Source organism: Triticum aestivum, chromosome 4A (genome assembly GCF_018294505.1).
Source record: "Triticum aestivum cultivar Chinese Spring chromosome 4A, IWGSC CS RefSeq v2.1, whole genome shotgun sequence".
Lineage (NCBI taxonomy): Eukaryota > Viridiplantae > Streptophyta > Magnoliopsida > Poales > Poaceae > Triticum > Triticum aestivum.
The window spans coordinates 593,816,735-593,881,393 of NC_057803.1; the positions used below are offsets into that span (position 1 = coordinate 593,816,735).

Here is a 64,659-nt window from a genome sequence, read left to right on the forward strand (position 1 = left end):
TGAAGGAGATAAAGATTGATACTTGTTCATGTGGGCCCATATTTTTTTACATTTGGTGTCAATAGAACACAAAAAACAAACATGACTATATGCTTTTAGGTCTTCACCCTCCCCAATTTGTTGGCCAACTCAGCAGGTTTTTCCTTAAGATGCCACCTCTTTCTGTAAGCTGCAATTGTTGTGGTTTTGGAATGCTGGTTCTCTTTCCTGCAGAACGGGCATTTATAGCGACCGTTACGCCGGTACACAATCTTTGCGGCCATGAGGCACTTGAAGATTTTCTTTTTGAAAGCTTCCCTCAGCTGTAGGTAGTTCTCCCATTCTTCCAAATCTGCAATCTGGTATTAGAAGAAAGAAAAATCTCATGCCAGCGAATTGTACATTATATCAAAGGCAGGCATAAATGGATTGTTTTTTCTTTGTATTGGTTTCCTAAAACTTTGGTTATATGAAAGACAGGCATAAAATGGAATACAAATGATCCATTCATCTAAATTTGCAAACCCTAGGACTGATAACCGTATAATTAATCAAAAAAAGTGAACAGTATGATTGTCTATATGAATAGCAAGGAATAACAAGAGAGCAATTTCTAGGGTTAACCTCGGGAAGGAAAATTCTAGGGTTAATATCTGTAGACACTAACCGATTCGGCGTCGTTGGTGCAGTGTTGGACCAGCTGCGGCTGTGAATCGGCAGCGACGACGTCCTTGTCGACCAGTTCCTTCATGGGGTCCACATCCGCCACACGGAGCGCACCAGCCACGCACCCTCCCCCGACAGGTAGGATCATCCTCGCCGGCAAGAATGTGGGCTTTTTGGCGGCGGCGAGTAGTGGGCGGCGACGAAGACATGGGTGGATAGGCAGAGGTGATCGAACGATGGAGGCGGGAGCAAGATTTAGGGAGTGAAAATTCAATTTGTTTGGGAGAGAGAGGTCAAGGCCGCGCACAATTCGTCACTTTTGAAATTTAGGTAGAAACATGCACGTATATGGCATCGTGCACACCCAGAGATTTGCCCGAACCAACCAATCAACCAACTAAGCAAAAGAAAAAGTGCACAATGTCGGTCCACAAACGTGGCAACATAAACCGAGCACCAAATAGTGTGTTAAAAACAGCAAAATAGGAGGGACATTTTTTTGTTTTGCGCAGCACTACTAAATACTAGAAGGGAGAACTACTAAAAAAATACTAGAAGGGACAGTTGGCACATTTAATTTCACATGGCATCTAGCTTTTTTGTTCATCGTTAGCTATTTGTACCGATTAGGTAAAAGGAATGGATAATTATTAAACCCTAGCTATTGTCAAGGTTTATCAGTGTGTGTCTACGTGGCCAAGTGTGCTTGCACGGTGTGGGTCCAGGTGAGTGTGATGCACGGGACGGACCTTTGTGGTTAGGGCCCCCATGAAGCGGCACCAAATTTTGAGGAAAGTGAAGGAATGAGCCCCACACACCGTCCGCATGACGGACTTGTTCCCTCCCATTGGCTAGATCCAACATGCGATCTGGCCTCGTTTACACTTACCCCGCGTGAGGGTTTATGCATGCCCCTCTCGGTGTTTGACCATACCCTTCATGGGTCATATGATGAGACCATGCCAGGTCCCGTGATGCACCGCCTAGGCACAAACCGGGCGCGTTACCTCTCGGTAGCTAGATCCAAACCATGCACCCCCGCTGTTTAGACCCAAGTGGAGTAGCACCTAGACACATGACCCGCAACACTTGTGCCAACCCCCGAACCATGCATCCCTGCCGTGTAGACTAATATGTGGCCATGTGTGCATGCATGTTGTGGTTCCAGCTGAGTGCGATGCATGGGACGGTCCTTGGTTACTAGGTCTAACATCACGCGGCAACGAGATTTGAGGCAAATGAAGGAACGGGCCCCGCACTCCCTTCATAGGACGGATGCATTCCCACTCTGTGGCTTGATCCAGCATGGGATATGGCCCCAATTGCCCACAGCCTACGTGAGGGCCTACGCATGCCGCTCTCGATGTTTTACCACACCCTCTAGGGGTCGTATGATTACACTTGCGCTAGGTCCCGTGAATTTTCGGCCCCTCGATAATTTGCATGGATTATAACGGCAGCTAATGAGCATCATAGCCTAGAGAACGGCGTTGAGGCCACCCCTCCTTTTGGTAGCTTATGGTGCATATATGGACCAAAGAGCTTAACATGGGGCTTTCATCCCAATCCTTGCTATGATTTCATGTGGCCGCCGTAGATCTTGAACTTCCGATGTTACAACCCTAGAAATGCGGTAAATGTCCCGAATATGGGAGGGAGGGGGGAGAAAGGCCACACAATGAACTATCCCCATAATTTTATGTTTGTTTTATCTGGCAAGACAAACAAGTTTTTTAAAATAAGGATCTTTAGCATGTTTTAATAAGGATATTATAATTTCACATTATAAGGTGCTTATTTTTTTCCTAAAACAAATGTGTTGTAAACGCACAAAGCTCCACATTGAGCCTCTCACCATCATGTTCACGTTGAACTCACCCTAAAATGAAGCAGAGGTAGATCGAATCTCCCCACGGGGGGCAACTTCCACCAAGTAGCTAAATATGGTTAGTTGAGAATTTCTCCCCAAGTCATTTTTTGAGGCAAAATCACATTCTTTTTTTTCCTCCAATATTGTGGCGAAATACATGGAAGAAAAATCATGGGAGGCACGGTGGAACGAGTGCACCTGTTTTTCCCCTCCAAAAGTGCACTAGTTGCCATATTGCATGTGAACGTGTCACCTGTACAAACAATTGAATTGGCATTTTTATTTTGTTAACAATTCCTAAATATTGAATTTCAGCATGCACCTACCCCATGTCAGTTAGGTCAAATTTGTTTTATCCAAGCTCCGCCAGCGACCGTGCAGATTCTTGTACCATGCACGTGCTGCTCCGGGCCTCTGGCATCCGGTACCGGACAGGGGAATCTAGATGTGATGCAATACAATTCATGTTGACCCATATCATGCACCCTTAGCCAACCAAGCCGACAACATGCACCGCTAGCCACCTCGATCTAGACCATGCAGTAGTGTCCACGATGGGCAAAGATGCTCAGTTGGACATGTTTGTTGGCACTAGTGCATGATGCCCAATCTCGGTGTGCAAGACGGGTAGCCGTGTGTCGCTTTGACATACTTGGCTTACGGAGGGAGGGACATGTTGGAGAACTAACAAACCGAGATGGGGTCAAGGGTGGATGGATGGTGTGGGTTAACTTGGCTAAAGGGGAACGGTTTGAGGCCATTTGAACAATGTTTTCCATGGCTATGGTCATGAGCTACCTCACTTGCCTTACCACAAAAAATTTCATAAGGAGACAGTGTAAACCTAAAAGTTTTGAGTTTTATTTTTGGATATCCCATTTGTTACATTTATGGCACCATGTACAACAAATTTGGGGTTATTTTGGAGATGGTCAAAAAAATCACTTCATTACAGACGGACCGTTTGGTCTCACTTAAGCGAGTTTTTCTAACAAGGTGGTTTTTTCGACCACATCCAAATCACCTGAAATTTTGTACACATTATCTCTTCATAAACATAGACAAAATTTGAAAGTTTTCCAATTTTTTTAGAATTTTATATAGTTTATAGTGGCTCAGTGAAACTCAGGTACATACCTCTGACTTTACCTTAAGGGGATAGTGTAAGCTTCATTATTGCTGAATTTTCTTTGATAATCATGTTTATTACATGGATGTGACTGTGTAAAAAAATTGGGTGATTTGGAAAAGAAAAAGCCCACCATCTAACAGGAGATATCAAACCCCACGGCCTGCATACGACTAGAAACCCAACCATATGGGCCAGGATGCAGGCCCATGGGATGTTGATTTCTCCTGCTAACCTTGAAGCTTTCATGGTGATACACATTTCACATCTAACTGATTTTGTTTTAAGTTAATGCACATTCGTAGCTAACATATGACCTTCCACATTCAGGATGAAGAAGACGGAACTGTTGCTGCAGCTTGCAAGGAGAGTGTCAAGAATGTTTCACGGCTTTATAAAGAGCTGGATGCTTCGCAGGGTGCTCCGAGTTTGGATTCGCGAAAGCATTCCAAAGCCACCACAAGCCTTGAAGCTTTCCTGGTGATGCAAATTTTACAGTTAACTGGTTTTGTTTTTTTATTTCGCGTAGATTGCAAGCTAACAAGTGCTTTATTTTGAATCACAGGATCCTCTGAATTTGAGGCACAATGAGAATGTGCGAAAGGCTAAAGAAAGAAGAGATCAAGATGATGAAGATGTCAGTATTGAGGTGGGGGGAGAGGCAGGTACCAAAAGCAAACACCGGTCTGCCAAGGCTAAGGCAATAAGGGAGCTGGAAGAGACCCATGTCTTCCCAGTTGATGAGGACAACTATGATGATTCTTTAGCAAAGGAGCGACAAGATAGTGTGGTTGATTCCATGCTACCAACTCATGCGAGCATCCGAATAAGAGTGGCATCTTCATTATTATGCAATGAAGATTATGTTCTGTACGATAGTGATAAGAAGAGAAACAAAAACAGGACTCCATCGGAGTCTATCAACGATTCCAAGGACACAAAGAATACAAAGAGGAAAAACCGTGCAAGCATTTTTAAAGATATAGACACAGGTGCTTCGAGGCTGGAGACCGACCTTGACAAGTTTCGACAGAATTACGTGGCCGAAATTGTCAACACCTCAAATCTTGATAAAAAATTGGTGGTAATTAATGACATTGTTCTGCTACAGAAGCATTTGCAATGCCTCACCATGACAGATGGAGTTTTAGATGACAAATGGTTGGGTGACGAAGTAAGATATTTTCCAAATTATTTTATCAATTTTCTTTTGGACAATACAATTAACTTGAATTTTGTTTTAGTTGGTTGATGTTGTGATTCAAATCATGCGTCATGATCATCCTAAGGACATAAGGGACGGGCAACTAGTTTACATTGAGAGGGTGGCCGGCGTCGCTATGCTCGAAAGAGATGGTAAGGTAGAGAACTTCCACGAGGCCACTTTAGCGGGCAGTCATGGAACAACAAAAGGAGACAACTATCTCAGGCATGATCTGGTACCATCTAACCATGACATAAACACATTTATTTTTCTAATCATTATGCATGTTGATGTAATCATCTTTGTTGTCCAGGTTTTTCTACTTGCGAACATGGCGAACACCCACTGGTTCCTTGTGGTCATAAACCCCAGAAGGAGGGAGATTCAGATTCTTGATTCACATTTCAACTATGTAGTAACACAAGTGGTTCACGTGGTGAGATTTTAAACGTCTTTCAATATAACACAGGATTTAGCATCATACCTAACCATGAACCTTGAGCAACTTCTCATACCATGGACTTTGGCAGATACGTGGGGTGGAAGCAGATCTGAGAGCATCACTGCGAATCAATGGGCCACAAAGCCATGCATGGCAAGACATTAACGTGACCCAATGGACAGTAAAGCATGTTCCAGTGCCAAGACAAGATGACAAGTCAGTCAACAGTATTAGCTTCTAAATATGTTTTTCATTGTTAATACATGAAATAGTGCTAACAGAATTAATTGTTGTAGTTATTCTTGTGCACTCTACATGCTGAAGAACATCGAATTCTTTACGGGAGAAGATCTTATGCTGCATTATGACCAAGTACGTAGAGTAACACCTAAAATTCTGTCAATTTTGTAAACATATGGAACGATACTAACATATCCTCCCATGCAGGCATACATTGACAATTATAGAAGAGAGCTGCCTGTTGTCCTTCTTAATTTGCCCTACAACAAATTGAAGTCCATGAAAAGGCTGAAGACGTACAATTCTAGCCTATCGGATGTAGCTGCGATTGAAGATCATGAAGATGCAAGCAGTTAGTCCAGTAGTGGTTGATTCTTAGATCTAGAGTGTACACTTGGTTATGAAGCGGTAGAGTAGGGTGTGGTTTGGTTTTAGTCCCGAAGAAGGTTTCCTAGCCATGTTCTTAGTCCAGTGCGGATTAATCAAGTTGTAATATTTCACAGTACTGGTTCCAAATACTATTCTTGAAATAAATTTGCTCTGCATGGGAGACGCTGAAACATATATTTGCTTTTTACAACCAGAAATTTTGAAGCTTAGGAAGGTTAACTGAATTCTTAAATTTATATTTAAGTTTCGTCGGAGTCTGGACAAGATTCAGAACAATTACATCGCTAGTTAGAAGTCTCAGAATTTTTTTAACATCACTAGTTAGAAGTTTCAGAAAAATTTCAGCGAGTGCTGAAATTTTTTGGCCGAAATTCAGTGAGGCTGGAATATTTTGGCTGAAAGGCAAATATTGCAGTGAGTGCTGAAATGAATGAAGTTCAGTTATTTCATCGAAATCTCACCGAAGTGAAAACCAGGGTGTCGTGCCATCTTGAGCAGCACCAGACATGGTTTAGTATTATTAACAAATTTTGGTCTCACACGAGGAAAAAAGGTATGAGCATGAGCATGCAAGATCGGATGGGCAATAAAATAGCTTCACAAGAGAGTAAAATACTTCATGTGTGAAGACTCAATCCTAGTTGACTTTAGAACCAGTTTTCATCCTAAAAGAGGTCCAGTGAACTACTTATAACCAAAAATAAAAGCGGTCCAGTTCTTTTCGCTGATTTTCAAAGAAACGGGAACTATATCTTTTTGATGATCGTGATTCTCAAGAGACCTACGTGTTGTTACACAACTTACCTTCGTTTTTTAAACCATAACTTACCTTTTCTAAACTCTCCACACGCCCCCCCCCCCTAATATTCAACCAGGTGGGTCCCTCCCTTGATTTCCTCCAACCGAAGAAATCTATACGTAGATATATGCCCGGGTTGTTACGATCCCTATAAATAGGGATCCTTTGAAACCTCGTAGATCATAGTTCGTCCTTCTGCGCCGCCCAAACTAGCAAGACCGAAGGACGGAGCAACCCAGGAATCCAGCAAGACCGAACGACGGAGCCAAACATGAATTCTCTGGTAACTCCCCACGATCTCCTGCTGCAGCCGCTGCTATTTTTCGTGGCACGATCTTCCTCCCATGATCTATTGCTGCAACCCCACTAGATTGTTTGCATATTCATGTAACTCAGCATGTTTTTAAACAAATTAAGTTGGGGGCATTAGGGGAGGGCGCTAGGATTTGTTTCCTACCAGATTGGCAGTTCATTGATTAATTCCAGGCTAAATCTTAGCGTCTGGTCTTGTTGGTGCCAATTAGTGCAGCGAGCGCTTGCCTTCTTTTTTCCTTCCGCACGATTTATGGAAGGCATCGATGGCCCATGTTTTAATTCCATACTACTAACCATGATTAGCACCTAGAGTTGAGGAGGCCACGGTTGAATAGTTTGTTATTTTCCAATCTTTATTTTATTTCAGATAAGTGCCTTGCAATGGAGATTACCTTATATGACCGTTCAAACGTAACCAAGCTGAATCTAATGATAGTATTTGCACATTCATGGAACTCAGCATGCTTGTACCTCATGCAGTAGCGTAGAGCACAATTTTTATGTTGGTATATATAAGTTTATTCATTTGTATGAGTGTTTAAATTGTATACCATGCTGAATCTAATCACACTTGCACATCCATTGAACCAAGATGCTTCTTTGCCGCCATATGAGGAGTTCATAAACGGATTAAACACGCAGCAAAGGATGTACATCCAGTTGATAGGACTGGGTGGACTTCTCAAGACACCTAGCATCAAAATTAGACGTGTACTCTGCCTGGCCATCGCTAATTCATATGATGCAGAGCAGGATGCCTTTATCATCAATGGGAGACCATGTAGGATCACACTAGAAGATGTAGCGATATAACAGGCATGCCCTGCCATGGGAAGAAGCACGTCCCTTCAAATCTTGATGATAATATGGAGTTGTGGAAGAAACTGAAAGACCGTAATGACACCAAAATAACTTTCAAAGGATTGGTAGCAAAGATGAAAGTCGACAGCACACCAAATTTTTCAGGCCATTTGTCTTGTACACCATAGGCAAATATTTATGCCGGACAAAAGAGGAGTATGTGGATAACAAATATATTGGGATTGTTAGAAATGTTGAGACGATAAAGGGCACAAATCTTGGACAACTAATGCTTGACTATCTTATGGATAGCGTGAAGAATTTTGTAAATGGTGAGGCAATTCTGGAGGGGAATCTACCACTGTTGCAGGTAATTCGTAGTAGTACAATTATCAGTTACCTAACATGCATTACATAATGTACGAGAATGTTTGTAAATTGTTTTTGTTGTCATGCAGATATGGTACTACGAGAAGTTCAGAGTGCACCAATTGGACTCTAGCATCTCGTATGAATCAAGGTTAAGGCCGCTGATCCAGAACTGGAGCAAGGAGAAGGCAAAAAAGGTTGACAATATAATCCAGAATACTTATCTGGGAGTTGGAGAGGTAAAATGTCAGCACATTGCCTGGATTATGTAGCATATATATTTTCTAAATCATACTAACGACACTAAACTACAGTATGTTGAGGACCTGATGAGGCCTTTCATTCCATCACGAGATGGTACGCTGGCCAAACCGAAGATTGGCGCTCAGGTAAATGAGTTACATTAGGCACAAATATATATTGTAACATTCCAACTAGTATGAAGTTATATGATTCTAACTGTTTCAAAGTCTCAGATTAAGGTACTCGTCGGACGTGTATTGACTGGTTTGCAAGAAGTTGCCTCCCTCGTGCGGGAGGCCAGTGCAGAACAAGTCCATAGGATGTGCACCCTTGAAAAGAAAATGGATGAGTGCCTTAGGCGTACCCAAACAAATGGCAAGCTCACGAAGGACCTCATCAAAGAATTGAACGTAAGCCTAGAATTATGAGATTAGTATATATAATTGGAATTTTACGTGTACAAGTTTTTTTAGTTTAGTTTACTATGAAAACACCCCAGACTAACATGTATTTTTTAAAGAAAAAACATGATGTAATATTTCCAGGAGCGGAGGACATACATCTATCTGAGCTCGGGGCACCATCACACCCAATGGAGGCCTCTATTGAGAATGCTGAGCAGGCTTCTGACCAGGGGAAACAAAAGGATGTCACGGAGGTCGTTGCTAAGCATGATTGTAACCAGGGAATAAAAAATGATGACATGGAGCCCCCCATGAAGAACCTTGATGAAGATTTTGATGTACACATGTTAACTTAATTATGAAACAATCATTATCGTTTTAGAAATAACATATGATCTTCCACGTACAGGATGAAGCATTCGAAAGAGCTGCTATAAAAATCAAACAGGATCTCAGTGGTGTTCATAAGCTTTTGAAAGAGGTGGATGATATCCAGGGAGCTCCTAGTTTTGATAAGCAAATGCATTCCAAAGCCACCACAAGCCTTGAAGATTTCCAGGTGATGCACATTTTACCTATAATTGAGCAAGAATCTGCTAAAGGCTAACATGCGGTTTATTTCGTCTGACAGAATCCGTTCAATAGACGGAGTAAGTAGCACTCTGTGAAGGATACGGGAATGCGAGATCCTGAAGAGCCCCGTGCCTTCAAAGATGATGACAGCCATGATGAATCCTTTCAAAAGCAGCAACAAGTAAGTGTGGTTGAATCTACGCCACCAAATCATGGGGGCGAAAAGAAAAGGGTGGTATTGTAATTATTTAAGAATGATGAGTATGCTTCGTACGATACTAAGAAGAAGAAGAAAAGGAAAAACAAGACTCCATCAGAGTGTACAAATGATTCCGAGGACACGAAGAGTAAAAAGAGGAAAATCGGCTCTAGCAACTTAAAAAAGAGGTCAGAAGTTCTTGAAACCCAGAGGGACCAGCTAGACGTGGTTCGACAGGATTTCATGGCGTCACTGATCAACACTACAAATCGTGAAAAACAAATGGTCTTAGTTGATGACATTGTCGTGCTATCAAAGCATTTGCAATGCCTCACCCATAAAGATGAATCTGAAGATGGTGTATGGTTGGGTGACGAAGTAAGATAGTGTTTCACAAATTAGTTTATGAAGTTTCATTTTTGTACAATACAATTAACTTGATTATTGTTGTAGGTGGTCGATGCTGCGATCCAGCTCATGCGTCATAATCAACCAATTGACACAAGGGATGACCAACTGGTTTACATTGAGAGGGTGGCTGGTGTCGCTAAGCTCGAAAGAGATGGTAGGATAGAGGAGTGCTACGAGGACGCTTTGGCAGGCATTCCTGGAACAATGCAAGGCACCACCTACCTGAAACATGATATGGTATTTTAACCTGACGTAGAACATATTTTTTTATTACTATGCACGTTGATCTAATTATGTGTGCACTCCAGGTTTTCCTACCCACGAATAGTTTAAACACCCACTGGTTCCTTGTGGTCGTAAACCCTAGAAGGAAGGAGATTCGGGTTCTTGATTCACTTTTCCACTGTATGATACCCAGAGAAGTAAATAACATGATGAGAATTTCAACATATTTAATTATAAGAAAGGATTTAACATCGTATGTAAGTATTAGTCGTAGGCAACTTCTCATCCCATTGGGCTTGCAGGTACGTGGGATGGAAGCACATCTGAGAGCAGCGATGCGAGTCAATGGGATTGAAAGCAACAAATGGGAAGACATTAACGTGACGCAATGGCCAGTGCGGAATATTAATATGCCAAAATCCGATGAGACGTCAGTCAACAATATTAGCTTTTGTTTTTGTTTTAGATTGTTAATATCTGAAATGCTGATCTAACAACATAAAATGTTGCAGTTCTTGTTGTGCACTGTACATGCTGAAGAACATCGAATTATTTACGGGAGTAAAACTGAGGTTGCAATATGACGAAGTACGTAGAGTAACACCTAAAATTCTGTCATTTTTTGAAACATATGGAACGATACTAACATATCCTCGCATGCAGGCCTACATCGACAAATTCAAAAGAGAGCTACCTGTTGTGCTTGTCGATTCACCCTACAACAAAATGAAATACAGGAGTAGGTTCAAGCAGTACCATGCTAGGCAATCGGATGCAGCTGCGGTTGAAGATGTAGAGGACACAAGCAGTTAGTCCAGCATTGTGGTTCATTCTTACATGTGGAGTGTAGACTTGGCCATAAAGCGATAGAGTAGGGTGTGGTTGGGTTTTAGTCCCGAAGAAGGTTTCCTAGCCGCGTTCTTAGTCCATTTCACATGAGTCAAGTTGTAAAACTTCAATAATATTGGTTACTATATTTTGCTTGAAATAAATTTGGTCTCTACAGGATCTCGTAGAAATCTATATTTGCTTTTTACTACCATGTGACAGTAATGGTGCCTGGGGCAACCCTAGAAGAATAATGGATTATGATATGTCTATTTTCATACGAGAGAAAAAGGTACGAGCATGAGCATAGCCTCAAAACAGAAGTCAAAAATACTGCCTGATTCAACATGCAATCCCAGCTATGTCTCGTAGGCAGGCCGCAAAGCCAAAAAATAGAGCATAGGATAACAAGAGTAAAAGCACGTACCATAGGGGGCCTCTGCAGGTGCTGCAACGCTGAATTGAAGCGATCACCTTCAGGAGCACAGTGGTGTGGCCATGGTACATCCATCCTGCCTCAGGGAATCACATAGCATGTTCTATCATAGCCCTGCAAAACAGAGGAAAAATTACTACTTGTACTAACCTTGTCAAGTGTGTGCATGTAACAAATGTTGGACATAACTAAACACGGAAGAATGAAATGCAACATATGGAAGAATCGAATGCTCATTCCTTTCTCTCTGCTTTTTGCGAGGACCATTACTGTCCCTTTAACAAGGCTAAAACATCATAATAAGACTTAACAACAATCTTGAAAAGGTGGATATCCCATGTGAATCTAATTTTTCATATAAAGCACATGCCAAGTCTGTTGATCCCAGTCCAGCAATTGCACAAGAAGAAGCGAGCATCATAAATATTGAGCAAAATTAGCTATGAATTATTTATAGTGCATTCCAAAATTAATAGCTTATCATCTCTATTGATCTTCAAATCTCACCTATCAGCCAAATTGAAAGAATACAAGTTGAATGCAACGATTGAACGTTCATAGATCATGCAGTCGGGGCTGGACGAATGGGGCTGGTGATGTCTACTACACAACCATCTTCTTGTAGACGTTGTTGGGCCTCCAAGTGCAGAGGTTTGTAGGACAATAGCAAATTTCCCTGAAGTGGATGACCTAAGGTTTATCAATCCATAGGAGGCGTAGGATGAAAATGGTCTCTCTCAAGCAACCCTGCAACCAAATAACAAAGAGTCTCTTGTGTCCCCAACACACCCAATACAATGGTAAATTGTATAGGTGCACTAGTTCGGCGAAGAGATGGTGATACAAGTGGTATATGGATGGTAGAGAATAGTTTTTGTAATCTGAAAATATAAAAACAGCAAGGTAACTAATGATAAAAATGAGCGTAAACGGTATTGCAATGATAGGAAATAAGGCCTAGGGTTCATACTTTCACTAGTGTAAGTTCCCTCAACAATGATATCATAATTGGATCACATAACTATCCCTCAACATGCAACAAAGAGTCACTCCAAAGTCACTAATAGCGAAGAACGAACGAAGAGTTTATGGTAGGGTACGAAACCACCTCAAAGTTATTCTTTCCAATCAATCCGTTGGGCTATTCCTATAAGTGTCACAAACAGCCCTAGAGTTCGTACTAGAATAACACCTTAAGACACAAATCAACCAAAACCCTAATGTCACCTAGATACTCCAATGTCACCTCAAGTATCCGTGGGTATGATTATACGATATGCATCACACAATCTCAGATTCATCTATTCAACCAACACAAAGGACCTCAAAGAGTGCCCCAAAGCTCCTACCGGAGAATCACACGAAAACGTGTGCCAACCCCTATGCATAGGTTCATGGGTGGAACCCGCAAGTTGGTCACCAAAACATACATCAAGTGAATCACGTGATATCCCATTGTCACCACAGATACGCACGACAAGACATACATCAAGTGTTCTCAAATCTTTAAAGACTCAATCTGATAAGATTACTTCAAAGGGGAAACTCAATTCATTACAAGAGAGTAGAGGGGGGAAGATACATCATAGGATCCAAATATAATAGCAAAGCTCGCGATACATCAAGATCGTATCATCTCAAGAACACGAGAGAGAGAGAGAGATCAAACACATAGCTACTGGTACATACCCTCAGCCCCGAGGGAGAACTACTCCCTCCTCGTCATGGAGAGCACCGAGATGATGAAGATGGCCACCGGAGAAGGATTGCCCCCTCCGGCAGGGTGCCGGAACGGGTCTACATTGGTTTTTGGTGGCTACGGAGGCTTCTGGTGGCGGAACTCCCGATCTATTGTGTGTTCTGGAAGTTTTAGGATACGTAGGTATATATGGGTGAAAGAAGCACGTCGGTGGGCCGAAGGGGGGGCACGAGGCAGGGGGCGCGCCCCAGGGGGGTGGGCGCGCCCCCCACCCTCGTGGGCACCTCCCTTCTTTCCTGACGTGCACTCCAAGCTTTTCCGGTAGCTTTCCTTCCAAAAATAACTTCTCCAGTTGATTCCGTTCTGTTTCGACTCCGTTTGGTATTCCTTTTCTTCGAAACACTGAAATAGGCAAAAAACAGCAATTCTGGGCTGGGCCTCTGGTTAATAGGTTAGTCCCAAAAATAATATAAAAGTGGATAATAAAGCCCAATATTGCCCAAAACAGTAGATAACATAGCATGGAGCAATAAAAAATTGTAGATACGTTGGAGACGTATCAAGCATCCCCAAGCTTAATTCCTGCTCGTCATCGAGTAGGTAAATGATAAAAATAGAATTTTTGATGCAGAGTGCTACTTGGCATAATTTTAATGTAATTCTTCTTAATTGTGGTATGAATATTCAGATCTGAAAGATTCAAGACAAAAGTTCATATTGACATAAAAATGATAATACTTCAAGCATACTAACTAAGCAATTATGTTTTCTCAAAATAACATGGCCAAAGAAATTTCATCCCTACAAAATCATATAGTTTAATCATGTTTTATTTTCGTCACACAAGAATGCTCTCATCATGCACAACCCCGATGACAAGCCAAGCAATTGTTTCATACTTTAGTAATCTCAAACCTATAAACTTTCACGCAATACATGAGCGCGAGCCATGGATATATCACTATGGGTGGAATAGAGTACGATGATGGGGTTATGTGGAGAAGACAAAAAAGGAAAAAGTCTCACATCAACGAGGCTAATCAATGGGCTATGGAGATGCCCACCGATTGATGTTAATGCAAGGAGTAGGGATTGCCATGCAACGGATGCACTAGAGCTATAAATGTATGAAAGCTCAACAAAAGAAACTAGTGGGTGTGCATCCGACTTGCTTGCCCACGAAGACCTAGGGCACTTGAGGAGGCCCATTGTTGGAATATAGAAGCCAAGTTCTATAATGAAAAATTCCCACTAGTATATGAAAGTGACGAAACAAGAGACTCTCTATCATGAAGATCATGGTGCTACTTTGAAGCACAAGTGTGGCAAAGGATAGTAGCATTGTCCCTTCTCTCTTTTTCTCTCTTTTTTTATTTTTGTGGGCCTTTCCCCTTTTTTTATGGCCTTTATCCTTTTTTTGGGGCCTTCTCTTTTTTATGGCCTTTCTCTTTTTTATTCCTCACTTGGGACAATGCTATAATAATGATGATCATCACACTTCTATTTATTTACAACTCAATGATTACAACTCGATACTAGAACAAAGTATGACTCTATATGAATGCCTCCGGCGGTGTACTGGGATGTGCAATGATTCATGAGTGACATGTAAGAAAGAATTATGAACGGTGGCTTTGCCACAAATATGATGTCAACTACATGATCATGCAAAGCAATATGACAATGATGACGCGTGTCATAATAAACGGAACGGTGGAAAGTTGCATGGCAATATATCTCAGAATGGCTATGGAAATGCCATAATAGGAGGTCTGGTGGCTGTTTTGAGGAAGATATAAGGAGGTTTATGTGTGACAGAGCATATCATATCACGGGGTTTGGATGCACCGGCGAAGTTTGCGCCAACTCTCAAGGTGAGAATGGGCAATGCACGGTACCGAAGAGGCTAGCAAGGACAGAAGGGTGAGAGTGCGTATAATCCATGGACTCAACATTAGTCATAAAGAACTCACATACTTATTGCAAAAATCTACAAGTCATCAAAAACCTCGGCACTACGTGCATGCTCCTAGGGGGATAGATTGGTAGGAAAAGACCATTGCTCGTCCCCGACCGCCACTCATAAGGAGGACAATCAAATAACACCTCATGTTTCAAATTTGTTACACAACGTTTACCATACGTGCATGCTACGGGACTTGCAAACTTCAACACAAGCATTTCTCAAATTCACAACTACTCAACTAGCACGACTTTGATATTATTACCTCCATATCTCAAAACAATCATCAATCATCAAACTTCTCCTAGTATTCAATACTCTGTATGAAAGTTTTTACTATTCTTGGATGCCTAGCATATTAGGATTTTAAGCAAATTACCATGCTATTTAAGACTCTCAAAATAATCTAAGTGAAGCATGAGAGTTCATATATTTCTTCAAAATAAAACTACCACCATGCTCTAAAATATATAAGTGAAGCACTAGAGCAAATGACAAACTACTCCGAAAGATTTAAGTGATGATCGATGAGTAGTCGAATAATTATGCAACTATGTGAAGAATCTATAAATTTAATAATTTCAGATCTTGGTATTTTATTCAAACATCAAGCAAACCAAAAGAAAATGGCATTCTAAGAATGGCAAACATCGTGTGAAGAAGCAAAAACTTAGGATCAACCGAAACTAACCGATAGTTGTCGAAGAAGAAAGGTGGGATGCCAACCGGGGCATACCCAAGCTTAGATGCTTGAGACTTCTTGAAATATTATCTTGGGATGCCTTGGGAATCTCCAAGCTTGAGATTTTGTGTCTCCTTAATTCCTCTCATATCATGGTCTCCCTAAATCTCAAAAGCTTCATCCACACAAAACTCAACAAGGGCTCGTGAGATAAGTTAGTATAAACCATTGCAAAAACCTTATCATAATCTACTGTAGAAAATCACTAAAATTATTATTCAACATTGCATACTAAATGACTCTGCATATTTAATATTCCTATCCTCAAATAGAATCATTAAAGAAGCAAACATATGCAAACAATGCAAACATAACAGCAATCTGCCTAAACAGGATAGTCTGTAAAGAATGCTGCAACATCCATACTTCCCTAGCTCCAAAAATTATGAAATAAAATTCCCACTGTAGTAAATTTACCAGATCTTGATATTCAAAAGGTTTCACCATTTTATCACATTCTGACTTTTCTAGGGAATTATTGCAACAGCGGTAAACTTTCTGTTTTCAAACAGCAACATGTATACTTGTAACATAGGCATAGTGGAGGCTATCAATGCCACTTTTATTGAAATAAAAGATGAAAAACATTGTTCTAAATAACAGCAAGAAAATAATAACAAAATAAATTGATGCTCCAAGCAAAACACATATCATGTGGCGAATAAAAATATAGCTCCAAGTAAAGTTACCGATGAACGAAGACGAAAGAGGGGATGCCTTCCGGGGCATCCCCAAGCTTAGGCTCTTGGCTATCCTTGAATATTACCTTGGGGTTCCTTGGTCATTCCCAAGCTTAGGCTCTTGCCACTCCTTATTCCATAGTCCATCGAATCCTTACCCAAAACTTGAAAACTTCACAACACAAAACTTAAAGTAAAAAACTCGTGAGCTCCGTTAGCGAAAGAAAACAAAAGACCAATTCAAGGTACTGTAATGAACTCATTATTTATTTATATGGGTGTTATACATACTGTATTACAACTTCTCTATGGTTCATAAACTATTTTACTAGCCATAGATTCATCAAAATAAGCAAACAACACACGCAAAACAGAATCTGTCAAAAACAGAACAGTCTTTAGTAATCTGTATCTAGCGCAAGATCGGGAACCCCAAAAATGCTAAAATAAACTGATGGACATGAGGAATTCATATATTAATCATCTGCAAAAAGAATTAACTAAATATCACTATCCAAATAAAAATGGCAGCAATTCTCGTGAGCGCTAAAGTTTCTGTTTTTTTACAGCATGATCAACAAGACTTTCCCCAAGTCTTCCCAAAGGTTCTACTTGGCACAAACACTAATTAAAAGCATAAAACCACATATAAACAGAGGCTAGATGAATTATTTATTACTAAACAGGAACAAAAATCAAGGAAAAAAAATAAAATTGGGTTGCCTCCCAACAAGCGCTATCGTTTAATGCCCCTAGCTAGGCATGATGATTTCAACGATGCCCACATAAAAGATAAGAATTGAAATATAAAGAGAGCATCATGAAGAATATGACTAGCACATTTAAGTCTAACCCACTTCCTATGCATAGGGATTTTGCAAGCAAACAACTTGTGGGAACAAGAATCAACTTGCATAGGAAGGTAAAACAAGCATAACTTCATAACTTTAAGCACATAGGGAGGAAACTTGATATTATTGCAATTCCTATAAGCATATATTCCTCCCTCATAATAATTTTCATTAGCATCATGAATTAATTCAACAATATAACTATCACATAAAGCATTCTTTTCATGATCTACAAGATAGAAAATTTACTACTCTCCACATAAGCAAAATTCTTCTCATTCGGAATAGTAGTGGGAGCAAACTCAACAAAGTAACTATCATGGGATTGAAAATTGAAATCAAGATGACAAGTTTCATTGTTATCATTATTCTTTAAAGCATACTTGTCATCACAATAATCATCATAGATAGGAGGCATGCTTTCATCATAATAAATTTGCTCATCAAAACTTGGGGGACAAAAAATATCATCTTCATCAAACATAGCTTCCCAAAGCTTGTGGCTTTGCATATCATTAGCATCATGGATATTCAAGGAATTCATACTAACAACATTGCAATCATGCTCATCATTCAAATATTTAGTGCCAAACATTTTATAGATTTCTTCTTCTAGCACTTGAGCACAATTATCCTTTCCATCATACTTACGAAAGATATTAAAAAGATGAAGCGTATGAGGTAAACTCAATTCCATTTTTTATAGTTTTCTTTTATAAACTAAACTAGTGATAAAACAAGAAACTAAAATACTCGATTGCAAGATCTAAAGATATACCTTCAAGCACTCACCTCCCCGGCAACGGCGCCAGAAAAGAGCTTGATGTCTACTACACAACCTTCTTCTTGTAGACATTGTTGGGCCTCCAAGTGCAGAGGTTTGTAGGACAGTAGAAAATTTCCCTCAAGTGGATGACCTAAGGTTTATCAATCCGTAGGAGGCGTAGGTTGAAAATGGTCTCTCTCAAGCAACCCTGCAACCAAATAACAAAGAGTCTCTTGTGTCCTCAACACACTCAATACAATGGTAAATTGTATAGGTGCACTAGTTCGGCGAAGAGATGGTGATACAAGTGGTATATGGAAGGTAGATAATAGTTTTTGTAATCTGAAAATATAAAAACAGCAAGGTAACTAATGATAAAAGTGAGCGTAAACGGTATTGCAATGATAGGAAATAAGGCCTAGGGTTCATACTTTCACTAGTGTAAGTTCCCTCAACAATGATATCATAATTGGATCACATAACTATCCCTCAACATGCAACAAAGAGTCACTCCAAACTTACTAATAGCGGAGAACGAACGAAGAGATTATGGCAGGGTACGAAACCACCTCAAAGTTATTCTTTCCAATCAATCCGTTGGGCTATTCCTAAGTGTCACAAACAGCCCTAGAGTTCGTACTAGAATAACACCTTAAGACACAAATCAACCAAAACCCTAATGTCACCTAGATACTCCAATGTCACCTCGAGTATCCGTGGGTATGATTATACGATATGCATCACACAATCTGAGATTCATCTATTCAACCAACACAAAGGACCTCAAAGAGTGCCCCAAAGTTCCTACCGGAGAATCACGACGAAAGCGTGTGCCAACCCCTATGCATAGGTTCATGGGTGGAACCCGCAAGTTGGTCACCAAAACATACATCAAGTGAATCACGTGATATCCCATTGTCACCACAGATACGCATGGCAAGACATACATCAAGTGTTCTCAAATCTTTAAAGACTCAATCTGATAAGATTACTTCAAAGGGGAAACTCAATTCATTACAAGAGAGTAGAGGGGGAAGATACATCATAGGATCCAAATATAATAGCAAAGCTCACGATACATCAAGATCGTATCATCTCAAGAACACGAGAGAGAGAGAGAGAGAGAGAGAGAGAGATCAAACACATAGCTACTGGTACATACCCTCAGCCCCAAGGGAGAACTACTCCCTCCTCGTCATGGAGGGCACCGAGATGATGAAGATGGCTGCCGGAGAAGGATTGCCCCCTCCGGCAGGGTGCCGGAATGGGTCTAGATTGGTTTTTGTCGCTACGGAGGCTTCTGGCAGCGGAACTCCCGATCTATTGTGTGTTCTGGAAGTTTTAGGATACTTAGGTATATATGGGTGAAAGAAGCACGTCGGTGGACCGAAGGGGGGGCATAAGGCCGGGGGCGCACCCCCACCCTCATGGGCACCTCCCTTCTTTCCTGACGTGCACTCCAAGCTTTTCCAGTAGCTTTCCTTCCAAAAATAACTTCTCCAGTTTATTTCGTTCCGTTTCGACTATGTTTGGTATTCCTTTTCTTCGAAACACTGAAATAGGCAAAAAACAACAATTCTGGGCTGGCCCTACGGTTAATAGGTTAGTCCCAAAAATAATATAAAAGTGGATAATAAAGCCCAATATTGCCCAAAACAGTAGATAACATAGCATGGAGCAATCAAAAATTATAGATACATTGGAGACGTATCAGCTGGCCGTCGAGGCCGGCGGCCGGCTTCATCTAGTCCCGCAGAACATGATCCATACCCAACCACCTTGTCATCGGATGAGATGCATGGCCAGATCAAAGCTGCAGCCATGGCTGAGAAATGATATGTAGAGGACGCAAATAACCAATTGGGGTGTGGGAAAGAGGTTGCCTATAACCTTGTGGCTATAGGCACCCGCATGGAGGACTGGGAGGTAGGATGGCGCCGACTCTTCGCCGGTGGCCGCCGCGGGGAGGGCAGTGGGCCTCCTCTCGTGTTCATTGAAAAGGTGGTGCGAAATCGCGAGGGAATTGGGGTGGAGGAAGGGAGGGGCCGCGTCGCGCGGCTAGATCCTGCCGGTGACGAGGGAGGGAGGGGTCGCGACGAGCGGCTAGATCCTGTCGGCGATGATTAAAACTGTAGCGGCGGTGAGGTCTACTACACAACCTTCTTCTTGTACACGTTATTGGGCCTCCAAGTGCAGAGGTTTGTAGGACAGTAGCAAATTTCCCTCAAGTGGGCGACCTAAGGTTTATCAATCCGTAGGAGGTGTAGGATGAAGATGGTCTCACTCAAGCAACCCTGCAACCAAATAACAAAGAGTCGCTTGTGTCCCCAACACACCCAATACAATGGTAAATTGTATAGGTGCACTAGTTCGGCGAAGAGATGGTGATACAAGTGGTATATGGATGGTAGATAAAGGTTTTTGTAATCTGAAAATATAAAAACAGCAAGGTAACTAATGATAAAAGTGAGCGTAAACGGTATTGAAATGCGTTGAAACAAGGCCTAGGGTTCATACTTTCACTAGTGCAAGTTCTCTCAACAATAATAACATAATTGGATCACATAACTATCCCTCGACATGCAACAAAGTGTCACTCCAAAGTCACTAATAGCAGAGAACAACCGAAGAGATTATGGTAGGGTATGAAACCAGCTCAAAGTTATTCTTTCCAATCAATCCGTTGGGATATTCCTATAAGTGTCACAAACAGCCCTAGAGTTCGTACTAGAATAACACCTTAAGACACAAATCAAACAAAACCTAATGTCACCTAGATACTCCAATGTCACCTCAAGTATCCGTGGGTATGATTATACGATATGCATCGCACAATCTCAGATTCATCTATTCAACCAACACATAGAACCTCAAAGAGTGCCCCGAAGTTATTACTAGAGAATCACGATGAAAACGTGTGCCAACCCCTATGCACAGACTCATGGGCGGAACCCGCAAGTTGATCACCAAAATATACATCAAGTGAATCACGTGATATCCCATTGTCACCACAGATACGCACGGCAAGACATACATCAAGTGTTCTCAAATCTTTAAAGACTCAATCCGATAAGATAACTTCAAAGGGGAAACTCAATCCATTACAAGAGAGTAGAGGGGGGAAGAAACATCATAGGATCCAAATATAATAGCAAAGCTCACGATACATCAAGATCGTATCACCTCAAGAACACGAGAGAGAGAGAGAGACAGAGAGAGAGAGATCAAACACATAGCTACTGGTACATACCCTCAGCCCCGAGGGAGAACTACTCCCTCCTCGTCAGGCAGAGCACGGGGATGATGAAGATGGCCACCGGAGAGGGATTCCCCCTCCAGCAGGGTGCCGGAACGGGTCTAGATTGGCTTTCGGTGGCTACGGAGGCTTCTGGCGGCGGAACTCCCGATCTATTGTGCTCCCCGATCGTTTTAGGGTATATGGATATTGTTGGGTTTCGTAGTAATTTAAAAAAAATTCCTACGCACACGCAAGATCATGTGATGCATAGCAACGAGAGGTGAGAGTGTTGTCTACGTACCCACGCAGACCGACTGCGGAAGCGTTGACGCAACGTAGAGGAAGTAGTCGTATGTCTTCACGATCCAACCGATCAAGTACCGAAACTACGGCACCTCCGAGTTTGAGCACACGTTCAACTCGATGACGATCCCCGGACTCCGATCTAGCAAAGTGTCGGGGAAGAGTTCCGTCAGCACGACGGCGTGGTGACGATCTTGATGCACTACAGCAGCAGGGCTTCGCCTAAACTCCGCTACAGTATTATCGAGGAATATGGTGGCTGGGGGCACCGCACACGGCTAAGGAATAGATCACGTGGATCAACTTGTGTGTTCTAGGGTGCCTCTACCTCAGTATATAAAGGACTAGAGGGGGGAGGCTGGCCGGCCAAGGGAGGGCGCGCCAGGAGAGTCCTACTCCCTCTGGGAGTAGGATCCCCCCCCCCCCCAATCCTAGTTGGAATAGGATTCCTTGAGGGGGGAAAGAGAGAGAGGGGGCCGGCCACCTCTCCTAGTCCTAATAGGACTAGGGGAAGGGGGAGGCGCACAGCCACCTTGGGCTGCCCCTTTCTCCTTTCCACTAAAGCCCACTAAGGCCCATATAGCTCCCGGGGGGTTCCGGTAACCTCCCGGTACTCCGGTAAAATCCCGATTTCACCCGGAACACTTCCGATATCCAAACATAGGCTTCCAATATATCAATCTTTATGTCTCGACCATTTCGAGACTCCTCGTCATGTCCGTGATCACATCCGGGACTCCGAACAACCTTCGGTACATCAAAATGCATAAACTCATAATATAACTGTCATCGAAACCTTAAGCGTGCGGACCCTACGGGTTCGAGAACAATGTAGACATGACCGAGACACGTCTCCGGTCAATAACCAATAGCGGGACCTGGATGCCCATATTGGCTCCTACATATTCTACGAAGATCTTTATCGGTCAGACCGCATAACAACATACGTTGTTCCCTTTGTCATCGGTATGTTACTTGCCCGAGATTCGATCGTCGGTATCCAATACCTAGTTCAATCTCGTTACCGGCAAGTCTCGTTACTCGTTCCGTAATACATCATCTCACAACTAACATATTAGTTGTAATGCTTGCAAGGCTTATGTGATGTGTATTACCGAGAGGGCCCAGAGATACCTCTCCGACAATCGGAGTGACAAATCCTAATCTCGAAATACGCCAACCCAACATCGACCATTGGAGACACCTGTAGTACTCCTTTATAATCACCCAGTTACGTTGTGACGTTTGGTAGTACCCAAAGTGTTCCTCCGGTAAATGGGAGTTGCATAATCTCATAGTCATAGGAACATGTATAAGTCATGAAGAAAGCAATAGCAACATACTAAACGATCGGGTGCTAAGCTAATGGAATGGGTCATGTCAATCAGATCATTCTGCTAATGATGTGACCTCGTTAATCAAATAACAACTCATTGTTCATGGTTAGGAAACATAACCATCTTTGATTAACGAGCTAGTCAAGTAGAGGCATACTAGTGACACTTTGTTTGTTATGTATTCACACATGTATTATGTTTCCGGTAAATACACTTCTAGCATGAATAATAAACATTTATCATGATTATAAGGAAATAAATAATAACTTTATTATTGCCTCTAGGGCATATTTCCTTCAGTCTCCCACTTGCACTAGAGTCAATAATCTAGATTACACTGTAATGATTCTAACACCCATGGAGCCTTGGTGCTGATCATGTTTTGCTCGTGGAAGAGGCTTAGTCAATGGGTCTGCAACATTCAGATCCGTATGTATCTTGCAAATCTCTATGTCTCCCACCTGGACTAGATCCCGGATGGAGTTGAAGCGTCTCTTGATGTGTTTGGTCCTTTTGTGAAATCTGGATTCCTTTGCCAAGGCAATTGCACCAGTATTGTCACAAAAGATTTTCATTGGACCCGATGCACTAGGTATGACACCTAGATCGGATATGAACTCCTTCATCCAGACTCCTTCATTTGCTGCTTCCGAAGCAGCTATGTATTCCGCTTCACATGTAGATCCCGCTACAACGCTTTGTTTAGAACTGCACCAACTGACAGCTCCACCGTTTAATGTAAACACGTATCCGGTTTGCGATTTAGAATCGTCCGGATCAGTGTCAAAGCTTGCATCAACGTAACCTTTTACGGTGAGCTCTTTGTCACCTCCATATACGAGAAACATATCCTTAGTCCTTTTCAGGTATTTTAGGATGTTCTTGTTAGGTTTCGTAGTAATTTCAAAAATTTTCCTACGCGCACACAGGATCATGTGATGCATAGCAACGAGAGGAGAGTGTTGTCTACGTACCCAACGCAGACCGACTGCGGAAGCGATGACACGACGTAGAGGAAGTAGTCGTACGTCTTCACGATCCAACCGATCAAGCACCGAAACTACGGCACCTCCGAGTTCGAGCACACGTTCAGCTCGATGACGATCCCCGGACTCCGATCCAGCAAAGTGTCGGGGAAGAGTTTCGTCAGCACGACGGCGTGGTGACGATCTTGATGAACTACAGCAGCAGGGCTTCGCCTAAACTCCGCTACAGTATTATCGAGGAATATGGTGGCAGGGGGCACCGCACACGGCTAAGGAATCGATCACGTGGATCAACTTGTGTCAACTTGTGTGTTTAGAGGTGCCCCTGCCTCCGTATATAAAGGAGGAGAGGAGGGGAGGCTGGCCGGCCAAGGGGGGGAGGCGCAGGAGAGGCCTACTCCCTCTGGGAGTAGGATTCCCCCTCCAATCCTAGTCCAACTAGGATTCCTCGGAGGGGAAAAGAGGAGGAGGGGGCCGGCCACCTCTCCTAGTCCTAATAGGACTAGGGGAAGGGGGTGGCGCGCAGCCCATCTAGGGCAGCCCCTTCTCTTTTCCACTAAGGCCCACTATGGCCCAAATAGCTCCCGGGGGGTTCCGGTAACCCTCTCGGTATTCCGGTAAAATCCCGATTTCACCCGGAACACTTCGGATATCCAAATATAGGCTTCCAATATATCAATCTTTACGTCTCGACCATTTCGAGACTCCTCGTCATGTCCGTGATCACATCCGGGACTCCGAACAACCTTCGGTACATCAAAATGCATAAACTCATAATATAACTGTCATCGTAACCTTAAGCGTGCGGACCCTACGGGTTCGAGAACAATGTAGACATGACCGAGACACGTCTCCGGTCAATAACCAATAGCGGGACCTGGATGCCCATATTGGCTCCTACATATTCTACGAAGATCTTTATCGGTCAGACCGCATAACAACATACGTTGTTCCCTTTGTCATCGGTATGTTACTTGCCCGAGATTCGATCGTCGGTATCCAATACCTAGTTCAATCTCGTTACCGGCAAGTCTCTTTACTCGTTCCGTAATACATCATCTCACAACTAACATATTAGTTGTAATGCTTGCAAGGCTTATGTGATGTGCATTACCGAGAGGGCCCAGAGATACCTCTCCGACAATCGGAGTGACAAATCCTAATCTCGAAATACGCCAACCCAACATCTACCATTGGAGACACCTGTAGAGCTCCTTTATAATCACCCATTTACGTTGTGACGTTTGGTAGCACCCAAAGTGTTCCTCCGGTAAACGGGAGTTGCATAATCTCATAGTCATAGGAACATGTATAAGTCATGAAGAAAGCAATAGCAACATACTAAACGATCGGGTGCTAAGCTAATGGAATGGGTCATGTCAATCAGATCATTCAACTAATGATGTGACCTCGTTAATCAAATAACAACTCTTTGTTCATGGTTAGGAAACATAACCATCTTTGATTAACGAGCTAGTCAAGTAGAGGCATACTAGTGACACTCTGTTTGTCTATGTATTCACACATGTATTATGTTTCCGGTTAATACAATTCTAGCATGAATAATAAACATTTATCATGATATAAGGAAATAAATAATAACTTTATTATTGCCTCTAGGGCATATTTCCTTCAGTCTCCCACTTGCACTAGAGTCAATAATCTAGATTACACTGTAATGATTCTAACACCCATGGAGCTTTGGTGCTGATCATGTTTTGCTCGTGGAAGAGGCTTAGTCAACGGGTCTGCAACATTCAGATCCGTATGTATCTTGCAAATCTCTATGTCTCCCACCTGGACTAGATCCCGGATGGAATTGAAGCGTCTCTTGATGTGTTTGGTCCTTTTGTGAAATCTGGATTCCTTTGCCAAGGCAATTGCACCAGTATTGTCACAAAAGATTTTCATTGGACCCGATGCACTAGGTATGACACCTAGATCGGATATGAACTCCTTCATCCAGACTCCTTCGTTCGCTGCTTCCGAAGCAGCTATGTACTCCGCTTCACATGTAGATCCCGCTACGACGCTTTGTTTAGAACTGCACCAACTGACAGCTCCACCGTTTAATGTAAACACGTATCCGGTTTGCGATTTAGAATCGTCCGGATCAGTGTCAAAGCTTGCATCAACGTAACCTTTTACGGTGAGCTCTTTGTCACCTCCATATACGAGAAACATATCCTTAGTCCTTTTCAGGTATTTCAGGATGTTCTTGACCGCTGTCCAGTGATCCACTCCTGGATTACTTTGGTACCTCCCTGCTAAACTTATAGCAAGGCACACATCAGGTCTGGTACACAGCATTGCATACATGATAGAGCCTATGGCTGAAGCATAGGGAACATCTTTCATTTTCTCTCTATCTTCTGCAGTGGTCGGGCATTGAGTCTGACTCAACTTCACACCTTGTAACACAGGCAAGAACCCTTTCTTTGCTTGATCCATTTTGAACTTCTTCAAAATCTTGTCAAGGTATGTGCTTTGTGAAAGTCCAATTAAGCGTCTTGATCTATCTCTATAGATCTTTATGCCTAATATGTAAGCAGCTTCACCGAGGTCTTTCATTGAAAAACTCTTATTCAAGTATCCCTTTATGCTATCCAGAAATTCTATATCATTTCCAATCAGCAATATGTCATCCACATATAATATCAGAAATGCTACAGAGCTCCCACTCACTTTCTTGTAAATACAGGCTTCTCCGAAAGTCTGTATAAAACCAAATGCTTTGATCACACTATCAAAACGTTTATTCCAACTCCGAGAGGCTTGCACCAGTCCATAAATGGATCGCTGGAGCTTGCACACTTTGTTAGCTCCCTTTGGATCGACAAAACCTTCCGGTTGCATCATATACAACTCTTCTTCCAGAAATCCATTCAGGAATGCAGTTTTGACATCCATCTGCCAAATTTCATAATCATAAAATGCGGCAATTGCTAACATGATTCGGACAGACTTAAGCATCGCTACGGGTGAGAAGGTCTCATCGTAGTCAACCCCTTGAACTTGTCGAAAACCTTTTGCGACAAGTCGAGCTTTGTAGACAGTAACATTACCATCAGCGTCAGTCTTCTTCTTGAAGATCCATTTATTCTCAATTGCTTGCCGATCATCGGGCAAGTCAACCAAAGTCCATACTTTGTTCTCATACATGGATCCCATCTCAGATTTCATGGCTTCAAGCCACTTTGCGGAATCTGGGCTCACCATCGCTTCTTCATAGTTCGTAGGTTCATCATGATCTAGTAGCATGATTTCCAGAACAGGATTACCGTACCACTCTGGCGCGGATCTTACTCTGGTTGATCTACGAGGTTCAGTAGTATCTTGATCTGAAGTTTCATGATCATCATCATTAGCTTCCTCACTTATTGGTGTAGGTGTCGCAGAAACAGATTTCTGTGATGTACTACTCTCCAATAAAGGAGCAGGTACAGTTACCTCGTCAAGTTCTACTTTCCTCCCACTCACTTCTTTCGAGAGAAACTCCTTCTCTAGAAAGGATCCATTCTTAGCAACGAATGTCTTGCCTTCGGATCTGTGATAGAAGGTGTACCCAACAGTCTCCTTTGGGTATCCTATGAAGACACATTTCTCCGATTTGGGTTCGAGCTTATCAGGTTGAAGCTTTTTCACATAAGCATCGCAGCCCCAAACTTTAAGAAACGACAACTTTGGTTTCTTGCCAAACCACAGTTCATAAGGCGTCGTCTCAACGGATTTTGATGGTGCCCTATTTAACGTGAATGCGGCCGTCTCTAAAGCATAACCCCAAAACGATAGCGGTAAATCAGTAAGAGACATCATAGATCGCACCATATCTAGTAAAGTACGATTACGACGTTCGGACACACCATTACGCTGTGGTGTTCCGGGTGGCGTGAGTTGCGAAACTATTCCACAATTTTTCAAATGTACACCAAACTCGTAACTCAAATATTCTCCTCCACGATCAGATCGTAGAAACTTTATTTTCTTGTTACGATGATTTTCAACTTCACTCTGAAATTCTTTGAACTTTTCAAATGTTTCAGATTTATGTTTCATTAAGTAGATATACCCATATCTGCTTAAGTCATCTGTGAAGGTGAGAAAATAACGATATCCGCCACGAGCCTCAATATTCATCGGACCACATACATCGGTATGTATGATTTCCAACAAATCTGTTGCTCTCTCCATAGTACCGGAGAACGGTGTTTTAGTCATCTTGCCCATGAGGCACGGTTCGCAAGTACCAAGTGATTCATAATCAAGTGGTTCCAAAAGTCCATCAGTATGGAGTTTCTTCATGCGCTTTACACCGATATGACCTAAACGACAGTGCCACAAATAAGTTGCACTCTCATTATCAACTCTGCATCTTTTGGCTTCAACATTATGAATATGTGTGTTACTACTATCGAGATTCAACAAGAATAGACCACTCTTCAAGGGTGCATGACCATAAAAGATATTACTCATATAAATAGAACAACCATTATTCTCTGATTTAAATGAATAACCGTCTCGCATTAAACAAGATCCAGATATAATGTTCATGCTCAACGCTGGCACCAAATAACAATTATTTAGGTCTAATATTAATCCCGAAGGTAGATGTAGAGGTAGCGTGCCGACCGCGATCACATCGACTTTGGAACCGTTTCCCACGCGCATCGTCACCTCGTCCTTTGCCAGTGCCCGCTTATTCCGTAGTCCCTGTTTCGAGTTGCAAATATTAGCAACAGAACCAGTATCAAATACCCAGGTGCTACTGCGAGCTCTAGTAAGGTACACATCAATAACATGTATATCACATATACCTTTGTTCACCTTGCCATCCTTCTTATCCGCCAAATACTTGGGGCAGTTCCGCTTCCAGTGACCAGTCTGCTTGCAGTAGAAGCACTCAGTTTCAGGCTTAGGTCCAGACTTGGGTTTCTTCTCCTGAGCAGCAACTTGCTTGCTGTTCTTCTTGAAGTTCCCCTTCTTCTTCCCTTTGCCCTTTTTCTTGAAACTAGTGGTCTTGTTAACCATCAACACTTGATGCTCCTTCTTGATTTCTACCTCCGCAGCTTTCAGCATTGCGAAGAGCTCGGGAATAGTCTTGTTCATCCCTTGCATATTATAGTTCATCACGAAGCTCTTGTAGCTTGGTGGCAGTGATTGGAGAATTCTGTCAATGACGCAATCATCCGGAAGATTAACTCCCAATTGAATCAAGTGATTATTATACCCAGACATTTTGAGTATATGCTCACTGACAGAACTGTTCTCCTCCATCTTGCAGCTATAGAACTTATTGGAGACTTCATATCTCTCAATCCGGGCATTTGCTTGAAATATTAACTTCAACTCCTGGAACATCTCATATGCTCCATGACGTTCAAAACGTCGTTGAAGTCCCGATTCTAAGCCGTAAAGCATGGCACACTGAACTATCGAGTAGTCATCAGCTTTGCTCTGCCAGACGTTCATAACATCTGGTGTTGCTCCAGCAGCAGGCCTGGCACCCAGCGGTGCTTCCAGGACGTAATTCTTCTGAGCAGCAATGAGGATAATCCTCAAGTTACGGACCCAGTCCGTATAATTGCTACCATCATCTTTCAACTTTGCTTTCTCAAGGAACGCATTAAAATTCAACGGAACAACAGCACGAGCCATCTATCTACAATCAACATAAACAAGCAAGATACTATCAGGTACTAAGTTCATGATAAGTTTAAGTTCAATTAATCAAATTACTTAAGAACTCCCACTTAGATAGACATCCCTCTAATCTTCTAAGTGATTACGTGATCCAAATCAACTAAACCATAACCGATCATCACGTGAGATGGAGTAGTTTTCAATGGTGAACATCGTTATGTTGATCATATCTACTATATGATTCACGCTCGACCTTTCGGTCTCCGTGTTCCGAGGCCATATCTGCATATGCTAGGCTCGTCAAGTTTAACCTGAGTATTCTGCGTGTGCAAAACTGGCTTGCACCCGTTGTAGATGGACGTAGAGCTTATCACACCCGATCATCACGTGGTGTCTGGGCACGACGAACTTTGGCAACGGTGCATACTCAGGGAGAACACTTCTTGATAATTTAGTGAGAGATCATCTTATAATGCTACCGTCAATCAAAGCAAGATAAGATGCATAAAAAGATAAACATCACATGCAATCAATATAAGTGATATGATATGGCCATCATCATCTTGTGCTTGTGATCTCCATCTCCGAAGCACCGTCATGATCACCATCGTCACCGGCGCGACACCTTGATCTCCATCGTAGCATCGTTGTCGTCTCGCCAATCTTATGCTTCCACGACTATCACTACCGTTTAGTAATAAAGTAAAGCATTACATCGCGATTGCATTGCATACAATAAAGCGACAACCATATGGCTCCTGCCAGTTGCCGATAACTCGGTTACAAAACATGATCATCTCATACAATAAAATTCAGCATCATGCCTTGACCATATCACATCACAACATGCCCTGCAAAAACAAGTTAGACGTCCTCTACTTTGTTGTTGCAAGTTTTACGTGGCTGCTACGGGCTTAAGCAAGAACCAATCTCACCTACGCATCAAAACCACAACGATAGTTTGTCAAATAGACTCCGTTTTAACCTTCGCAAGGACCGGGCGTAGCCACACTTGGTTCAACTAAAGTTGGAGAGACAGTCGCCCGCAAGCCACCTGTGTGCAAAGCACGTCGGGGGAACCGGTCTCGCGTAAGCGTACGCGTAATGTTGGTCCGGGTCGTCTCGTCCAACAATGCCGCCGAACCAAAGTATGACATGCTGGTAGGCAGTATGACTTATATCGCCCACAACTCACTTGTGTTCTACTCGTGCATATAACATCAACATAAATAACCTAGGCTCGGATGCCACTGTTGGGTTTCGTAGTAATTTCAAAAATTTCCTACGCACACGCAAGATCATGTGATGCATAGCAACGAGAGGGGAGAGTGTTGTCTACGTACCCACGCAGACCGACTGCGGAAGCGTTGACGCAACGTAGAGGAAGTAGTCGTACGTCTTCACGATCCAACCGATCAAGCACCGAAACTACGGCACCTCCGAGTTCGAGCACACGTTCAGCTCGATGACGATCCCCGGACTCCGATCCAGCAAAGTGTCGGGGAAGAGTTCCGTCAGCACGACGGCGTGGTGACGATCTTGATGCACTACAGCAGCAGGGCTTCGCCTAAACTCCGCTACAGTATTATCGAGGAATATGGTGGCTGGGGGCACCGCACACGGCTAAGGAATAGATCACGTGGATCAACTTGTGTGTTCTAGGGTGCCTCTACCTCAGTATATAAAGGACTAGAGGGGGGAGGCTGGCCGGCCAAGGGAGGGCGCGCCAGGAGAGTCCTACTCCCTCTGGGAGTAGGATTCCCCCCCCAATCCTAGTTGGAATAGGATTCCTTGAGGGGGGAAAGAGAGAGAGGGGGCCGGCCACCTCTCCTAGTCCTAATAGGACTAGGGGAAGGGGGGAGGCGCACAGCCACCTTGGGCTGCCCCTTTCTCCTTTCCACTAAAGCCCACTAAGGCCCATATAGCTCCCGGGGGGTTCCGGTAACCTCCCGGTACTCCGGTAAAATCCCGATTTCACCCGGAACACTTCCGATATCCAAACATAGGCTTCCAATATATCAATCTTTATGTCTCGACCATTTCGAGACTCCTCGTCATGTCCGTGATCACATCCGGGACTCCGAACAACCTTCGGTACATCAAAATGCATAAACTCATAATATAACTGTCATCGTAACCTTAAGCGTGCGGACCCTACGGGTTCGAGAACAATGTAGACATGACCGAGACACGTCTCCGGTCAATAACCAATAGCGGGACCTGGATGCCCATATTGGCTCCTACATATTCTACGAAGATCTTTATCGGTCAGACCGCATAACAACATACGTTGTTCCCTTTGTCATCGGTATGTTACTTGCCCGAGATTCGATCGTCGGTATCCAATACCTAGTTCAATCTCGTTACCGGCAAGTCTCTTTACTCGTTCCGTAATACATCATCTCACAACTAACATATTAGTTGTAATGCTTGCAAGGCTTATGTGATGTGCATTACCGAGAGGGCCCAGAGATACCTCTCCGACAATCGGAGTGACAAATCCTAATCTCGAAATACGCCAACCCAACATCTACCTTTGGAGACACCTGTAGTACTCCTTTATAATCACCCAGTTACGTTGTGACGTTTGGTAGTACCCAAAGTGTTCCTCCGGTAAACGGGAGTTGCATAATCTCATAGTCACAGGAACATGTATAAGTCATGAAGAAAGCAATAGCAACATACTAAACGATCGGGTGCTAAGCTAATGGAATGGGTCATGTCAATCAGATCATTCAACTAATGATGTGACCTCGTTAATCAAATAACAACTCTTTGTTCATGGTTAGGAAACATAACCATCTTTGATTAACGAGCTAGTCAAGTAGAGGCATACTAGTGACACTCTGTTTGTCTATGTATTCACACATGTATTATGTTTCCGGTTAATACAATTCTAGCATGAATAATAAACATTTATCATGATATAAGGAAATAAATAATAACTTTATTATTGCCTCTAGGGCATATTTCCTTCAGATATATATATAGGTGGAAGAAGTACGTCAGGGGAGCCACGAGGGGCCCATGAGGGTGGAGGGCGCGCCCTGGGGGGTGGGCGCACCCCCCTACGTCGTGGCTTCCTCGAAGCTTCTTTAACGTGGACTCCAAGTCTCCCGGGTTGCTTTCCTTCTAAAAATAAGTTCCGTGAAGTTTCAGGTCAATTGGACTCCGTTTGATTTTCCTTTTCTGCGATAATCTAAAACAAGGAAAAAACAAAAGCTGGCGCTGGGCTCTGGGTTAATAAGTTAGTCCCAAAAATCATATGAAATAGCATATAAATGCATATAAAACATCCAAGGTTGGTAATATAATAGCATGGAACAATCAAAAATTATAGATATGTTGGAGACGTATCAGCATCCCCAAGCTTAATTCATGCTCGTCCTCGAGTAGTTAAATGATAAAAACAGAATTTTTTATGTGGAATGCTACCTAACATATTTATCCATGTAATTCTCTTTATTGTGGCAAGAATATTCAGATCCATAAGATTCAAGACAAAAGTTTAATATTGACATAAAAATAATAATACTTCAAGCATACTAACCAAGCAATTATGTCTCTTCAAAATAACATGGCCAAATAAAGTTATCCCTAGAAAATCATATAGTCTGGCTATGCTCCATCTTCACCACACAACGTATTCAAATCATGCTCAACCCCAATGACAAGCCAAGAAATTGTTTCATACTTTTGGTGTTCTCAAACTTTTCAATCTTCACGCAATACATGAGCGTGAGCCATGGACATAGCACTATAGGTGGAATAGAATGGTGGTTGTGGAGAAGACAAAAAGGAGAAGATAGTCTCACATCAACTAGGCGTATCAACGGGCTATGGAAATGCCCATCAATATATATCAATGTGAGTGAGTAGGGATTGCCATGCAACGGATGCACTAGAGCTATAAATGTATGAAAGCTCAACAAAAGAAACTAGTGGGTGTGCATCCAACTTGCTTGCTCACGAAGACCTAGGGCATTTTGAGGAAGCCCATCATTGGAATATACAAGCCAAGTTCTATAATGAAAGATTCACACTAGTATATGAAAGTGACAACATAGGAGACTCTCTATCATGAAGATCATGGTGCTACTTTGAAGCACAAGTGTGGTAAAAGGATAGTAGCATTGCCCCTTCTCTCTTTTTCTCTCAATTTTATTTTTTTATTTGGGCCTTCTCTTTTTTTTATGGCCTCTTTTTTTTATTTGGGCTTCTTTGGCCTCTCTTTTTTCGTCTGGAGTCTCATCCCGACTTGTGGGGGAATCATGGTCTCCATCATCCTTTCCTCACTCGGGACAATGCTCTAATAATGAAGATCATCACACTTTTATTTACTTACAACTCAAGAATTACAACTCGATTCTTAGAACAAGATATGACTCTATATGAATGCCTCCGGCGGTGTACCGGGATGTGCAATGACTCATGAGTGACATGTGTGAAAGAATTATGAACGGTGGCTTTGCCACAAATATGATGTCAACTACATGATCATGCAAAGCAATATGACAATGATGAAGCGTGTCATAATAAGCGGAACGGTGGAAAGTTGCATGGCAATATATCTCGGAATGGCTATGGAAATGCCATAATAGGTAGGTATGGTGGCTGTTTTGAGGAAGGTGTATGGTGGGTTTATGGTACCAGCGAAAGTTACGTGGTACTAGAGAGGCTAGCAATGGTGGAAGGGTGAGAGTGCGTATAATCCATGGACTCAACATTAGTCATAAAGAACTCACATACATATTGCAAAAATCTATTAGTTATCGAAACAAAGTACTACGTGCATGCTCCTAGGGGGATAGATTGATAGGAAAAGACCATCGCTCGTCCCCGACCGCCACTCATAAGGAAGGCAATCAATAAATAAATCATGCTCCGACTTCATTGCATAACGGTTCACCATACATGCATGCTACGGGAATCACAAACTTTAGAACAAGTATTTATCAAATTCACAACTACTCAACTAGCATACTCTAATATTACCACCTTCATATCTCAAAACAATCATCAAGTATCAAACTTCTCATAGTATTCAATGCACTTTATATGAAAGTTTTTATTATATCCCTCTTGGATGCCCATCATATTAGGACTAATTTCATAACCAAAGCAAATTACCATGCTGTTCTAAAGGACTCTCAAAATAATATAAGTGAGAGCATGAGAGTTCATTAATTTCTATAAAATAAAACTACCACCGTGCTCTCAAAAGATATGAGTGAAGCACTAGAGCAACAACAAACTACTCCGAAAGATATAAGTGAAGCTCAATGAGTAGTCGAATAATTATGCAACTATGTGAAGACTCTCTAACATTTAAGAATTTCATATCTTGGTGTTTTATTCAAACAGCAAGCAAAACAAAAGAAAATAAAAAGACGCTCCAAGCAAAACACAGATCATGTGGCGAATAAAAATATAGCTCCAAGTAAAGTTACCGATGAACGAACATGAAAGAGGGGATGCCTTCCGGGGCATCCCCAAGCTTAGGATTTTGGTTGTACTTGAATATTACCTTGGGGTGCCTTGGGCATTCCCAAGCTTAGTCTCTTGCCACTCCTTATTCCATAGTCCATCGAATCTTTACCCAAAACTTGAAAACTTCACAACACAAAACTTAACAGAAAACTCGTAAGCTCCATTAGTATAAGAAAATAAATCACCACTTAGGTACTGTTGTGAACTCATTCTAAATTCATATTGGTGTAATATCTACTGTATTCCAACTTATATATGGTTCATACCCTCCGATACTACTCACTCCGATACTACTCATAGATTCATCAAAATAAGCAAACAACACATCGAAAACAGAATCTGTCAAAAACAGAACAGTCTGTAGTAATCTGGATCAAACGTATACTTTTCTGGAACTCATAAAATTCTTAAATAAATTGGTGGACCTGAGTAATTTGTCTATTAATCATCTGCAAAAATAATAAACTCAATAGCACTCTCCAATACAAACTGGCAGCAATTCTCGTGAGCGCTAAAGTTTCTGCTTTTTATAGCATGATCACAAAGACTTTTCCCAAGTCTTCCCAACGGTTATACTTGGCACAAACACTAATTAAACACAAAAAACACAACTAAAACAGAGGCTATATAAATTATTTATTACTAAACAGGAGCAAAAATCAAGGAATAAAATTAAAATTGGGTTGCCTCCCAACAAGCGCTATCGTTTAACGCCCCTAGCTAGGCATGATGATTTCAATGATGCTCACATAAAAGATAAGAATTGTAACATAAAGAGAGCATCAAGAAGAATATGACTAGCACATTTAAGTCTAACCCACTTCCTATACATAGGGATTTTGTGAGCAGACAACTTGTGGGAACAAGAATTAACTTGCATAGGAAGGTAAAACAAGCATAACCTCAAACTTTAAGCACATAGAGAGGAAACTTGATATTATTGCAATTCCTACAAGCATATATTCCTCCCTCATAATAATTTTCAGTAGCATCATGAATGAATTCAACAATATAACCAGCACCTAAAGCATTCTTTTCATGATCTACAAGCATAGAAATTTTATTACTCTCGACATAAGCAAAATTCTTCTCATAAATAATAGTGGGAGCAAACTCAACAAAATAATTATCATGTGAGGCATAATCCAATTGAAAACTAAAATCATGATGACAAGTTTCATGGATATCGTTATTCTTTATAGAATACAAGTCATCACAATAATCATCATAGATAGCAACTTTGTTCTCATAATCAATTGGAACCTCTTCCGGAATAGTGGATTCATCACAAAATAAAGTCATGACCTATCCAAATCCACTTTCATCAATATAATCATCATAAATAGGAGGCATGCTTTCATCATAATAAATTTGCTCATCAAAACTTGGGGGACAAAAAATATCATCTTCATCAAACATAGCTTCCCCAAGCTTGTGGCTTCGCATATCATTAGCGTCATGGATATTCAAGGAACTCATACTAACAACATTGCAATCATGCTCATAATTCAAATATTTAGTGCCAAACATTTTAATGCATTCTTCTTCTAGCACTTGAGCACAATTTTCCTTTCCATCATACTCACAAAAGATATTAAAAAGATGAAGCGTATGAGGCAAACTTAATTCCATTTTTTTGTAATTTTCTTTTTATAAACTAAATTAGTGATAAAACAAGAAACTAAAAGACTCGATTGCAAGATCTAAAGGTATACCTTCAAGCACTCACCTCCCCGGCAACAGCGCCAGAAAAGAGCTTGGTGTCTACTACACAACCTTCTTCTTGTAGACGTTGTTGGGCCTCCAAGTTCAGAGGTTTGTAGGACAGTAGCAAATTTCCCTCGAGTGGATGACCTAAGGTTTATCAATCCGTAGGAGGCGTAGGATGAAGACGGTCTCTCTCAAGCAACCCTGCAACCAAATAACAAAGAGTCTCTTGTGTCCCCAACACACCCAATACAATGGTAAATTGTATATGTTCACTAGTTCGGTGAAGAGATGGTGATACAAGTGGTATATGGATGGTAGATAAATGTTTTTGTAATCTGAAAATATAAAAACAGCAAGGTAACTAATGATAAAAGTGAGCGTAAACGGTATTGCAATGCGTTGAAACAAGGCCTAGGGTTCATACTTTCACTAGTGCAAGTTCTCTCAACAATAATAACATAATTGGATCACATAACTATCCCTAAACATGCAACAAAGAGTCACTCCAAAGTCACTAATAGCGGAGAACAAACGAAGAGATTATGGTAGGGTACGAAACCACCTCAAAGTTATTCTTTCCAATCAATCCGTTGGGCTATTCCTATAAGTGTCACAAACAGCCCTAGAGTTCATACTAGAATAACACCTTAAGACACAAATCAACCAAAACCCTAATGTCACCTAGATACTCCAATGTCACCTCAAGTATCCGTGGATATGATTATACGATATGCATCACACAATCTCAGATTCATCTATTTAACCAACACATAGAACCTCAAAGAGTGCCCCAAAGTTCTTACCGGAGAATCACGACGAAAACGTGTGCCAACCCCTATGCATAGGTTCATGGGCGGAACCCGCAAGTTGATCACCAAAACATACATCAAGTGAATCACGTGATATCCCATTGTCACCACAGATACGCACGACAAGACATACATCAAGTGTTCTCAAATCTTTAAAGACTAAATCTGATAAGATAACTTCAAAGGGGAAACTCAATCCATTTCAAGAGAGTAGAGGGGGGAAGAAACATCATAGGATCCAAATATAATAGCAAAGCTCGCGATACATCAAGATAGTATCACCTCAAGAACACGAGAGAGAGAGAGAGAGAGAGAGAGAGATCAAACACATAGCTACTGGTACATGCCCTCAGCCCCGAGGGAGAACTACTCCCTCCTTGTCATGGAGAGCACCGGGATGATGAAGATGGCTACCGGAGAGGGATTCCCCCTCCGGCAAGGTGCCGGAACGGGTCTAGATTGGCTTTCGGTGGCTACGGAGGCTTCTGGCGGCGGAACTCCCGATCTATTGTACGTCAGGGGAGCCACGAGGGTGGAGGGTGCGCCCAGGGGGGGTGGGCGTGCCCCCCTACCTCGTGGCTTCCTCGAAGCTTCCTTGACGTGGACTCCAAGTCCCTGGGTTGCTTTCCTTCCAAAAATAAGTTCCGTGAAGTTTCAGGTCAACTGGACTCCGTTTGATTTTCCTTTTCCGCGATAATCTAAAACAAGGAAAAAACAGAAACTAGCACTGGGCTCTGGGTTAATAAGTTAGTCCCAAAAATCATATAAAATAGCATATAAATGCATATAAAACATCCAAGGTTGATAATATATCAAAAATTATAGATACGTTGGAGACGTACCAGGCGGCGAGGAATAAACCCTAGCGAACGGGATAAAGATCAAACCAAAAATAGCCCTGAAATTCGTACTGAGAATACCCTCGAAATATTTGGGAGGGAAAATCAGATCAGTTCGAAATATTTTTTCTCCCGAAAATGCCCCTCGGGGTATGATATAATACACGTGACATCAGCGTATTGCATCAGATCTGGACCATCGAATTCGCTCCGACGGACGGTCCATATCGCCCGGATGCACTGTAAAATGACTCTTTAATTATGGAGCATACTACTCATAACTGAGTTGTACAAATAAAATGCATATACCATTTATAATTATGTGAATACAATAGAGCCCTAAAAGGGCAACTACAGCATATGTGGTGTATGCATTTCTTTCCTCTAAGCACTCTCTCTCTCTCCTCTTAGTGAAGGTCTCCATACACTACAAATGTGAGCCTCAAAGAAAAATGCCTGACATGGCCTCCTGGTTTAGAGCTGCCTCCAAACTTTTGTTTCTATTAAGACAATCATACATTTCTATATGGCACCCCTTTTGTTGAGCCTCCGAGTTGCAAAGTGAATGGCATGGCAGCTTGATTAATTGTAGAAGAAAAATGTGGGACTGCGCTAGAGGTTATACTCCAATGTTATACATTGCAGTGTTTTTGGTTACCCTTAGAAACAACAATGTGAACCCCAACTTGGAGGCAGTGTTGCCTCCAAACACTTCAGGTGTTCTTACACCCACACCTACATTATATTGGATTTGGGTATATCAGGACCCATTTCCTATAACTTAGCAAATTATGTTATTTTAGGGAAATGTTTGGAGTCAGCCAGCTAATCTTTCTGTACGCGTCCACCGCCTTAATAGTCGTCGGGTCTCGTTTGATCAGATGGCTCAGAAACAACTGATAACCCATATTTCAGGTATACAACTTGGCCCCAGTTGCAATTACTTTGACCGCAACAAGGGGATTGTTGCAGACTAGACACAAGGCCAGCCGCCCCACATACGTTCCCCATCATCAGTGGAGACACCCTACTACTGGATTGGCTCAGTTACTTTGTCCTCACACTTCCGGAGAGCACATCTCCACTCCTTGTCGCCGGACGCGCCCGATGGCTGCCGCGCCATTGCCGAATCTGGCCAAGCACGGCCACCCGCGAACGTCGCCGGATCTTAGCCAGACACTACCACCCAAGACATGTTGTCACTACATCGGCTCACCTAGGGACGCCCCTGCCGCCATGGTAGCCTCTGCAGCCGGCTCCGGTCGCCATTGCCCCGCGGCCCGTTGCAAAAAAAATTGCAACAAGACCCATGTTGCACAAAGAAAAACTGTAACAAAACTTGTCTTGCAAAAAAAATCTACAACTTAACCTATGTTGTAAAAATTTCTGCAACATGACATTGTTGCAGAAATTTCTTGCAACAGGTCCTGTGTTGCAATGATAGAAGATGGCACTCGGTCGCTCAATCCGCTAGATCCGATGGCTCACGCGACGCGTAGCAGCGCCCATTTTTTATTTGAATATTTGAAAACTTATAAACACATTTTTTAAGGACACCGATAACTGCCACATGTGTGGGTGTTAAGGGGTCTGCCCACACATTTTGTGTGGTGTCTAAGCGGATCAGCCCACACGCCTACGTGTGGGCAAAACAAGTAATGCCCACACGCCTTTCCTTTTTCCTCCCGGTCCTTCTCACACGTCTACGTGTGGGCGAAATAGATAACGCCCACACGCCCGTACGTCAGGCCTCCTGCCTCATGGTCCCGCACGCCCCCGACTGACATTCATCACGCGCTCCGCAGTTGCCATAGTCCGGACCTCTCTTCCATGTTCGTTTAACTGTAGTTGCCATATCGCTGAACTACAGTTGCCATGTCGGACAACTACAGTTGCCATGATTGCTCAACTGCAGTTGCCATCTCAGGTCAAGTGCCAGATGCCATTTTTGGACAACAACAACTGTTGTCATGTATAGTCTGGTTTACTATAGTTGCCATGATTTGAAAACTTTAGGAGTTGGCACCTAGTAACACTAGGCATTTGCCGTGTAGTGCTACAAAAGAGACGTGGTAAAAATACATGTTCGGGTAAAAAAAAGAGTTGCCATCTGCTTACAAGCACACTAAGGCAGTTGCCATGTACCCTACAAAACACATGGCAACTGACATGTTCGGGTAAAAGAGAGAGTTGTTATCTGCTTACAAGCACACCAGGACAGTTGCCATGTACCCTGCAAAACACATGGCAACTTGCAGCTTTGAGTGTGGGAGAGGAAACGGGCGTGTGGGCGAACTGATAAATGTCCACACACCAGCCCCTGTGTGGGCGAACTGCTAAACGCCCACACACCGATTTCTCCGTATGATGAAAACGAACATGTGGACGACCGGATGAGAATGCCCGCACACCAACCCAGTCCTACGTGGCACCACAAACATGCTAAGATTCGTGCAACCACAAACGAACCTGGATTCACGCGTGTGGGCAAGATGCAAACGCCTACACATGTGGGCGTTAGTGTTTCTTTTTTTTTAATTAAATTTTCACGAATGGCATGCATACCGCGGGGATACACATCTCCGGCGTCGACACATCCAGGGAAGCTCCAAAACCGCAAGCCGCAATCACGAAAAATCAATGGACTGACCAAATAGTTTCGGCTCTGTCGCAGCGCAACCTTAATAAATCTAAGGCTCGGTGCCATTGGCCGGTCGCCGTACCGCGTATGAATGGCGCCGCTGTAGCTACCTCGGCACTGCAGCAGGGCAGCGACAGCCGGCAGGTGGAGCAGAAAAACGGATGAGCTAACGAAGAAAGGCATAAATAATCCCATCTTTTCCGACGATAATCTGTTGTTGTTCGACGGTACGACGAGGCCTGGGCGGCTCCCATGTCCGTGAGGTCTCCATCGTCTGCAGTGCGCGCGCTTCATTTCTCGACGAGGTGCGGTGTGAACTTCTAGCTGAGGTGTGGTGCCTTTCTGAACTGCTGTTGCGGTATTTATTACCATCTCTACAGTGCTGGCCTTTTCTTGACAGCGAAAGGGTCTTAGTGGCTGAAAGGCACCCCAGGGAAAGAAGTTTACACATTTGCCATCAGTTTGAACCCTAATTCAGCTTTTGCCATCGTGTTTTTTTGTTGCGGATAAACTGGGGAGTTCTATTCAACCACTGTAAGGTTAGAATCAGCCGACAAAAGCTCATTCATACCCCGCGCGCGCATACGTTTAACCTACACCTTTTCTTTTTGAAAACGAGGATCACCCTCGACCTCTGCATCAATCGATGCATACAGCCATATTATTAATTATTAAATAAAATCGTAACAAAGTCATGAGGTCCAAAAAAGCTCATGAAATGAGCAGTAGTCGAAAGAAAATAAATCTAAAAAGCGCCACAACCGGTGATATATAGAACTGAAAAGTGCCACATCCGGCGATAAAAAATAAGCTACGGTGCCTATACACCTAGCCTATTATTAGCTCGCCACCCGAATCGGCTAAAAATAGCCCGTGCTACCGTTTCCCAACGGCTGCATCCAATAATCATAAGCTCTCTGAAGTCCACATGAGTGAGTAAGGACCACATACGAATTGCACCCAATAACCAACGTTTAACTTACACTTAGATTGTACTATCACACTTCTGAATATTTTTCATATTATATACTTCCTGTATTCCACAATGTAGCGCGCCCATGTTTTCCGAGATCTAATTTAGACCATAAATTTAACCAACGAGACCGACTGCGACAGGAGCAAAAATTATACCACGAAATTCGTATTTTCGATATGAATTCAATTGTATGGTATAATTTTTCCTCCCATCGTAGTTAGTCTTGTTGACTATCGATACAAATTTAGTGGTATAATTTTTGCTCCCATCACAGTTGATTTTGTTGACTAAATTTAGAGTCAAACTTAGATCTCAGAAAGCGCGGCTCGCACTACATTGTAGAATGGAGGGATTACATGCTATAGATGAGTGATTATGTTCGTATTTAGTATGTAGATTGAGCTTAGACTTTTCAATGTTGAAATATTTTTTCTTCATCAATTTTCATTTTTGGATGAACTAGTTGTGCATAAAGTTCAATATAGTATCACGACCAAGAGATCTAAATTTACGACCTGTAGAAATACTAAATAAACTAACAAAACCACTAAAAATCTGACGTCAAATTTTTAGGCATGGAAAAGCTCACTTTTTCATGGCAATTTATATTGGCGTGATGATGGCAAATTTAGTTTGCAAGCACGGCAATTTTCGGCCAAAAAAAGAAATGAGGCGGATTTGCCATGCTCGCCCACTAAACTTGCCATCCTGGACGAACATAATTTTCCATGAAAAACGCTCGATTGCCACGGTCAAAAATCCGACGTCAAATTTGTAGTGGAGTCCATAAAACAACTGAGATTTATATCCTTCTAAGGTCCCGTCTAATATCTAAATACAATAGGACCGAATATAGTGGCTTACCTAGCGGGTGCCATGACACACCCCGAATTTAGGGAAATTATTTACCATGTAGTCATAATTAGCTGATTTTTAAGGCCCATGCAAAGCCAATTGAAATGGACCTCAATTTTTTGTAAAGTGTGCACACCCTCCATTTTATCTCTGAGTCCCTTACTGCCCGAATACCCATTGAACGTCAGATTTCTAGGCATTGCAAATCAAATATTTTTCATGGAAAATTATATTCGCCATGGATGTAAGTTTAACAATGAAATTCTAGGGCATTTCTTAGGTTACCCTAATATGCCGTAGATATAGAATGATGGAAGTGTGTTATCAGAATCAAAAGGTCTCAAAAGTTTAAAACAAACCAACAAATATTTAGTAAAATTATTTGTGACCTTTTTTGCGAGAAAACTTTCGATCTATAATCTTCAACCATGACAGTACAATGAACACTAGAAATAATAAAAATCACATCCAGATCCGTACACCACCTAATGAACTCTACAAGCATTGAAGTGAAGCGAAGGCGTGCTGCCGTCATCGTCCCTCCCTCGCTCGAGCCGGGCAAAACTTATGACCTTTTTATGTGAGGAGAATTGTTAAAATATGATATCCGATTGATGTGTGGGTTTTAGTATTGATGGTATGGTATAAACGTACAACCATTCCTTTCTTGAATCACAATGCACTTAACAACAACAATTGTTCCCTTCCATTATTGACACCCCTTTCTTATCTGGATTACTGGCCAACTGTGCTGTGCCTGGATCTCTCTCTCTCTCTCTCTCTCTCTCTCTCTCTCTCTCTCTCTCTCTCTCTCTCTCTCTCTCTCTCTCTCTCTCTCTCTCTCTCTCAGCTTTTCCTTGACCTAGCTAGGGTCGGCCTATCCTTCCGTTCCTGCACACTTAACCCCCTCGCTAGATAATTAGGATCAGCTAGAAGATAAGTACGCAAACATGGATCAGTTTCCCCTTCTTCCTAGTGGCTCCAAGGCCAACACCTCCACACCCTTGTACCTCACCTTAGACAACACAACCTCGGGGGCATCCACCTCACCAGTGCCGGAGCCGGCGCCGGCGCCGCCTGAACCTTCTAGACAATCCAACCATGACAGGGGAACGGATACAGTCAAAGCCAAGATCATGTCGCACCCTCTCTATCCTGCTCTCCTGACAGCCTTCATAGAGTGCCAGAAGGTACGTACGTCCTGGCCTCCCGGGTTCTAAGAACGCATGTAATATTGCGATTAATGGTTTGTTGCATCACAAAATCACCAGCGAGATTCTTCTTATTCTCTAGCTTTCTGTTTAAAAATTCTGTTCATCTCTGTACCTGTGCAAATTAGTGCTCCTTTATTTTGCCTTATCTAAGGTCGGAGCCCCGCCGGAGATTGTCGGCCGGTTGTCCGCCCTAGCCGGCGACCTCGATTCAGATCCTGGCGACCGGCGCCAAGACCCGGTGCCTGACCCAGAACTTGATGAGTTCATGGTAATATTTTGAAATTTCTCCATCCCAACTCTCCATTAGCTATAGGCATCTTAACGATCCACACTACTACCTTCCATGGAGGCTCGCGAGGAGAAGAGAATATATAACTTTCCATATGATACTAAGCTTCACCTCGCTGATCTGTGTGACTCAGAATCTACATGTTTAGCAGATGTAGCTACAGAATTCTATGAGACGAATAGTATGCCTGCACACGACATATCTATGTATGGTTTACAGATGAGTATGTTTGCTTTTCCCATGCACAGGAGACCTACTGCGATGTGCTGGTCAGGTACAAGCAGGAGCTCACGAGACCAGTCCAAGAAGCCGACCAGTTCTTCAGGGCCATGGAGGCGCAGATGGAGTCGTTTACGCTAGGTATATGCGCATTTGTTACAACTACTATTTGCTTTTCAGATTCAGAAATTGGGAACGGCAGTGCTGACTATTGCAGAGCAGGGAACCTAGTACACGATCGTTTGTCAATATACAGAGCAAATGCAAACAACAACCATGCATGTGGCAGTGAGTTATTCCTGTGCATCTAATTTACTAACAAATCTAAGTAGCACACGCATCTTTGCTTTTATTACAGTGCTGTGCTCTTGTTTTCCTGTAGAGAGAGGAGGTGTATGCATGCATCAATTTTGCTGGCACCATAATCATTATAAACTATTAGCATTCAGATGTTTTTATCACACAAACTGTTAATCTGATTAGCGGCATGTCTTCCTCGCTGAGTTCTTCTCGAATTGAGGGCTTCGAGTTGTCATGTTTCGACGATTCTTTGTCGCCGGTAGCACTCATGTTATTGTACCTTGGTTGCCATGTTAGCATCAACCAGTTACCATGATAATAGTATTTGTTTACCACATAATAATTTATATGTCTAGGCATTGCAATGTTATGGAGATCTAGAGTGGGTATTCAAGTGTCAGCAAGTAATACATGATATCAGCTAATAACTAGGTAACCAAATTATTATATCATGGTAACCAAGTGGTTGTAATCTACCTATAACCAGCAAGTTAGTCACTCGAACCTAAAATTGCTCATAAAAAAAGTTGTCTAAATATCCTCAACATGGGATCTAATTTTCAAGATGAACTCGTTGCAACGAAGTCAATAGTACAAATGGATCGTCAATTGGATGCATAGATTAAGAGTTAAAGATTTTCAAAATCAAAAGAATCTTGCTCATATCATGCTTCGACTTAGTATAATGGAGTGGAACCATGTGGATTGTCAATTGGATGCATACATGTGTCCATGCATGTGCGGAAAAGAGAAGGGGTGGTGTCGAATTTAACAAATTTGATAATGGAGTGGAACCATGTGGACACCTCGACTTAGTATAAGCCACGAAACGAACCCACCATCCCTCTTCTCCGTATGCATGACATGTCACACATCTTCATCCCTTTATTATGCCTCCTCCCTGCCTCGCTTCCACCAGCATCATCCATTGCATTCTTCTTCTACCTACCTCTCTCGTATTGACTCATCGCCATTCCCTCCTCCCTCTACCACCACCACCTCATCCTGCTTAGGTGGCACGACAGTATTACATTTCCACCATTGGCACTGTCAGGTAGGTTCGCATTCACCCCAACTCAGCCATCATTTAGGCCTAGTGAAGAGCTCATTGCCTGTCATGTCCCAATCATAATTTCCTTGGTGGCCTCCTTGGTCGAGGTTATATCTCTCCTTTCTCTTTTCCCTCTCTTTCTGCAACCCCCACCCCACCCCCACCCATCTTCTTCATTCTTCTCCTTCCTCCCATGCTCCTCCTATTACATCATTCGACGATGCAGGATTTTTCATCTCTTAAGACTAGCGGCCAAATGTTTGTTATGAATATTCTAAATTTGATAAATCTAGGTCAAAAGAGAATCCATCAAAACAAAACCAGTCACTATTATGTTATCAATTGAGAATCCTTTTGCTACCACCCTTTTGATTGTGTGCTAGGATCATTTAATGGTGTCATTATTATTCATCTCCAGTCAATGGCTAGTGCCACCATATAAATCATATATACATACATATTCCTCATGGTGAGTTGGATGCCACACTTCAATGGAAAAATGACTACACAAATTTTTGCATTAGGGGACTCGGGAGGAGGTTGGAAGGGGAACTTGTGGAAGGATCAAGAGGTCGACTAGAGTTAGGTGGGGGTGAATAGAAGACTATAATATTTTTTAGCTTGTCTTAACAATTCTAATGATATGTGTGGATCAATAAGTTTCCTAGATTTGCAAGGAAAATCTAGTTACACCAGTTAAGCAAGAGCAACAGCTAGCTAGCAAGCACAAGCACAAAGTAAAGGAGTGGGAAATAGATTAATCACAAGTTGAAGACTAGGATGTATCCTTAAGTCCACACTCTTGGGAGAGTGCTAATCTAAGTTGGAGGGGTTCGAGGGTCAAAGCTTCCCGAATGCCAGAGTAGGCTCACCCTATCTCCTTGTGTCTCCCAGCAAAGGAAGGAACCCAATCCATTAGAGGTCGGTCTTGAGGTGACCACCAAAACCTTTAAAAACTTATCCGGAGCACACCATAACAAGGAAGCTTCCGGAAGGACTCCAGCCATCAAGGAGTCCCTAAAAACTCCATGAGTAAAATATCCACCAAGGATCTAGGGGGGGAGCTTCAATCCTTCCTTTGGTAAAACTGTAGATCAAGATCTCCTTTAGCTATCCCTAAAGTTTGAGCAAGATTGAGGCACTAGGGAAGGAGATCTCAAATATTTGAGATTCACATTAATAGAGGAAAAGAACTTGATTTGTTACCTTATTCATAGGAAAGAAGGTGGGCTTATATAGGTGGCCCAAAATTCAAAATGTTATGCAGTCATTCTACGTGCCCTGGGGGCTCCAGGAAACATCTGAACATGCTTCGGGCTATCCAAAGAGTTACAACTCAGGAGTAGCATGCTTCTTGACAACTCAGAGATTTTGGAGCCCGGAGTTTTCGGGCGGTACCCGGGCAGGCTTAAGGCTTTTCTAAGAGCTGCAACTCAGGGGTAGCAAGCTTCTGGATATCTCAGAGGCTGACCGAAGGTTCTAGGGTACATAGAGCAGTTGCAAAATGGGGAATTTAAGGGCTCTCTCTTAGTCTGGGTGTGTTTCGTTGTGCAATATTCACATGAGTACGCAAGTTGATTCCAACCTCTTACTCCAAAGCTCGTGCCTTCTTTAATAGTATGGATTTCTTAATATCTCAAATATGTAGAAATTCATTGGGAAGTCGTCTCTTTTCACTTTCCGAGGGGGGGGGGGGGGGGCTCCGACCATTCTTGCTTACCTTACAATGTATCAACACACTATTTATAAACCCAAGCACTTGGTTGCATCACTAATCATGTTGTAATTAACACAAAACCACTTAGGAGCAAGTATGTCCTTTCAACTTGCAGTTGAAAATGTCAATGGATGCTAGGCATCCCACTGACTATGGTTGAGAAGAACACTAAATGTGTGATTTGATGCCAAAAGAGGATATAATTAGCCCGCTATCATTAGAAATTGGCGTGCGATAGTGGCTAAGCTAGCAAAGAAGGTGGAAATGGGGTGGGTTTAATTATGACCAAAGAGCAGGTTCGATATGGAAGAGGCGCGATGGGAAATGGATTTGGGGAGAGAACACACTCACGGAGGTCGGTGGGACAATGCATTGGCTTTTTAGCTTAGGGACATTGCATTGTTGCAAGAGGGAATTTAAATTTGTTTACAAGGGTACAATGGAGTAGATATGAATCCATTCTATTAGACTAAGGTCTTGCAAGTCAAGGGGGCGTCGAGGGAGCCAATTTTTTATTGTTATTGATAAGGCCTACATATGAACTTGGCAGTCACTTGTTCTACACATAACTACCTGAAAAAACAAGTTCTACACCAAAGAGCCATAAGATGTTAGACATATAGAGTGAGACTTCTGAGGACACTCCCAATAGCTAGCTTGTAACTAGAACTTGCATATAAAGTTCACATAACACATTCAATGCGTAATCCATATTTCTTCTACTCATGTTATATTCATGTAGGTAGAAGATCAATAAAAAATAATTTTGTATTAGTTTATTTACATTTTGGTGGTATCTTGTTTAAAATACGACCTTCAACTCTTGCTTTGTCCTAGTTTTCAAGGTTTCGCGAGTAAAAGGTATATACAGGCACATCGTAAGCATTGTTTCCAGATCAAGCACTCATGTTTCAAAATAAATAAGCACCTTGAAAAACATGCATGTTGGAACATTTAAATAAGTTAGGTACTTGCATGTTCTCCTTACAGTATTATCATGAGACTGGCCAAAGTGGGAGTAACTTCAAGATTAACATCGTGTCCAAGTCAGCAAATTTTCCTATATAGCAATGAGTTAATGAGGAGAGAGGTAAATTGAGTAACTTAGCTAGTTACTTCTATGAGTAACATCACATGTACCAAGACAAAATGAGTCTATAACCTAATAAATGAAGCTTTGCATGACACTACCCACTATGAAGATAATAACATAGTCTAGGATAGCATGTACTCCCTCTGTTCCAAAATAGATGACCCAACTTTGTACTTGGAACGGAGGGAGTATGTTACTAGTGTAAGTTACTCTCCACTGTGACTAGTCTGATAGTCCTACAATATACGACAACACCGTATTTAATCCACAAAGATGGCACGGGTCTTAAATTAGAGCCCCGGTCTTTTTTTTTTCTAAACATGCAACACTCCTCCTGTCTTTGAATTAAAGTAGAACAAATGTTTTGTAGCTGCAGCGATCACAAAAAGTGAAAGGTTGGTAGCTGCAAGCTTGCATCAGCTAGCACAGTTAGGACGCGTTTGATAGGCTGCATCAAGCCCAACCAGGTTCTAACGCGCTAATTACTCAGTTGTTTGGTTGCCTGGCCTGCATGCAGAAACTGACTCGCACGAAACTTAAAGCGCTTTCAGCCAGGCCCGTGGGGAACGTCCAAATCGGTCGTTTTCCCGGACACAAGTTCGGCCTAGTGCAATTTACACTACAAAGAGGATGCGACTTGGGCTTGATGCAGCCTGTATACACTGAAACATGCTCCGCTGGGGCAGGCTCCATTGGGCCAGACTCTACCGAGAAAGTAACCAAACGCGTCATTAGTTACCCTACTATAGAGAGAGAGAAGAGAGAGATCCAGCTAATTTCAAGGGGTATCTGAACTAGCGTACATGGCGAGCCCACCAGCCGTGACAATTAATTACCCTACTAGTATGTGTGTGTGTGTGTGTGTGTGTGTGTGTGTGTGTGTGTGTGTGAGAGAGAGAGAGAGAGAGAGAGAGAGAGAGATCCAGCTAATTTCTATCTGATGTAGCGTGCATGGCGAGCCCAGCAACCGTGACAAAGGTACGAGGAACATACAGCGTCATGCAGGAGAAGGGTACAGATGGTACAGTAGATCCACCACGATTTCACTAGGCCTTGTCTGGCGCCTGCCTGCCGGCCGGTCGTCGTAGCCGTACGTCGACGACGACGTACGGGTTCATCAAGGGGGGACAGCAGTTAATTGCTCTGACTTGGTACGTAGGTTGGTCCGTAGGTGGCTACGCTTAGCCAGAGTCGCCAGTCGCCACAACAAGCGGTTTCCTTCTGCAATTGCATGTGGGCGCCTGATTCAGATGTTTGCTCTGTGGCGCTAGCTGCACGCGTCTGCCTTGATGTCCAATTACTCCGTGCTTTGTGACTTTGATTGATCCCGTGATGCGCTGGTTACATATGTGCAGCCTGGGGTGGGGCAACCACATGTTTTTGTGATTAATTCGCCATAGCTACCAGACGTGAATATACATAAACCAAAGAAACGTGTGGAGACAGGTACACAAACGACATCATCTTCCTCCCGGTCTTTGAAAAGGCATTCTGTTTCATGCATCTTGCAAGTTTTGGAAAATATATACTACTCCCTCCGTCTCATAATATAAGAACATTTTTGACACTAGTATAGTGTTAAAAATATTCTTATATTTTGGAACAGAGGAAGTACATCTGTGGTTGGTTGTGACGACCACGCCAAGATGGGGATTTATGGGGTCGATCGTGCAACATGTTTCTAGTGTGTTGATGCCATCACCAAGGACGCTCTATTCTAACATATAACTAAGCTACACAACAAGCTTTACTCCTAGGATTCCCTTGTCTTTGGGCACTATATAACTTGTGAGAGCCAGGGGAACTAGCGAAACAAACGGTGGCGCCTTCTTGATTTGATGCGTCTAATTTTTCTAAGCAGCTAATATGTAACTCACTCTATTCAAATTACTTGGAGTTCTAGCTTTGTCATAAGTCAAACATCTTTAGGTGTGACCAAGCATACAGAAAAATATGCCAACATCTATCTACAACAAAAAAATTGTTTCACTAGATTCCCCATAAAAACATTTCTGTACTATATATATTTGATGTTTTATATACTAGAATATTTTTTCAATACACTAGGTACGTGCCCGTGCATTGCCACGGGGATCGAATTATTTTTATCTCAATAATTTTGTAGCCTGGTTCATGCATGGTAAGCAAATTAATGTAATCGAGTGGCATACGGGAAGCTGCGATGAAATATAGCGTGGAATTGAGCAACGTAATTTCATGTTATTGCAAAAGGTAAGTTAATTAAGATGGAGTTGATGTAGTGCTGCGAAAGGTAAGTAAATTAATTTGATTGAGCGGCGTACTTGGAAGGTGCGGTCAAATATGACACGGCGGATGAAAAAACCCGTTTGAGGGACATGGTGGGAGGGGGACGGGTTGTCGAAGAGTTCAGCCTCGCGGGAAAAGGAACGCTACTTTTTTTAGTAGAGACTTGATCAAATCTAACTTATTTTTCTTACGGGGAACTTAAAGAAGAACTTTGACTGAGAACAAAGGTAGCTTTAACTAATTTGAAATGCAATGAGTAGCTATTTAATACTGTTTTGATGTTTCTAAGAGTACTAGCAATACAAACAACTATTGCTAAGTTAGCTAAGTTCCACTCGATCTAAACAATGAGATTTATACATATGTATAAGGATCAAGTGGAAAATCACTGATGAGAAAGAGCTATTTCTAGGTCAAGTGAGCTATAGCAACTAGATGATACCCCCTGTGTAGCACCATGAATTAATTATAGTATATTTTAATAGGGTTTGATTGTATGAGCATGGATATTTGGATTAATAATGTATACATGATGTGTACCCTGATATTGGGGACACGCATGCATGCATGCAATTGAATGCTAAGCTAATTACGGTGATGTGTCAGTCCTGATGATGTGCCATAGTCCTAGTTGTATGTCCTCTAAAATAATTTGGCGGAGTTAGTTATTTAGATAGAGAAAATACTGGGTATATTATTAACTCCGAAGGCTAAACAACACTATGAGCTACTCGAATTTTCTCAGATCGGTTTGTATGTAGATTGTATTGTGATCCTTATAATATAAATAAGACATGTATTACCATGCAAAAAAAGTACTCGAGTTAATTAAGGTAAACATTGATCAGGTATAGTACTACAATTGAGATAATTAATTATGAAACAAGTACGATCAAATTTACAGTGTTAGATGTTTCACACACACAAAAACAGTGTTAGATCTATTCGGGAAGAACAAGATGCAAGGGCTGCTTACAATACAAGCATCTGAGATGACGGCCGCGAGTTCATCTGACATCCTTGTTTGCTGGATTGCCAATGTGACAAAGCAGATGACCACAGCTACGTCGAAGGGGGCGGTTCCTCCGAAGACGAGCAAGAAATCGGCGACGTCGGCGGCCTGCCGGAGATCACGAGCCACTGCGCGGAGGACAAGGAGCTCAAGAGCCACCTCCTGAACAAGTACAGCGGCTACCTGAGCAGCCTCTGGAGGGACCTCTCCAAGAAGAAGAAGAAAGGCAAGCTGCCGAGGGACGCGCGCCAGAAGCTCCTGCACTGGTGGCAGCTGCACTACAGATGGCCCTACCCCTCGGTACGTACCTACACCGGTCATGCGTTCGTGTGTGTGTGTGTGTGTGTGTGTGTGTGTGTGTGTGTGTGTGTGTGTGTGTGTGCAAGATCTTTGCAGGAGTTAATGGCGTGCATGCCTCGGCAGGAGCTGGAGAAGGCGGCGCTGGCGGAGTCGACGGGGCTGGACGCGAAGCAGATCAACAACTGGTTCATCAACCAGCGGAAGCGGCACTGGAAGCCCACGCCGCCGGCCATGGAGTACATGTCGCAGCAACAGCACCCCTACGGCGGCCCTTCGAGCAGCTCTTCCGCCCCCTTTCTGACGACGGACGGGCATTACTTCGCCGGAGGAAGCGCGTATCCTCGTGGGCCCTGATGCATACATGGCAGGACGCCGTAGGTACGTACGTGTACGTTGGTATATATGAGATGCACTGTGTGAGTGTGTGGTTTACTGGTGGCGTGTATACGTACAAAGCTAAATATATACACGGGAGGGATTTCAAAGGGGGATTGAGCAGCTCAGCTGAGTGCAGAAAGGCATTTTCGTGTAATGGTCATATATAGGGACCGGGATTTGTCATTGTATCCGTCTGTGTTTTGCATGTTTGTATAAGTGGCGGTGAACCCAAGAAGTCAATCCGTACTTTATTATTAGAGATAGATAAGTGGTATATAGAAGAAAAACGAGTGATCTTTATATAGTTGATTTGAATGATAAATTCTTGGACTAGAGGCTCTAATACACAACTTTCTGACTTTTAGTGCAAAGAAGTTTTTGTGATGTGTGACTTTGTGATATTTTTGTAACTTTGGGCGGGCTAGAATGCCACCTCAATGTTGACTAGTCAAATGAGCTGCAACGTCACACAAAACCACCTTCCCATCATCTCAGGGGGTAATTTAACCGACATTAAACACAAAGTGCAATGAGTCCTGAAAAGATGGCGCCGCCCATGCTCCTGCGACGCGCCGTCCCGGTGCTCGCAGCCACCCAAAGCGCCGCCGATGTGAGCCCTCCGGCTGCACCGCGCTCTCCCCCAACGCCGTCCTTCCCGCCTGGATTCGTTCAGGCCAAGTACGGGCAGGACGGGCTGGTGCTTGCCCTCTTCCCGCAGCTGGCGCAGAGGAGGCCAGATCTGGCTCCGCCGCTTCTTGGCCCTGCTGCGTCCGTCTCCTCCGCCGTCCCGGATTCGCAGCCGGTTGCGGATCCTGCTGCGCTGGATTTGGGGAAGCGCAGAGTCAGGTTCGCCTTCAATGCGACCCTGCTGGAGGCCACTCCGCCCGAGCCCATTCTTGGCGCTCACCGGCCCTGCATCAAATCAGCGGCAAATCGCTCCTTCAATGGGCTTCCCGCATCGAGCCATGCGCTGCATGCGCCGGCCGCGGCCTCCGCGCCAAGCATTGAAGAGGCGGGCTGCAGTGATGAGGGCTGGCAGCTGGTGCGTCCGCCGTTCTGGTGGAGGAGAAGCCCTGCGTCCAACCACCAGACCACCAGCATTCAAGAAGAAGGCCAACTGCTCCCTTTTACTCCCCAGGCGCTGGCTTCGTCAAGTTGAAACACAGAGTATGCCATCGATGCTTAGACAAAGGGCATTGTAAGGCCAGCTGCCGCAACTCGCTCAGGTGCCTCCGCTGTCGGCGGTGTGGGCACCGGGCGCGCTCCTGCTTCAGTCCTTGCTCTGTCTCCACATCAAGCTCCTCCGGCTACAGCTCTGCGTCAAGCTCGCCTGTGACCAGCCCAAGCTCCTCCGGCTACAGCCCTGCACCAACCTCCCCAAGCTACTCTGCATCAAGCTCCAGCTACACTTCCACAAGACAAGACAGGATGCCGCGCATCGGAGACCCTTCTCTTCGCCCGGAGGAGCACCACGCCGTGGTCATCTCCACCCCGGACATGGACGCGCAGGCCGCTGGCCTGGCCAGCCTTGCGGCGTTCGTCTGGCTAGGCGGCAACCGTTCGCGGGTCAGCGCTGAGGAGATGAGGAGTGCCATCGCAGCTCACTTCCACATCGACCGCAACTGCTTCATAGTGGTGCCGCGTTACCCAAAAGACTTCCTGGTCAGGTTCGACTACCCCCATCACCGAGACCTGGTCACCGCGCTCCCAGGGAGGTTCTCCAGTGACGACCTCGACATCCATGCGGCCAAGTGGAGGCTCAATGCCCATGCCGACATCGTCGACGCTTTCCATCACGTCCACCTCTGCGTCGAGAATGTCCCCCTCAACTCCTGGAATGACGCCGTCGCTCAGCAGGTCTTCGGCCCCAACACCTTCCTCCACTACTTTGACATCGCCACTGTCCAGCGAGAGGACGCCTCTGCGCTCAGTCTTTGGGCGTGGTCGGCCAACCCTTCGGCCATCCCCAAGGTGGTCCATCTCACCGTGGGCGCGAGCCAGCCTGGTGGAGTCCTCGTCGGCCCGTCGGGGGCTACTGGGCGTCAAGGCCTTCGCCGCCGCGTCCTGGTGCACCTTGACAGGCACGAGGACTTCACCCCCGATGCCAACGGCAATGTCCCCCGGCGGCCACACTACTCCAACAAGTTCGACTGGCGATATGGTAGGGTCGACGGAGAGAGGAGCCCTCGTGACCGCCATGGGCCAGATCGCCGCCGTCGTGATGATAGAGACCGACATGATGACGACGACGAACGCCGTGGGCGCCGTGACGGCCAGGAGGGTAGGAGAGCCTCTTGGCGCGAGCGCTTCTTCCGAAGCCGCTCCAGGGCTCCTGACAGGCGCCATGACGACGATCGCAACGACTTTAGGCACGATGACCGGCGCGACTCGCGTCGTGACGACCGTGGCAACAGCAGAAGGCGTGGAGCGGAGCTTGAGCTGCCTGACGCTCGTCGTATTGATGCTACAAGGGTGCAACGCCTGCCTGATGGCTCTGTCATCCCGGCCTCTGGGAGGCGGCCTCGTCACTACTCGGCTGACAGCGCTCCTGGAGGCAGCCAACTGGGCCATCGCTTTGGCAGCCGTGGCCGCTCACTTCCTCCTTCGCCGCGCACCACTTCCTCGGACGTCATTGAGATCAACACTACCTCATCCTTTTCGTCCTGGCTGCCCAAGGCGACGTCCTGCTTTGGGGCACAAGTGCAGCCCTCTTCGACTCTTCAAGATCATGCAGAAACAAGTCAGCCTGAGGAACGCACACACCCTGAAGAGCAGATTCCAGCAACGCCTGTTCACATGCCTCGTCTTATGCAGATGGCCTCCTCTCAGTCTGCTGCTGATCTGGGAGGAGGGGCTACTGACGAGCCACCCTTGTGCTCCCCTGGCACGCCTCTGTTTGTGCCGGTGCAGCCGGCTATCCTGCCTGATCCGGGCTCTCCACCACCCAGACCGCCAAGCAGGAGGAGGAAGACCCTAGCTGGGGTCATTGGTTTTGACCTGAGCCGACGGAGCCCACGCATCCGGGACAAGAACAGGGCAATGCCTATTGCCCAGCTGGCGGAAAAGCTCCTCTGTCAGAGGATGGGCATAGTTGGCGAAGGGGAGGAGATCACAGAGGAGGCTATTGGTCGTTTTGTGGCAATGTTCAAGGGTCAGCTGCCTGACTTGGCTGTTGCAGGGCTTCGAGCTTTGTTCAAGATGGACTGTGACCTTGCAACGGTGGTGGAAGATGCTCTGTTGCTGCATGGAGGCGAGGGCACGGCGGAGACGACACCTGCGGCTGGCGAGGCTGGGCTGGAGTAGACTGGAGCTCCATGTTATGATTAGTTGATGTAGCTAGTTTCCTATGTTAGTGAAAATCATCTATATCCTAGGCCTGTTTGTAGCTGCTGTTGCTGGCTACCACCCCAATGTGCCCTGGCAAGGCTGTTTATGTAATGTGCTGAATGATGCTATGCACCTCCTGATGTTATCTAGTTTGCTCAATGACTAGTCTAAATTTAAGTGTGCTTAATTGGAATGTACGTGGCCTGAACTGCCCCAATAGAAGAACCACTGTGAATGCCACCATTGCAGCTTCAACATGTCACTTGGCTTGCCTCCAGGAATCAAAGCTTGAAGATGTGGATGCCTACACTGCTGCTTTTCTTGGCGGATATAGACTGAAAGGTTTTGCTCAGCGTCCTGCTGTTGGAACACGGGGTGGAATCCTACTTCTCTGGAATGAAGATCATGTCCGCGTTGAAAGTGTCCAGTATGGCGACTACACCCTCTCGGCCACTGTCACTATCATCAGCTCCAATGTTTCTTTCAAGCTAACCTCCATCTATGGCCCAACTAGAAACAACCTAAAAGATACATTCTTCCAGGAAATGAAGGACCAAAAGCCAGCAAATAGTGTGAGGTGGCTCGTCACCGGCGATTTTAACCAAATCTATAGGGCTAGAGATAAGAATCGTCCAAATGCTAACCGTGGCCGAATTGTACGATTCCGCAACACCCTCAACTTCTGCGAGATCAAGGAAATCCACATCCAGAATAGAAAATACACCTGGAGTAATGAGCAAAGCAACCCGACAATGTCCAAACTAGATGGGTTTTTTTGTAATGAGGAATGGGATATCACTTTCGATAAACACATCCTTCACGCCCTGTCATCCTCACTTTCGGATCACTGCCCTCTACTCCTTGCCAATGAAGATGGGCCTCGGCGGCCGCGGACTTTCAGATTTGAAATTTTTTGGACCAACATGCCAGGCTTTCAGCAGGTCGTCCAGGAGGCGTGGAATGAGACGTCCGCACACAATGAGCCATACCAAAGACTGCTTCACAAGCTAAAAAAGACAAGTCAGAAGCTTCGCTCCTGGAGCAAAAGCCTTTTCTCTAATGCCAAAGTCCAGCTACATATGGCTCTGGAGGTCATCCTAAGACTTGATGAGGCCTAGGACCTTCGAGCTCTTAGTCCAGCGGAGTTGGATCTTCGGAAGCGACTCAAGAAAAAAGTAGTGGGTCTTGCAGTGATGGAACGTGCGCGGAAAAGGCAGACCTCGAGAATCACCAACATAAAAGAGGGAGACGCAAATACTCGCTATTTTCACCTTAGAGTCAATGGCCGGAGGAGGAAAAACCTTATTCACCGCCTAAAGCATGGCCAAGGTTGGGTGACAGACCATGATCACAAGAAATCTATTGTTCACTCCCACTTCAATGCGATTTTGAAAAAGGGCGCTCCACGCTCCCATTAACTGGGCATCCATCCCACCCACTGGCATTGACCTTTCAGCGCTTGGTGATCCCATTTCGGAAGAGGAAGTCAGAGCTGATGTCTTTTCTCTTCCTTCTGACAAAGCGCCAGGCCCGGACGGATTCACCGGAAAATTCTTCAAGAGTTGCTGGAATATTATTAAGGATGATATCATGCTAGTGATCAACAGCTTCTCCAACCTAAACGCCGGAAATCTGCACTGGCTCAATTCGGCGAATATCGCCCTCATTCCCAAGAAGGATGGCGCCGAGGACATCTCTGACTTCAGACCAATTAGCCTGATTCATGCCGTGGCCAAGCTCATTGCCAAAATTCTAGCCACTAGACTGGCCCCTCATATGAATGCCATTGTCTCCACTGTGCAAAGTGCCTTCATAAAAAAAAGCATCCATGACAACTTTATGTATGTTCGGAATCTGTCCAGAAAATTTCACCGCTCAAAGAAACCTATGCTTCTATTCAAATTAGACATCAAGAAGGCTTTCGACTCGGTTAGATGGGACTACTTGCTGGAGGTGCTAAATCATCATGGCTTCCCTACCCGCTTTCGTGACTGGGTCTCGACACTTCTTTCCTCCACGTCCTCTAGAGTGTTGCTAAATGGTATTGTTGGTGACCCAATCAAACACGGTCAGGGTCTCAGGCAGGGGGATCCGTTTTCACCGCTCCTCTTCGTGCTTGCCATAGACCCCCTACATCATATTCTCAGCAAGGCCACAACCCAAGGAAAGCTACATCCCTTGCCCGAGAGACAACCGGGGAGAATTCGTGCCTCGCTCTATGCTGACGACGCTGCCATTTTCTGTGCCCCCATTAAGGAGGATGTCCAATACCTTACCAACATACTTTCCTCCTTTGGTGAATCTACTGGCCTCTCCACAAACTGCACCAAAAGTTCTGTGGTACCCATCAGATGTGCCAATGTGGACCTTGATGATGTTCTCCAGTCTTTCCCGGCTTGCCGCGCCTCCTTCCCGATCCGCTATCTTGGGCTCCCCCTCGCGGTCAAAAGATTAAAGAGGGTGCTTCTCCAACCTTTGGAAGACAAGGCTGCGGGCAAATTGGCACCTTGGAGAGGAAGGCACGTTGCTATTGCAGGTCGTATGACCTTGGTGAAGGCAGTCCTTACGGCGGTGGCCATTTATCACATCACGCCGCTCGACATCCCGGTGGAGGTTATAAAAGCGATTGACAAGTTGCGGCATGCCTACCTCTGGGCAGGATCTGACTCGGTTAGTGGCGGCAAGTGCAAGATTAATTGGGAGCATGTCTGCAAGCCAAAGGAGTATGGGGGCCTTGGCATTTTGCACCTTCGCAAATTTGCTGCCGCCCTTCGGCTGAGGTGGCTATGGCTTGAGTGGAATGACCCACCTCGTGCGTGGTGTGGATTGGGGACGCCTTGCACGACTTCCGACCGCGATCTTTTTGCGGTCTTGACTGAGGTCAAGATCGGCGATGGACAAAAGGCTTCCTTCTGGGAATCTTCTTGGCTTCAGGGCGTTAGGCCCAAAGATATTGCGCCAAAGATTTTCGATATTTCACGCAAGAAAGGTGTTACGGTTGCCACGGCCTTAAGGGATGGGCACTGGATAGCACAAATCAACATTGACGCTGGCCTCACTCTAGAACACCTTCAACAATTCTTGGCCCTTTGGGAGAAGCTAGCGACTGTGGCCATTCAGCCGGGTGTCCAGGACTCCATATTGTGGAAGTCAACCAATGATGGGCAGTACTCTGCAAAGTCTGCTTATTTGGCGCAGTTTCATGACCTCCCGCTCTCAAGTTTGGCTGCTGCGGTTTGGAAGGCGTGGGCTCCCCCCAAATGCAATTTTTTCGCGTGGCTCGTTATCCACAACAGAGTTTGGACGGCTGATAGGCTTCAGAGGAGAGGATGGCCAAATTGTGACAAATGCCCACTCTGCAGTCAGGTGCAAGAATCTGCAGCACACCTGATCTTCAAGTGTCGTTTCTCTGTTCGGATTTGGAATGCGGTCTTCTCATGGCTCGGGCTTGCTATCCCCACGGCTCCGTGGCTCCTGTTCGATTCGGTGAAATCTTGGTGGGATGCGGTTCTCTCTGATAATACACTCCCGATGAAGGCCCTATCTTCCCTGTTACTTCTTGTGGGATGAGAGATATGGAATGAAAGGAATGCTCGTGTCTTCAGGAGCAAAGCGGCGCCGGTGGCGATTGTCATGCGACGTATCAAAGATGAAGTTTCGGTTTGGGCCACTGCAGGCGCTAAGCATTTGCGTAATGTAATACCGCGAGAGTAATTGTTTTGCTTTTCCGCCGCTTGGCGATGTCTGTTCTGAAACCTCTTCTTATTAAGTGAAAATGGCAAGTCTTTTGCCTTGTTTTAAAAAAAAAAATTTAACCGACATTGCTAATTGAAGGGTGTAGTCTAACAGGTTTCATAATTTGGGGTTGTGGATGGAATAGTACTACCAAAGTTCAGGATTGAAAATATGCACTTCTCTCAAAACATAAGCAGTTTGGGCCCTACCCAGAGACCTTTTAATAGCCTAGCACATGCTGACCCAGCATAGCCCCCCTCCTTTGCTCATTTGCTCGGGAGCTCCTGCTGCACAGTTGCCACTCCGACCATACGGCAGGGTATAAACCAAATGTGATTTCCTTATTTATCGCTTATTGCAACAAGTTGCAAGGCAAATTACATGAGAGAGTGACCAAAGCTAGCCACCGAGCCGGTTCAATTATCATACAGCAATAAACACAATTTTCGGTTATGGCAAGGTTTTGTGTCTGGTTTCTCGGTTGAAGGAAGGTTCTATTCGTGTTTGCATTTCTCTCTCTTTTATGTTGTTTTTATCGCTTAAAAAGTGCGTACAATTTTTTAAGAAATAAAAATTAAATAATTTAGAATTTTAGTAAATATTCACGAATTTTTTTAAGAAATAATTACATTATTTCCGAAAAAACACGAGTTTCAAAAAATTTCACAGATTTTTAAATAATGTTCGTGATTTTTTTAAAGCTCACGTATACAAAAAAGTTTCCAAATTTAAGAAAATGTTCAGATTCCTTAAAAGCGGAAAACATTTAAGTATCAAACACATTTTTTTCCAAAAAAACATTAGAAAAATGTTTTATAGAAAACGAACCAAATACCGGAATAAACTGAAAGTGGAAAAGAAATAATTGTTAAACAACCATAACAATATAGGTAGCAACATAATACTAAATGGCCCACCAGCCATGGTGCAACACCCTGACAATCTGTCGCAAGAATACTATTAACTTTGGTGATAATGTTAACATAATATATTTATAATATATCAAAATGTTCACAAAGTTTTATAAAATATATTTACCCCCCTAGAGTGAATAGCCCAACCTTAGTGATTTTTTAATTGCCTTATATATTTTTTCTACTCCTCTTGTTGCGACAAATTGCGATTTAAGAGGATGTGCTTTCCCAGCATAGCCCCCCTCCTTTGCTCATTTGCTCGGGAGCTCCGGTTGCACAGTTGCCATTCGGACATAAGGCGGGCATAAAGCAAATGTGCTTTCCCTATTTATCACTTATTGTGACAAGTTGCGAGGCAAATTACAGGAAAGAGCGACCAAAGCTAGCCACCTGAGCCAGCTCAATTATCATATAGAAATAAACATCAATTTTGGTTATGGGAAGGTTTTGGGTCTGGTTTCTCGGTTGAAGGAAGGTTCCATTCGCATTTGCGTTTTTCTCTCTTTTATGTTGTTTTTACCAATGGTTTTTATGTACTCCTTGCTTAAAAAGAACTTACAAAATTGTAAAATATATTTTTACAACTTAATTATTTACTAGTAAAAATATGTTATAGAAAACTAACCAAATATGAGAATAAACTGAAAGTGGAAAACAAAAAATTTCAGTGGAAAACGAATAATTGTTAAAACACCATAACGCTATTGGTAGCAACAGAATTCTAAATGGCCCACCGGTCATGGAGCAACACCCAGACAATCTATCACAAGAATACTATTAACATTGGTGATAATGTTAACGTAATATATTTACATTATTTTAAAATGTTCACAAAGTTTTACACAATATATTTACCCCCCTAGAACAAACAGCCCAACTTTAGTGCATTTTTCAGTTGCCTTTTATATTTGTCTATATTTAATTATTTATTTTTAATTATTATTTCATAGTTCTCGAAAAAGTGTTCACTTTGTCCAAAAATAATAATTTTTTTAAGAAATAACTTTTTTAGAATTAAAATTATAAAATTTGATATAAATATTCGCCAATTTAAAAAAATATAATTATCTGAATTAACATTTTCAAATGGTAAATAATTTTCTTAATTATTTTGAAAAGTGCACATATTCAATTTATTTTAATTTTTATTAATATTCGGATTTTTAGAAAAATGACAGGAATTAAAGAAACACTTTAATTTTGCCGAAACAATTTATGTTATAAAAAATAATTTAATATCAGAATAAAACGGTAGAATTAAACAAAAAACAATAAAGTTATAGATAGCGACAGAATCCTAAATGGCCCACCGGCCATTGTGTGACACCCCGGCGATCTGTTGCATAGAGAGACAGATACCAGCCCCCCTAGAACACACGCACCAAAAACAACACCTCCCCCCCCCCCCCCCCCCCGGCGCGACATGGGTTATCCACTCGGGCTTTGCATGCGGTTCCAATATGTTCTGCCCGATTTTAGTTTTTTTTGGTGTTCTTGTTTATATTTTTTAATGGTATCATTTTGGTTTTAATTTTAATTTTTCTTTTAGTCCTGTTTACAATTGTTTTAATATGTTCCCACTTATAAAAATTTAGGAATATAACCTGAATTCATCCAGCTTTCAAATTCATGAAGATTTTCTAAATTCGTCTACATTTTTTATAAGGGTCAAGAAATTTTTTATTATTTTTTAATCCTCGTAAAATTTTGAAAAATCAGAACATTTTCTAAAATTCTTGAAAAAAATCAAGATTTGCAAACAAAAATTCAGTGAAAGTCTTCAAAAGAGACAGAGGATTAAATTCTTCAGAAGCTGCAAATTACTTAAATTATACAGAGATGAAGAATATAGAACATATGCAAAATTACTTAAGATCGTATACGATATTTTTTGCTTTGTTTTGGTTCATTGTCGGATGATTTATATACTTTATTCGCTAGCCATGTTTAGAAGAGTGATCTGCTTGAGGGTGTAGTGTGCACTAGTTTGCTCCTTGGGTTTAACCTTCCAAGTAATTTATCTCGGTGATAGTAAGAGAAAAAAGGCTTGTATTCTGTTATTGTCACCAAAGATAAAAGTATAGTTGTCTGGATGATGAGCTAGAGGTAAAGATAATATATAAAGTATTAATGGCATCTATGTGGGCATCTCTGTCCCTATTCCTAATACTTAATTTTTATAAACAACTTACTTGAAGCCTCCAAATAAATTATGGATGCCGGGAGAGATCGTGAACTAGCTTACCCTTACGTGTAACTCCTTAAAAATAATTTGCTAATTTTCACCCCCTTTCATGTAAAAATATATTTCATATATAGTTTTAACATTATTATAAAAAAATAAAAGACCTTTCTAATTTGGTGCACTTGCGGAGATTCATTGGGGGTGAGGGGGCCAATGCCCTCCCATCCCCATATCATGTTAGCCGTGCTTCCCCTAACTTTATTGATGAAATACATGGGTTATTGACAGTTAAATATGGATGGCATACTTGTAAATGGCCAAACACTCACCACTGACATCTAAGTGTTTGGACCATCACCCAAACATTCTACCATTCTGGATTCAAAGTTGGTGTACCACGCAGACGGAGCGTATGAACCGTTTGTGCGATGAGGTCATATATCTTTTTATTAGCTATAGTGACCTACCTAATTCAATTCAGATGCAAGAAATAAAAAATCTTATGATTTATATTCATGGATAACATATGTGATCCCTTTATATGCACGTCTGTTCACTTAGATTAACAGTGAACTTTGTTTTGTTACTTCCACTAGATATGTTCCCTTCTTCATGGAAAGAAAGCTAACAATTCCTAACTAACTTGTGCAAAATTACTTACATGACTCCACTTTTGTGCTAACCGACAGTTTTGACTCCTCATTTCCGTTCGTCGAACTATATTTTGCTTAGGTGCGGGTGGGGAATGAGGCTATAATGCTGCTGCTACCACACAACTATTAGCTATATGTAAGTAACATAGCATATATAGTGTTGAATTACTTTGTGGTTTCCAATCTGGCACATACTTGTCATCCTTTCTACAACTTCCCATCTAGTAGATCAACCAAATTGAGTTGTGCTTCCCAGACGTGGTTTATTCAAAGTCACTTTTGTTTTAGTTCAGATTGTTTGATCCAATACAACTATCTTGATAATGCATCATCAACTAATGCCTTTCTTATTTGTCGGCAAGAACATGTAGAACTTCATTGGGATAAGGGGGCCAATGTCCCCACCCCCACTATCGTTTCCGTGGTGCATCCCCTAACTTTCTTGAAAAATGCAAGAGTTATCACCAATTGAATCTAGATAACATGGTTGTAAATGGGCACACACTCCCCGTTGGCATGTTAGTGTTTGGATCACCCCCAACATTCTACCTTTGTGGATTCAGGAATACACATGGATATACCTTGCATATGGGCCCTATGGACCATTTGATAGTGCAATGAGAGCATTCATATTTTTATTAGCTATAATAAGAAACACATGACCTACCTATTCTCTTCAAATGCAAGAAATAAAAAGCTTATGATTTATATTCGCAGATAAGGGTTATGATCCCTTCATCTGCATGTATGTTCGCTAGGATCAATAGCTTTGTTGTTTTATGTCTACTAGATATTTTTTCCCTTCATTATGGAAAGAAAGTTTTTTTTTGAGGGACATTATGGAAAGAAAGTTAATGAAAGGATCAAATCTGTCGACTATGGGGGTGAATCGGAGACTACAAATTTTAACTTAATTACCATTTTTTGTGGAATGTTTGGGGGCCGTGGTGACTAGA

At 43.1% G+C, this 64,659-nt stretch overlaps 1 protein-coding gene across 1 annotated transcript; it reads left to right on the top strand.

Annotated features, from left to right (window-relative positions):
• The first annotated feature begins 43,905 nt into the window (after positions 1-43,905).
• On the top strand, positions 43,906-53,219 carry LOC123082450 (homeobox protein knotted-1-like 4). The gene is made up of 5 exons (XM_044504778.1): positions 43,906-44,238; positions 44,414-44,530; positions 44,800-44,911; positions 52,252-52,511; positions 52,635-53,219. Exons 1-5 carry the CDS (start codon positions 43,999-44,001, stop codon positions 52,863-52,865), a joined length of 960 nt encoding a protein of 319 aa, XP_044360713.1. The 5' UTR covers positions 43,906-43,998; the 3' UTR covers positions 52,866-53,219.
• Positions 53,220-64,659: the final 11,440 nt, after the last annotated feature.

What these genes read in the sequence shown, in the direction of transcription:
- LOC123082450 (XM_044504778.1), top strand. Translation starts at nt 43,999, where the DNA reads ATGGATCAGTTTCCCCTTCTTCCTAGTGGCTCCAAGGCCAACACCTCC. An exon ending in GATGGAGTCGTTTACGCTAG is followed by an intron (nt 44,912 to 52,251) that starts GTATATGCGCAT and finishes GTGACAAAGCAG; the next exon opens with ATGACCACAGCTACGTCGAA. An exon ending in ACAGATGGCCCTACCCCTCG is followed by an intron (nt 52,512 to 52,634) that starts GTACGTACCTAC and finishes ATGCCTCGGCAG; the next exon opens with GAGCTGGAGAAGGCGGCGCT.